Genomic DNA, 72,089 nt, shown 5'->3' on the forward strand with positions numbered 1-72,089 from the left:
ACTTGTTAGACCCAAAATCAGAAAAAAGGCCAGCACCAAGGAAGGTTCAAAAGTAGTTTAATAAAACTGAAACTAGACCGGTTTCAGCAGCAAGGCTTTCATCAGTAGTATAGTCAGCAAAAAGCACTTAGTCATCATCTTATATAATGTTCTCTAAGGCATCTATATGACATCACTTCCTGATAAGTCAAAAATGCAAACAAGGCAAAAGTAATTTATAAAATACAATCAAGGCAAAAGTAATTGAAAAATACATAGTTCAGTAAACAAAAAAGTTTGCCTAAGTTGCATGCATATCTCCAGATTATAATGAAAAAATCCAAAGAGACACAGTATACTGGTATATCAATGATAATAAACAAACTTAATAAGAAACATACAATAAAGGGTAAATGCCCAAAAATAAACCCGAAACAAAAGTCAGGTTATAAGAATTCTGGTGTTGAATACCAGCCACAGTATCCTAAAATGAGCTGAAATGCAAAAACCTAAGCAATGCAACCTGATAAGAAATAAGTACATATCGTAATGCAAGTGATGGTTAATTACAAATTATAATTTATCATTTAATCCAGGAGGAAAAGCCCCCAAGTTTAATGATCCACCTTTTTCTTTGGTATTTAGGATATCATGCCAACCTGTTTTAAAAGATCGATTCCTATGATATGATCAATGATGGTGAATGTAAATTTGGCAGTGGGATGTTTGATAACATGTCTATATAGTGCATTAGTTAATCTTCTGTTTCTAATGTCACCAAGGTGTTCAGAGATCCTGACACGAAACTGTCTAGACGTTTGGCCAATATAAAATGCATGACATGTACATGTGGCAAGATAAATAATCCAGTCTGAACTGCAGTTACCAAAAAACTGTATGTCGTATATTTGTCCAGTGTTCCTACTAGTGAAAGAAGTAGTTTTGAAAATATAGTTACAAAACTGCAATGTCCACATGGATAAATGCCTGAAAGTTTATCTCCAGTAAGTGTACTTTGAGTTGGAGTGTGATCCATGACCCTGTTGTTTTTATAGTGTGAAAATAGATTCCCTAAAGTTTTGCCTTTCCTATAGGAAAAATAACATCGTTCTCCCAGATAATCTTCCAACAATGGATGAGAATTCAATATATTCCAGTGAGTATTAATAATATTTACTAAATTGGCACTATTCCTGCCATAAGTGGTGACAAATCTACATACATCTGATTCCTCATTATGAGTTTTAGTATTGTATTGGAGAAGAGAATCCCTGGATTTAGCATTACTAAATTGGACTGCTGACTCAATAGTACGAGTGGAATAACCTCTGGACAAAAATCTCTTGGTTAGATCCATTTGATGACTCTGAAGATCATCCACTGAGGAACAAATCCTTTTCATCTGCACAAACTGTGATTTCGGTATGTTCGAATAATATGTTTCGGATGAAAACTATCAGCATGTAGAAGGGTATTATATTGTGAGAATTTTCTGTGTACGGACGTTCTAAGAGTGTTATCCTCCTGTCGAATTAAATTGACATCCAAATAACTGATTGCACTCCTATTATATTCCACAGTGAATTTGATACCCCAGATGTTCCCATTCAAATGTTGAATAAATTCCTGGAGGTATTCCTCACCTCCTTTCCATATAAGCCAACAGTCGTCCAGGTATCTTCTCCATATATCAATCTCAGGTAGATATATGTTGTGCAAAGGGTCATATAAAATCATATCTTCCATGTAGCCCATAAAACATCAGCATAGATGGGTGCAAAGGATGCACCCATAGCCGCATTCTGTAGTTGCCAATAGCAGTTTTGTTGGAAATAAAAACATTTTTAGTTAGAATGTGTTCAGCCATACACAACAATAAGGTGTTCATCCCTGGGGGGTATAAATTGGTTTTATTTAGCCAGTATTCCAAGGCATTAATACCCGCCCAATGAGGGATGCTGGTATAAAGCGAGGATACATCAAGGGTACACATAAGCCATTCAGGGTCCAATTGAGACTCGGAGACTATCTGCAAAATTCAGTCGTGTCCTTGATTCTTGCTCTAACACATGTTAACAGTGGTTTCAATTTTTCAGTTAGAAAAACCGACAAGGGTTCAGTGAGTGACCCAATGCCAGATACAATCGGTCTGCCTGGTGGCTGATCAATGGACTTATGAATCCTAGGAAGTAGATAGAGTTGTTGTTTCGTAGGATCCTTAACCGTCAAATGAGTTTTGGTTTTATCAGAGATAATTCCAGATTCTACAGCCTTTTCCAAAAATTCATTAATTTCCAAGGCAAAACCTGAGTCGGATCAATCTCCATCTTCATGTAATGATGATGGTTGGAAAGTTGTCTAAGACCTTCATTCACATAATACTCAGTATCCATCACCACCACCGCACCCCCTTTGTCGGCAGAAATAATAACAATATCCGTATTGTTTCTGAGTTGTGTGAGTGCTATTTGTTCCTTCCTAGACATGTTATGCTTTATAGTGTCAACAGAACCCAAATTGAAGTGTATATCCTTTATATCCGCCTGCTGGAAAACAGCAACATGTTTATCCATGGGAGGGTTAAATGTAGATTTGTGAAATCTAAAATCAGATGATCTTTGAGCATTGTCAGTTTGATCTTGTTGTTGAAAAAATAATTTCAAGTTAATTTTCCTACAAAAATCCATTGTATCAGAAACCAAAATACTTTCATCAGTGAAAAAACAGGTATGAAACCAAGGCCTTTATTAAGAAGGAATATTGATCATCAGTCAAAATATGACTTGAAATATTTAAAACATTAGTACATGAATGATTTACTTCACTATCGACATGAAGAGCTCTTCTAAGTTTTTGACCTCTGTGTTTCCTTCCTGCCCTGTGTTTTTTCCCCCTAAAGGGACCTCAGTCCTTCGACCCCTTTTAGCATTTGGAGAATCACCAATATTAGGTGTCTCAGTATCAGTAGTCGAAGAATCCTCACCAGAGGTAATAAAGCTAGGCCCAGTCTTTTTAAAAATAGACCTTGGTCTTTTTATATAAATGAAGCATTCTTGGTACCATGAGCAAACCTCACACCCCTTTGTGAATCAAATTGTTTGCCCCTATCATAATCTTCCTTATCCCGGGCAAATTTGTGCAATTTCTTTTCTTAAGGTTATTTTCCAAAATAGAGATTTCTTTAGATAATTTGCCAAGACAACCCTGAAAACTAGCCTCATGTTCAAACCGTTTCAGGTTGTTACATGTTTTTCTACTTCATTAATATTACTCTGTATTGTTCTCTCATAGAAAGAGGCCAAAATGTTAACTCTAATCATGGCAGCCTCCTGTTGTGCTTGTTGCCAATCTTTCAACAGATTTTCATCCGTGTGCCCACTAGTGGTTGGATTTTACATCTCAATCCTCTAGGGATATATTCTGTATTTGGTAAGCTTTAAACAATTTACTGTGCCAAATGTTTGTTCTAAGCATCTTAATTTGTTTACCTAATTGAAAGAATAAGTTTTCGAACCGTCAACTGGATCCATGATTACCAAATCCACCTTTTCTGTATGTTCAGTTCCTATGCCAAAAATTTTTAAGTCATCCTTGTCGGAGCATAAACCAGATAACAATTTACTGAGATCCATGACAATAAGTTGCAATGAACCGGAGGAAGAAGATATAAAAAATAAAAAATAAAAATGAACCCTGAAAAGATTCTTTTATTCTTAAGGGTTGAATTGGCAAATCACGAATAAGTCCAAAACAGAAAATCACAATCAGAGTCACAAAGAAGTTGAAGCCAGAATAAATGGCAAATGTAACCCTATATATAGGGGAATAATTAACCCTAGCACCAAGGCAAAAATGCTATACAGACCAAAAAGTCAAAGGCCTGTAATGTCTAAAATGCAATGTTCTGAGTAATGCACAACCTACAGTTGTTCAGAGGTGGCTAAATCCATATGGAGTATACCAATATGTAATGAATTTAAGCCAGACACACTTATGCACCTTATTTAAATCAGATAACAATATTAAGAAATCAATAATTGTTCGATACAGTCCTCAGATGAAATTGTTATCAAAGGTATAAATGTACAGATGATTATTGTCAGCACTGTATACCCAGCAATTATTCTAAAAGAAGACCTGAGTGCAACACTGGGCAAACAAAACAAAGGCCTCAAGATATGTGACCAATATTGACTCAAATGTAAAACAAAACATGAATCAGTAGGAACATAGGAATGAACAGATATAAGCAATAATATTGTATCAACCTAGTGTATATAACAATGGCTAGTTCATCATAATCAAATGAAATAAAATAAAATTATGCACATATTACAAAATGAGCACCCATACATGAAATGTCCTTGAAAAAATAGCAATGTTGTATTGTGCTACAACAGTACTCAGAAATCCAGTATAAAAAAGCGACTAGGCAAAATAATATGAAATATACACGTGTTATAAACTAAGAACACATACATGAAAAGTCCTGAAAAATGGCACTGTTATATTGTGCTACAACAGTTCTCTAAAGTCCAGTGTTCAAGAAAACGACTTAACAACACCATCCAGACAGTTAAATGATTGTCACAGAAAATTTCTTCATTATGGTAAAACAATTACCAATGAAAATTAATCCAAAAATAGATGTCAAGAACAGTACCTGGAAAGATGAAGTTTGAAATGTATTAGGACCCTTAAAAGTTGTTCCAAACAATGTCCAAAAGGCCAAATCGATCCTCGAAGTCCTGATATGTCCAAAACAGTATGGAAACCACAACGATCTTGAAAACAAATCCCAATCCGAAAGATGGTGGAAAAACACTTGCAACCACGTGTAGCATAAACGATAAACTCAACAGCGTTAATGCATCCAATATACTCACTTGTTAACTTAGATAAACATGATAATCCAACAAAACCAAGAAAGCATGACCAAAAGTCAATCGTTTAAAAACAAAGCGATCTAGATGCCATGCATCCGAAAATAACGATGTCCAGGATGAAAAATCCTAAGCAATCCACAAAAAAGATGACTACCTGAATGGTAGAACTCCCAAACGCCAACAGCCAGCACAAACGAAAATCAATGTAGTGTATAGGAGCTAGCAAGTTAGGCTGGTGCACGGCAAGAGCACTTGTTAGACCCAAAATCAGAAAAAAGGCCAGCACCAAGGAAGGTTCAAAAGTAGTTTAATAAAACTGAAACTAGACCTACTTCTAGACTTCTAATTAGCATTAAGCATACACACATTAATACATATTTTTCTGACATTTCCCCCTGTTAATACTTTTTAATTCTATTTTCAAAAGAATAAACATTTTGCTTCTTTTCCTACCATCTTCCACTCAGGATTTGCAGTTAAGAAAGTCATTCAGTTTAAACTTTATGAAAGTGTTTCACATTCTAGCAGCTCTTCAAATTCAGTACTCTGATACATAGTCTCAGAAACTGATATGTCTATAAATTCTTTGATTAATTTCTTCATGAAGGGGATTCCACAACAAACACAATCTCCTATTAGGAGTAATCCCACCCCAATGGCAATCAAGATGTTCATTAGGATGGAACCCCACCCCCCAAACAAATTCTGGAAAAAGTCAGTCAGAGGGTTTGGGCCTGGTTTGGTCATGGCCGACACTTGCTGAATTACCTCAAGGTGGTCATTAATTTCGTGCTGATGATCTGGAATAAATGCACAGCATTCTTCTTTGATTAAAGCGCACGTCTCACCCCTCGCCGCTAGGGTGAAGTCAAGAGCCATTCGGTTCTGGAGCACTACAGTTCTCATTGCATTCAGTTCATCAGTTATCAGTTCAAGAGCAGAGAAAGTTGCATTACTCATCACTTCGAGAAGTTTAGACAGTTTTTGCAGCTCCCAAATCGATTTAACTGCGCCATATGCAGGTAATATGCCTGCCCACGATATGACAGCGTCACTCAAGTCCATGTGCGTAAGTTTGGTACCCACACTATGATGGTCTTTCCAGCCCACCTCGATCTGTCCCATTGGATTCGCAGGTTTTTTAACAGTCTTCTTGGTCACATCTCGGGTGTTTCGAATATTTCCCTGAGGCAAGACTGCAGTGTGTCGTATGGCCGGGACCAGATATCCCAAAAACCAACTGCTGGACCAATTCTCAGGTAACCATTTATATGCTTTTTTACCACACACAAAATAACAGTCCTCTACTTTAGTGGTTACTTTGTTACGAAATGACTGCCCTGCATGAAACATTTTCCTATCTATTACAGATAACTGTTTAAAAAGTACAGGATTACGTTGCACTTGATCAAGAGTCTTATGCATGGATTTAAGAAATGAGTTATAATCTGTACTACAAGATCCACCCAGATCGTTTGCTTTTGTATAACATTTATATTGTACGGTTACATTACACTTGCTCCAACCCACTTGTATGGTATCATTCTTATAAAAACATTCAATTCCCTTTTTGTGTCACAGGCAAATACAGTGATACCTTATCATATGCTTTAATAGCTACTGTGTCAAAAAACAGATTTTCCCAGGTCTCGTTGACCCCTAGGGGATAGCAGTCATTAATAACCCCATTATGCTGTTGGTATGGCTGTGCAGATCCAGCAGTTCAAACATTAAAAGTCTCAGCATACACGTGTAATTGCCTGATAAGTGTTAAAGTCTGGTGCCAGTCTATATTTGGTTCATCACTTTTGATCAGTTCAACTCTTTGCATCCCTCTTACCGGGGAAGGGGTTTAAATTTCCCTTGGTTTTGTTTTTCGGGGCTAAGGTAGGGGGGGCCCCTAAGGGCCCTTTTTCCCCCCAAAATAATGCCAAGTCCAAAATTTCATTTTCTTCATCATCTGTAAACTCATGTACATCCTCTACCCCTTCTATCACATCCTCTACCCTTGCTATCACATTTGCATTTGTCTTTTCCGGTTTATTCTTGTCCAGTGATTCCTGACTATCATATAGTCATTCCTCACCCTCCTTATCTTCCGTAGTTACCTTCTTATTTAGCCTGCAATCCCTTGCCAAATGTCCTTTTTCCCGCATTTAAAACATTCACCCCTTTTCTTCCTTTCTTCAAAATCTTCTGATCGTTTATCAGATTGTTTGTTTCCTTGGGCATTTTTCTTACCCTTTTTCCCGGTCTGTACTACAAAGACTTCTGACCCGGGGATTCCAAGATGGCCGCCGACTAGTCTAGTCCTTACTCTCTGAGCTCCTCACAGCTATTTAACTTTTGGTTTTTTTTACAACTTTACATCAACCTTTTTCCTCAAATTTTTATACTAAAAGATTTTATAAATCTTTTTCTACGCATTTGGATTATTTTTTCTTCTGGAATTATTATCCTGGGATTTATTTTACCTCAGAACATTCTTGGTCTCTCTCTGCTGCTGGACTCCTACTGCTCCAGTCTGTTCCTGGTTCCTGGTATCCTGCTAACTGCATTCCATTTCTGGGCATGGCTACAAAATCTGACTCCATGGAGACTCAGCCTACAAAGGCCAAATATACTTCAATGCTCTCTCCTGAAAAAGATTCAGGTTCAAAAGACTGAAATCATCTAGACAACCTACAGAAACTTTTAATGTAAGTAATAAAGATTTAAATGGCTCAAATTTCCTTTTAGAAGAACTAAAATAGCATTAAAACCAATCCAAAGTGCTATACAAAACTTTTCAGAACAGTTTACAGACTTTAGTAAATCTTTAAAGCAAATAAACGATAGTATTGTTACTATTGAAAATAAAATCTTAGCTTTGGAGGTTAAAACAGACTTATTGGAAAGTGACTTTAAATCTAGAGATAAAACTGTTTCAGATTTACAAGCTAAAATATTGGATCTGGAAGCCAGGAGTCGAAGAAATAACATCATTATTCGTGGTTTACCTGAATCTTTATGACAATAAAACTTGTTATCTGTGACTAAAAATATCTTTGAAACACTGTTAAATTGTGAAGCTTCTTCAAAATCTATAATTGTAGAGAGAGCACACAGAGCACTGCGTACAAAGCAAGATTCTTCCACACCAAGGTTAATTTATACTAAGTTACTAAACTTTCAAGACACTTTCCAGATCCTAGAAACTGCTAAAACAAAGAAACAATTCATATGGAAGTCTCACAAACTATCATTTTCCCAAGATCTTCCTGCACAGATCAAATTAAATAGACAAAAACTAGCCCCCTATTGTGCTGACTTGATAAAAAGAGGGATTAGATTTTGAATGGCATATCCTAATACCTTGTCTTTCACAGCTAATGACAAAAGATTTGTATGTTCAGATCCTAAAGATGCAAAAGACATTTTTCTTAAAACATTTAAAAAGCTTCCTGACACTGTATCTTAATATTCTACTGTTAAAGAACTACAATAAGGTTTGATCTTTTCTTTTCTTTAATCTGACAGTATTTGTGTTACATGATTTGTAATTCCTTAAGAACTTGTCATGTAATTTACATATGATGGATTTTGGTGTGACAGTGTGCAGTGACAGGATATATGCTTGTTAGATTTGTGTGGATTAATAGAAGCATTTAAATTCCTGTATTTATTTTTTTCTCTTTCTCTCACATATGTTTGCTGTGTAAATAGATAATATGTTAATTTTACTACAAGCTTTGGAGTTACAGCCTTCTGTGTAAGCTAAATGATTTTTGGAGGGAAAAACATTCCATCTCAACATTCTAGCAAGAAAATCTTCCCCTCAGAGTTCCAGCTGATGCTCTGCATGAACATGCGCACACTACAGTCTCTCTGAGATGGATGGTGATGTCATCATTTGTGAGGAAAGAAGGACAGTTTCAAATACACAAGTCTGCTTGTTTTCAACAAGTATTCAATAGCACTAACTTTTTAATAGATCTGGCTATTATTTAAAGTGTTTTCTCTTCATAAATGAAGGTTGCTTTTTAAATTTAAACAGATTCATGTCACATAATATATTCAGTGACTTTTAGTGTGTCTGCATGACTTCAAAGCAAGCTGCTACTTTCATAAAGCAGAGTGAAAATGTTTCTGGAAACAAATGAACAGGTTAGTTTTATATATTAAAATTCTAAAGGATATGTAAAGAAATGAACATATTTTCCTATTCAGAATATTTTTTCATACAATATTTTATTTGACAAATGTTACAAAGTATACCTGTTCATATGAAAGTTTCATGTTCTTTCTATTCTCTGCTCTCTCTCTCTTCTCAGAGGCTGGATGTGATATTTATGATTAGTAGTTTATGTTTAAGAAAGCCTTTACTTATTTGAAAGGTTTGAAATAACTATCTTTAATATGATTAGCTGAATCTACATGTATATATTTAAGCCCTTAGATTTACTGCATTTAGCTTGCTTGTTTCTGTTTTAATTAGATGTTCAAAATGTTTACTTTAAAAGCCTTGTCTTTTCATGCTGTTTTGTTATGTTACATCTATAGCTTAGAAGAATAGTATGGCTACATAACCTAACAGAGTCATTAGTAAAATATTCAAAAGTAGATTTAAAATTATATGTATGCACATTGTTGTACATTCAGTCCAATATATATGATGCTGTTTAAGTTACTATTTAATAATATAATTATACTTTATTCATGTATATTAACTAGTGTTAAAACCTTACAGCTTATAATATTTCATTTTGAATAGTTCCTGTACTGTTATTATCTAGTTAATAGATGCATCTCCAGACTGAATTGTTTTTCATTTTGAGATATGGTTGCTTGGTAGTTGTTTTTTACTTTATTTGAACTATAACTAAATACTCATTCTACAGGTATTAGTGCTTTTATCATACTAATGGTCATGTTGATTAATGAAATTATCACTAAAGTACTAAAGAAGGTTCAGTAGATAGTGCATGACTATTATCTTTAGTTCAGTAATGCTATGCTTATTTACTTATATTATAATGTTACCAGTTGGTTTTGTTATACTTATATATGTTATCTTACATATCTTTCAGTTTTAATTGTATTACTTCTTATGATAGAGTGTTCTAGTTAAGCAGAGTGTGATTTATTTATTATTTACTTGTTTCTCTTTCTCTTGAAATACTTGAGGAAATACATTTAATCACTATAAATTTCAATTTAAGGATAGGAGCTTTAGATTAGTATTAGAAGTAGGGATTAAGCATGTTGGACGACTTGAAATTAGTTAATTTTGTATATATTTTTAGTAGTATTACTCGGACTTTATGTTATGTTAGGCTTCCTTTGAGTAATTTGTATTCTAACTTGAGGTTATTATTATCTATAATTACAATGTTTTTTCATGTTCTTCTGCTCTTCCTTTATCACAGGGGATTGGTGGGTAGGCACTAGGGTTAGGATAAAGGTTATTATTATACATTTCATGGTTCTTAAAAAACTTTTTCTTTTTTTTCAACAAATGTTATTTGATGACTTGCTTGAATACTTAAAGACTGTTTTTCTTTTATTTTTCTTCTTCTTTTTAATGTTGTGTTGGATTTGCACCTTGAGTTCACTTTTATAGCATCAATAATGATTATACTTGTAGAATATGCCTGTTGACATAATTTTAGATTCTTGGAATGTTTGAGGCATTCAAGATAAAGCGAAAAGTCACTATTATTTCATATGATCTTTAAATCACAGGCTAACATTTGTTTTATTCAAGAGACCCATATTTCACGTATTGATTGGAATAAAGAGTTTAAAAAATGGATCAAAAGATTATAGCTTCAGGTGACTCATCTAACTCCAGAGGTGTAGCTATAATCATTAAACAAAATTCATTGGGAATATTATTGATGAGAAATTTGATGATGAGGGGAGGTGGTGCTTATTTACCGCTTCTATTGCTGGTTTGGACAAACCCTTATTAATTTTAAATCTATATGGTCCATGTAATTCACAACATTTGTTCATTTTAAAAATTTACAATATTCTTGCATCCTATAAGGATCATCATATTATAGTGGGTGGTGACTGGAATGCAGTTATAAACCCTGTAATTGATCGTTCCGCTCCACTGTCACCTATAATCTTCAATCTACTCTGGCTATAAATGATTTGATGACAGAATATAATTTAATAGATCCCCTCCGCACTGTTAAAAATATAAACAAGAATGATATATATACTTATTATTCTAAGTACTATCATTCGTGGTCCAGATTAGACTTCTTTCTAATTTCAGATTATATTTCAAAATATATTGTGGACTTTACTACAGAACCCAGATTCTTTTCGGATCACTCAAGAATTTCACTAAAATTTAACATAAAACCCAATATCAAAAATAAAACTATGTTTAATAAGTGGACCTTAAATAACAACTTATTGTCAAATGAAGATATTTGCAAACAAGCTTCAGAAATCCTAAATGAAGTAGTGAATAGTCTTGAATCATCAGACATTCCTTATGACATACAATGGGCTGCATGTAAAGCAAGATTAAGAGGTTTATTTATTAGTAAAGCTGCTTTTTCAAAAACAATACTTTAAGAAAGAGGAATTCTTAAAATCAAGAATTTCTTCGTTGGAAAATCATCTTAGTCTGAACTATGATGCTACTTTAGAAAAACAAATTTTTGATTGTCAGAAAGATTTAATTCTGCTTCACCAAAATAACCTCTCCTTAGCTGAACAAAAGCTACTTGCTTCATATTCAGAGTGGGCCCAGGTTCCATCTAAATTGTTAGCGAGAATTATTAAAGTTAACTTCAGAAATCCAAATATTACATCTTTATCTTATAATAACAGATTATATAATACTGATGAAGAGATTATTCAACTTTTCACCTCTCTTTACACTGAGTTATATTCAGGTTCTTCTAATTCTGTTAAAGATAATCACTCAAAACTCTTTTTAGACTCTTTGCAGTTCCCTAAACTTAATGATAATCAGCAAAACTACTTTCTACCCCTATATCGCTACAAGAAATCTAGGATTCAATAGATAATCTTAAATTGGGTAAATCTCCGGGACCTGATGGTTTTACTCCAGAATTTTTCAAAACTTTCAAATTGGTAGTTCTTCCCTTTCTATTTAAAGTTTACAATCATATAAGAGTTAATGATATCTCAGATATTCATTGGAACACATCCAAAACCATTCTAATTCTAAAAATAATAAAGATAAATCTGACCCAGTAAATTATAGACCCATTTCTTTAATTAACGTGGATATTAAGATTCTGTCATCTATTCTGGCTAACAGATTGAAACGGATTTTACCCTCAATTATCTCGTCAGATCAATCAGGTTTTATGTCTCAGAGAGATGCTTGGGATAATACTCTATCTTTAGAGACTATACTTCATCTCATTAAGAAAAATCCAAACCCTATATATGCTTTGATTATAGATGCATCAAATGCCTTTGACAGAGTATGTTGGAACTTTCTATTTCAAACTATGTTATGTTTTAATATTCCCTTATTCTTTATAAATTTTTTAAAAGTTTTATACAAGAATATGTTTACTAGACTATACATTAATGGTCAATTTTCTGCTCCGATAAAGATCACTAAAGGAACAAGACAGGGTTGTCCATTGTCCCCTTTTCTTTTCAACATTTACTTAGAACCTTTGCTATTGTTTATTACTCAACATACTTTTCATAACATCCCTAGAATTCTTAATACTAACATTCATTTCTCTGCTTTTGCGGATGATTTAGTAATCTACTTTCAAACTCCATTATCTGATTACAGAAAGATAATGAATTCTATTGATTATTTTTCTTTGGTTTCCAACTATCTTTTAAATTCTACAAAAACTCATATTTTTCCCTTAAATCATTTAGCACACAAATCTTTTTTGTTTCCAGACGATCATTTTCAGTTTACTTATAATATAAAATATTTAGGAATCAATTTAGAACACAATAATAAATCTTCCTTTCAAAATAATATTAATAAATTATGGAACTCTATATTGTCTGATATGGACAGATGGAAGCATCTAAACCTTTCATTTCTTTCAAGGGTGGCCATTATTAAAATGAATATTCTGCCTAAATTTCTTTACCAATTCTCATTATCTGATCAGATAATTTCAAAAATAATTTTTGAGTCTGTAAATAAAGCTTTGGCAAAATTCATATGGTTCCCTAAATCTGTTAGAATTTCCTATTCTAGATTGGCATTTTCGAAGGACAAGGGAGGTTTGGGTTTACCTAATCTTTATCTCTATTATTTGATTGTCTCATCCAATAAACTTCTTACTATCTCTAAATTCAATAACACTTCTTATCCAAATCACTCTTTATGGATAAAATTATGGTATAATTATGTCATTTCTAATAATTTAAATCCTGAAGCTATTCCCTTTATCTCTGGATAGTTTATTTATTAAAAATATATCTACAGTATTTAAACAAAAGATTAGAGATTTCCAAACCTTACTCAAAATGTGTAAACTAGAAAAGATCTCGCACCATGTTCAGCCAATTCATCTAAACCCAAATATATTATTGGACAATAAACTTTTGAACTTAACAAACTATCCTTTAATTAAAAATCTAAAAGTAGGAGATGTTTTGAAATATCTTGACTTGCCTTTATCTGACTGGTAAGTTATTGAAAGTAAACTGGAATTACTCACCAATTCTTACACAACTAAGAGCAATAATTAAAAACAAATTTGTATCTCTGGTCCCCATAGACTCACAATTGAAAAACCTTAACACGATTATTAAAATACTTTCATCATCTGATAAAATGCTCTCAAACTCATATAAATTAATTAATTCTTTAATGATGGACCACAACTGTCTTTTATCTAATGTTTGGTTGAATTATAATTCCCAATTGTCAGAATCTCAGAAAGTCCTGGCTATTAGACACACTAAGGAATTTATCCCTTTTAAAAATTAGCATACACACAATTAATTATTAATAATGATGCCTACTTTACCCCAATCAAATTAAACAAATTTAACCCAAATAAGTCCCCTTCGTGTTCATGCTGTTCTCATCCCCAAGCAGACCTCCTTCATATTCTATGGTATTGTCATTTTCTCACAGATTGTGGACATCTTTGAAAGTCAGACTGCAGAAAATGGGATATCAAAATCCACGTTGACGTGGGAATTTGCTATTCTGCATATTCCATTGATTCATCTTTCAAAAGTTGATATTCATGTTATCATTTTTATTTGCTCATTACTAAAACTTTATATAATACAAAATTGGATTGATCGTTCTAAATTAAAATGGGTTACTTTCAAGAAAATGGCTTTTAAATTTATTGATGCTCAAAGATACTTAGGTGGAAGTCCAAAAAAAGCTATTAGAAAGGTTGTGTTAGAAAAGGTTCTAAACATATTAAATAGTTAATGTTAAATATTTTTTTTTTTTTTTCTCTCAGGTTGCCTAACTTGTATATAGTGTACATATGGTGTATGTTTTATTTCTAAATAACTTATCAAAATCTCATGAAGGTTGTTATCACTAGATGAATTGTTATATGTTCATTTATGCCTTCTTGTTATGTATAATCTTTTAATTGTCTTGCTATTCATATAATTAATAAAAAAATTTTTTTTGAGAAAAAAAAGACTTCTGACCCATCTTTTACAGCAAATACTTGAGCTTTCTTTTTCTTTTTGCTATTAAAATGCCTTTTGGCATGTATTGCATATTCAAGTAATGACTGTAGTCTACTTGTACGATGATCTACCATGTGCTTTGTAATAAAGCTGCTAATGGGAGTAATACTACCTTTCAAGAACGCATTCTTTAGCTGTTGCTCATATGGGGAATCATGTGTTTGATCTTCAGGTACCTGCATTCCGCAATGGTTATTAAAACATTCTAATAATCTAGCATAATATCTATCAACTGTTTCACCTTCTTGTTGTATGCACTGATTAATGCAAGTCCAATCAGCCCTAGGCTTCCATTTTTCAGAGATTCAGTCTGTCAGACCTTTTACTCTGTTATCCAGTTCTGCATTACTATGTGGGAGTGGTCTAAGCTCTGCATCATGGGGATTCCAGTTGCCACTGATCATGTGCCAATCTGGACCTACAATTTGTCTAACTACTTTTTCTACTTCTTAGCCATTCAAATGGTAACTTAACCTCATACCCTGTAAGTCTTCTAAGAATTTTCTAAAATTAACTTTCAGATGGGGAATTCCCTCTGTGGCTTTCTAGATATCTTCCGGTGTCCATGGTCTATAAACTAAGAGAGTCGGATCCTGTCCTGCCTGTGGATTTGGTACTTCTATGAGTGGACATATCTCTTCCTCACTCATAGCTTGTGAATTTTTATTCATTTCATATAATTCAATTTCCCCTCTCAAGTTACGTGTTCGAGACCTAGTCTCGATAGGATCCCTGACAAACGGTTTTGATTTTGTAGGAACAGCTGGGTATAGCAGAGGTGGATCAGCTTGTCCACTCGCTTCATATTCTGGTAAGGGAAGCGTAGGAGGGGCTGTTGCTATTACCAAGTTATTATCTTCTTTGTCTAAGAACATTGCTTTTGAATTTTTAATCTTTTGTTCTCTGCGATTTGCTTCCTCAAGCCACCTATGTGCCTGAGGGACTCCTAATTGCTGTTGCTTTTTTAGCTGACCTTTCGCGTCTGTTTTAAGTTGTCTGACAAGTTTAATAAGTGAATATTTATCTAAATTACCATGAAATTTGTATTTATCAACCCATTACGTATAGTACTTATTATCGGCACGCTGAAATTGCATATATTTTGCATCTTCGGTTAGGGGCGGGTCTCGGGAAGTTTTCGTGCATTGATTTCCCATGTTGCCTTAGCTAAGCTGTAAATTGTTATGTAACCCTTCTTATCACGTGGTACCACGGTTTTACACCTTTTCACAGTTTATCTAGAATAACTGTCTACCTATTCTGTTTCCAAGACAGTAACCTTTTTGTCACTGATCTGCACATGCAAATCTTCCTGACAAAAAAAAAAAACAGTTCTGCAACTTGTCCCTGATCTAAAACAGAAAAAAGGTAAATTCCTCCTTACCTGACCCCCCCCCGTGAGTTGATCCACCGGATCGTTGACTCATCCTCCAATCCCAGATCAGAAACAGTGGCTGGCCTCTTTCGAACGACAATTCAGTTGGAGGTCTTTCAAAACAGAAGAGCCGATTTGGCCGCTTCTCCATACGGGTACATGCCACCGGGGCCCAATTCTGACCTAGGCCTAGAGTGAGATGTACTTTCCGGTCCGAAGGACCAAACTGTCAAAGGACAAATATACTTTAAAAACGATCAAAACATGGTAGGTTCAGGTTAAGGCACTTTAATCTTGCAGCAAGGAGACAAAAACGTGCTATTACAGAGTTTGTCTAACTAGAAACAGGAAATACGTTCATTTTTATACACTTTCTAATAAGACATTGCCTACCAAGCTGACGTAGCAAATTACAAATCTTTTCATCATCACTTATTGACTATTAGTCTCATGATTTTCTGCTGATTTATCAATTTTTGTGAGAAACTTCCTAAGAAAACAATATGGCCTTGGTTACCACCGGTTAGATACATGTTATGTTACCATTCAAGGTACTATGGCTAATTCAAACACAAAGCTAGCAGTTCATTTCTCTAATAATCCTTTGTCTATATTATCTCTAAGCTGCTGCAGCTGTACATGTTCTCATACTTTGAACAGAGCTGAATGTTTAGAATCATTACATTTACAGGATATAACATTGTTCATTCATTCACTCCTGACCTAGCAGATAAGCACCTGCTTCTCAAGTACATTTCCAAAAGCATAAACATGAATATTGCTGCGCTAGCAATTACTAGGTCAGAGGGCATCTTGCAAGTTTCAGAAAGCACACTGCAGTTTCAAAAAGCATCTTTTTCAGTTCTCATATGAAACTCAATTTATATATAAAACAGTGCATATAAAATAGAATGAAAAACGAGTTAACTCATTTAACTTCTAATTAGCATTAAGCATACACACATTAATACATATTTTTCTGACACAAGTCACACTGTATGATCATCTAGAACTTCGACAAGCAACCTCAAAAAAAAATTCTGGTTTTGGCTGAGCAACATCAAGTTTGTAATACAGTTACACATACCTCAAAACCTCTGAGTTCAAGAAATCTGGACAAAAACAATAATAATGGTGGGGGACAGGGTAGATAATAAAAAATCAGCGACAGATTTTTAAACATTGTTCTTATATACTTGGAAAGTTGCAAGAATTACATGGTTTCTGTTAGCAAGCATTTTGTGGAATGATATGAAGTGTGCATTCAAAGGTATGTCAGTATTTAGGAACTTCAATCCTCAACAACTGCCAGAAAACCCAACATTTTATTAGGAGCAACCCCAAAAATATGAGGTAAACATCAGGGCATTCTGCAAAAATACGGAAAATGTAGATGTCAGAGATCTGAAGCATTTACTATTAATAAAACGATAAAAATACACATATGTACTTCACTTACAACAACAACAAAAAAAGAGGACGAAGAAGAGGCATACAGTTGAAAAAGTTTTTTCCAAGGCCTGCTATACTGTTGTAAATGGTTTCCCAAATAAAATGATAGATTGAAGGGCTGCCAGAAAATATTAGCAGTGAGTCACCGAGAATCTAGTTGCGATAATACGTTAAGTACCGATTCATCATTCTATCCCCTAAGCAAGAACACCACTGCAAAACACTAGGAAAAGCTAAACTGCTGCCAGTACAACACAAGATTGAATGTCTTCTAGGCTCTCAGCTATTCAAACTTCTTTACACCCAAGCACTTCCAGCTCCATGACTTAAGCCATATTAATATAATTTCCCCTACCTACAGACTCAGTAATCATGACAGGTCTACTCCATCTTTGCAAGCTGCCCAAGCCAGCCTACACTGCACATATCACTGATTCTCAAGTCTGGGACCCAGACTTTGGGAAATTTTTCCCTCCCATCTTAAGAAAGCAGTCTGCTGAGAACTCTTTTGATGACAACTCAACACTTAGCTTTTCGCGGCAGCCAAATGTCATTATTATGTTTCTGGTAGCATTACTTAATTTCTTGCTATTCTCCCACTGCCATGGTCTCTCATCTGCATCCTTAGATCAGCACATCTATTGTTAGCCTACCCACACATCCAATAGACAAGCTTCTAGAATTGTGGATGTAGCACCTGCTTGAATATGTTGTAGATGCCTACACTGAATATAATTTCTTCCATTATTTTTATAATGCTCTTCCATTTAATCTTTGACTGTACTAAAATGCCTTATTGTTAATAGCACTAATATGCACTGCAAAAATGTTTACTATTATATTTATCTCGTTCTATTTTTGCATTGCCACCCAGACTGACAATGAAACAGGTTAGGCTGGATTCTGTAAAGTTCACAGAATCTGGTGCATTATGCCAATATCAGTAGCAAAGTCGCAGATAACAATGTAATATGTAAATGTGCCACAGTGAACTCTGAATATCTTGGCGCACAAGAGTATCTCAATAGCAACAGTGCACTGCATATTACTCTCAAGAAATCTGTAAGTTATGAAAAATATCTGTCAAAGCATGATATACATTAACAAAATTAAGGAAAAGTATTCACAGTCCAAGCAGACTGACAGTCATGAAAAATATATAGCTGCAACAGAATCTCTCCAGTAAGATTAAGGATAACTGCAGAATATCACAGTAAGTCTATTATTAATAAAATATGCTAACTTTCATTTATGGAGTCCATTGGAATCTAAATTTTCTATTAAAAATGAATAAAAGCAAAGAGTAATCACGGTGGCATCACCACAGCTAACATTAGCTAACAACGAGTAAAGGACTTGTGTGGGGAGCACAGGTAATGCACACACCCAAGGAAAGTGGGAAATAAAAAAGAAGATAGGATTATGAGTGAAGACGAGGGACACACAAGAGGTATGTTTGAATAGGAAAACCAGACAGAAAGTCAGAGGGGCATGGGCAATTTTTTTTTTTTTTTTGGTGGGAATAGGCCCCATTTTTTACTTTTTTTAAGAACAGAAGGAACGGTAAAGATAGGGAAAGATGAACAGAAGGCCATCACAGCAGGTATACCCATAGAACAAATATCACAGCACATGACAAAAAAAGCTTGGAAAAAAACCAGCAAGGACAGGTAAGTTACCCAGACAGTGAACTGCATAACACGGGCAATGGAAAGTTATCAAACAAGGAGGGGATACATACCACCCATGGTGAAATGTATAAAAATATATCTAACTATGCACTGTCACATTACAACATGTTGCAAACTGTGTGGCAGTCATACCTGGATGTGTATGACCAATGGCTGATGTGTGTTGTAGGGTAATAAATAAGGATCACAGTACACATTGGATAAATAAACATATATTCTAGTAGTCTGTCAGCAGTGCATGTGTATGCCAAACAATATCACGGATGAGCAAACAAAGATCTAGGAATGCTACTTAACTCCAGTAGCAGTCAGAACTGAACATCAACCATGCATGGGAAATGCAAACAACAGTACTGCATCAAAGCAACAAAATGGCTGCTAAGTACATGAGCAGCTGTGCACAACCCAAACAAACGTGTAATGGAATTCATATATCTGACACACATATGCCATGTCAAAGGCAAGATACAAGTGTAGGCGGATATGTATGACTGTCAGTGGCCTAAATGGAACGTACATGAAAACAATGTCAATACACATATGCACACTAATGACGTAAGAATATTGGCACAAATCTAACACTACAGCTTATAAAAAAATATCAGGTTGTGCACATGAATTTCAGCACTGTATACTGATGGGCAATAATCCCAACAAAGGCAAACATATCTGCAAAATATATTACTTAAATATGAAGGTGTAAATGAGGGGACAAACTGGGCCCACATCAAGGAAGACGATGATAAAGCAGGACAACAAGGTAAGGTTATGCATTTCAAATGAATGGATACACCACTCAGGGTGCTGTTGAAGCCAACCCAAAATACATTTAAGCAAATGGCAAATGTGTGCCACATAGGCAGACTGCATTGCTGACATTCCCCAGAATGAGCATGTATAACTCACACGTACACAGTAATGTGCAATCATATAACATCAATAAAAAAATTATCCCACAGCAGATAGTGGAAGGACCGAGAACAAGAATTAGCATATCAGTTTTATTTTTTGCTTTTAGGTTAACAAAGACTGACTTTATCAGAATGAACATCGATTAACACATATTGCCATTAATTAGAATTGATTGTTTTATTAAGATTTTTAAGCATGTGACTGAATTGTGTTTTTTTATTGGTTGTTAGGTTTTATATATGTCTGTCTTTTCAAATGGTACAGTGTTTTTTTTTTTTTTGATTGGTTTTATTTCGACCACTATAGGGCAGAATTATTTGTTTTATATTAGCTCTTTTGATTTAACACCCTGATGGCGAGTGAAGTGTCAGATGAGCTATTGGATGTAACCTTACACCCTACCCCAGATAGTCATAATGAAAATATTTTACAAGCATAGCTTGAAACCGTCGTAAAAATGCAGAAGTCTCTTAATGAAATTAAAAACTCCAAAAAGTCCAAGGATGAAAGTTCGGAAGATGATGAGTAGACTGTAAGTGAAGCTTTTTCTTCTACTGGCCCCCATCAATATCATCATTATGATTCTTATAAGGATGTGCATTCTATATTAAATCACAATGGGACCCTTTTAAAGATGCTGGTAAAGCACTGAGGGAAAATTCTTTTAAAATAGAAATCAAAGGACTGTTTAGTGAACTGGAAAAGAGCCTAACGAAGTTCAAGGCTCTTGTAATAGAAAATAAATATTTTGAACTTTATATAGAATTGAGAATAGTGCCTAAAGGACTGCATTTCTTTACATGTCCAAATGGCACAACCAACTCTGACTTGTTTTTTATTACTCTTACTGACTTTTTTAATCAAGCTGTACTACAGTTTTTGAAGATCTTAATTACGAATAACTTGAGAGTGTTGAAGGTTACCAAATATAAAGTAATTAAATTAGATCAAAAGATTTTGCTCGAGTTTCTGGACATATAAATAGAGTATGATAATGTCTTGGAAAACATTGAGCATTTTGAAAAAACAATTATAATGAGAAAAAACAATAAATTACAAAGGGGCACATTAGCATATGAGAACAATACTGCTTATTTACATTTTGATTCTTTAAGTAAAAGGAATTGAAAGTTTTTTGTTACTAAGAGTTCAAATTCCTTTAAAAATCTGGCTAAACCATCACAAGGGCATTTAAAATCAACTAATGATATGCTACTGGCTTGTACGGGAAGTGTAGAGTATGATGTCATCGCATAGAAGCAGCCTCTTTCTCTGCCTGAAGTTACTGATGTTCGTAGGCGAAAAGATTAAGCTAATCAAGGCGCCATGGAATTGCCTTATTGTCCATCCAATACTGAAGACTATAGTGAAAAATTGGGAGCAAAACCTAAATCTTCTTTTCATGGGCACACCAAGGGTTTACAAATATTTCAGAGAACCAGAAATCGGGAAAGACAGAAGTCAGACTCATCCACGAACACTTAGTGAGTGTTTCAACACTTAGTGAGTGTTTCAATTTATCTAGTATTGAAATGAATGATGAACAGCTAGCAGTGTTAAAGTTAGGCTTAAATTTTATCCCTTCACGTAGAGTGGATATTTCTAGGACTTTGCTAAATCTTAAACAGTATACTAGAAAAATGAATTAAAGGTTTGTATTAAGGAATATAAATTTAAAGTGTTCCAGATTAATGAAGCTACTGTTTTTTTTAATCCTGTACTTAACAATGCCCTTAAAGTTTTTGAAAAGATTGTGAGAGTAAAATAAGAACTTTTTTGAAGCAAAAAAAAAAAATGTATGTTATTATAATCTAAAAAGTATGTAGAAAACTGCTTTAAGAGATTTGATGAATGATAAGACTTTAAGGTTTATGAAGGCAGATAATGGTGGGGCCCTGTGGTTATGGTTCAAAGTGCCTACATTTTTGAAACTGAAAATTTTTTAAGTGATGATAGGGAATATTCTTTAGCAACAAAGGTTGAAGTAATTAGGTGTTTTAAGAAAATAGAATGTTTTCATTATGACAGCTTAATGGAAGGAATATTAGACTTAGAGTTGTATAATTTCTTGTTTGTTGAAAACCCTGTTATAGACACCTTGTTTGGAATACCAGAGATCCACAAAAACCCAAGGAACCTACCTTTTAGACCCATTGTGTCTGCCCCTAATTATGCTACGGAAGGAATCTCTCTTTATTTACATGCTATATTGAATCCTGTTATACAAGAATTAAGTTCCTTTATGAAGGATTCATGGCATTTTTTTGGATGAGTTTAGAAATTTTAAAGAGAAATATCACTTCAAACCTGAAAGAAATTATTTAATGACTGTTAATATATGTTCCCTATTTACCTCTATTCCTCACTAGGAAGCAGTAGAATATATGAGGGTATACATGGAACACCTTTACTATGTTTTCTAATCAGGATATTAACTTTTATTGTAGTTTAATAGAATTACTTTTAGACAACAGGTATTTTATTTTTAATAATCAAGTGTACAAACAAATAAGGGGGTAGTGATGGGATCTCCCGCTGCTTCTGCTTTTGTTAATATTGTACTTGGTTGGTGGGAACATGTAACATTTAGTCCTTTTAAAGAAAAATATAAAGTTGTTTATTATGACTGATTTGTAGGCGACCTGTTTTTGGTTATAGAAGGGATAATACAGGATTGCCAGAAATTGGTCAATCAGTTGAATGTGGATTCTGGTTTTCTAAAGTTTGTTGTAGGTGAAGTGGGGACCGAAGTGAATTTTTTAGATGCTACTTTGAATCGGAACAATGTAAATAATGATTTTGATATTAAAGTTTATAGGAAAAACACTTTTTCGAATAACTATTTACATTATCTAAGTTGTCATCCAAGATTTATAAAAATAATATACCTAGAGGACAATTCATAAGGGCATCAAGGATGACTCATGTGATAAAGATTTTGAAGAAGAAATAAGCTTTATTACATCATTGTTTGTGAAAAGGGGTTATAGAAAAGATAGTTTGGATATTATTGCTCAAGAAATCATATTTAAAAGGACAAGTATGTTTCCCCCTTTATTAAAACATCCTTTCAGATCACTTAGGAATAGTCTCCCACTGCCCTTGTGAAAATCAATGATAATAATTTGGTTTTTAATTTAGATATAACAGTTGATAGTTCAGAGATTAGGAGTGTTATTAAGGGTACCTGGAGTATACTAGAGGGTAATTTGGAACTAGGGTCCTAGTTTTGTATATAAAAATAGCTTTAATATTAAAACTTTACTACAGAATGACACTAATAGAATTATCCCCTACACATTTCTCTAATTTACCAAAAGGTATGCACAAATGTAAAGGCTGCAACATTTTTAGAAATATTTTAGAAGGGTCTTTCATTAATTTAGTTATACTATTCCAGTACCTGGGGTTTTTAACTGTAAGTTCAAGGGGTAGTGTATATTTGTATTTGTTGAGGATGTAGTGCCTTTTATGTAGGGATGACTAGTAGAAGTTTGAAAGAAAGAATAAGAGAGCATGTCATGCTATAAGACAAAGAGATAGCAGGAATTCCTTCTATAAGCACTCAATAGAATGTAAAGTTTACAAGGAATTTCCTTTTTCTGTTTAGAACCTGTATTTAAGGACTTACCGGGTGGCAACTACAAGAATAAAATTGAACACGGAGAAACATTATGGCAATTTCAAACTAGAGGCTGACCAAATTCCAGGATTAAACAATGTAATTAACATTAAGTGTTTTCTTAGAGGTAAGAAAATAGAAATTCTTGACCTTTAGGTTGGATATATTCTAATTGTGGTGGGATAGGAACTTTTAGGTATGTATATTATTAAACAGGTTTTTTAATATGTAAATAGGTTTTTGACATGTTTAAAAACACATATTAACATTAATTAGAATTGATTGTTTTATTAGGATTATTAAGGCATGTGAATGAATTGTGTTTTTTTATTGGTTGTTAGGTTTTATATATGTATATCTTTTCAATTGGGGTTCATTCTGATGAAGTCAGTTTTTGTTAAACGAAAGTGAAGAATAAACCTGCGATACGCTAATTCTTGTTTTTGGTCCTTCCACTACCTGCTGTGGGATAATGTTTTTATTGGTTTTATTTCAATCACTATAGGGTGGAATTATTTGTTTTGTATCATGTAACATCAACAAGCATTAGTAAACAAGCTAAGAATTTCAATCACATACACATATACTGTCATGCCAATGTGGAATAAACAACTATAAGAGTTTGTCACACACCCTGCTCATTACTGAGCAGAGGGCACTCCTGGGAGCATCATTACAGCACATTAGCATTACATCAGTGAATGCTCATGTATCAAAGGTACAATGGTGTTTCAGCATAGGTTGGAATATGTGCAGAGATGGACAATCATCAGTTACTGAGTACAAATATTGCTGGAAGGTGTGAATTTATGTGAATAAGGAATGGATGTGGAAATGTAACATGCAGCAAACACGGCATACTGTATTGCATATTGCTGGAAGGTGTGAATTTATGTGAATAAGGAATGGATGTGGAAATGTAACATACAGCAAACATGACATACTGTATTGCACATTGCTGAAAGGTGTGAATTTATGTGAATAAGGAATGGCTGTGGAAGTGTAACATACAGCAAACGGATCTATATTATAACATCAAGTTTTAAAAAGTTTGAATGTTATAATATCGAACCAGTAATGTCGAATGCTGAAAACAGCGAAGGTGTAGGACACCAAATTCTTTCCCAGGGAAAGAATTCAGTGGGCCGTTGCTGTGGCTTTGCTGTTTTCAGCGTTCGATATGTTGGAAAGTTACGGGTAGGGTTCAGGTAAGTGTGCGATTGTGTGTAGGTTAGGGGGCGGGTTAGGTGAGTTAGGGTTAGGGAGCGGGTCAGGTAAGTGTGCAGTTGTGTGGACGTTAGGGTTAGGGTGCGGGTCAGGTAAGTGTGTAATTGTGTGTAGGTTAGGGTTAGGGGGTGGGTTAGGTGAGTTAGGGTTAGGATGTGGGTCAGGTAAGTGTGTGGTTGTGTGTAGGTTAGGGTTAGGGGGCAGGTTAAGTGAGTTAGGGTTAAGGCGCGGGTGAGGTGAGTGTGCGATACTGACGGACCTTAGGGTTAGGGTTGGGTTAAGGTAAGTGGATAGCTAGTAGTGTATGTAAAGTTTAGTTTAGGTTTAGGTGTAGGATTTTAAGTGTATGTGTGTGGATTGCTGTTTTTTGTGTGTGTTTGTGTTGTGTGTATGTTTCTCGGAATAGCGATTTTTTTTCCCTGGGAAAAAATTTGCCATTCTGACTGTACGATGTTTTCAGATTTCGGTGTTTAGGGTTCGATATTATAACATTCAATGTTTTCGAACTTCAATGTTATAATATAGACCCACAGCAAACACGGCATACTGTATGGTTGCTGAATAAATTATCCTTATCACAGTGTATACATTATCCAAAACACAAGGACAGCGATATAGGTTCATAGGTTCATAGGTTCATAGGAGATTACTAGGCTAATGGCTTAAGTGCCCTTACAAGCCTAGCAAATTTAATCCAATTTTACAAAATATATGGCCCCTGGGGTAAGATGATGGTATGGATTTGTGCCTATGCATTGAGTATCTTACAGACTGCCCTTGTGCATAAGATACATAGGCACTACCTAGGTGTGAATTTGCGATTCACCATACATTGATCCAAATTGTGTTTGAAGAGGACCAGGGAAAGACTCTGCTTAATGTGAATAGGAAACCTGTTACAATAAACCAGCAATCTCTGAGACACATATCTGTATCACCAGCATGTTTTTTTGAGTCACTGACTAAGTATAGATTCCTAGACTAGGTAACCCTCATGCTGTTTGACATATGGATGTGAAACAGCTCCATCAGTGCTGGATTTTCGAGTGCTTTGTAGATCAGCTATAGGTCACCCCTTAATAGTTAGTAGGGGAGACAGTAAAGGGATAGAGGTTTTAGTCTATCTGCATAGGACATGTTGTTTACACCCTGTATTTTCTTTGTGAGGAACCTCTGAAGTCACTCAAGCTACTGTAAGTGCCTAGTCAAGTACATGCCAAATGGTGCATTGTACTTGATTACTGGTCTAATCAGGGATGAGTACAACAGGACTATAATTTCCTTGGATCTGAATGGCATACCTTTACTTATAAGTTGTGCCACATAGAAAGACTTCTTCACCACTGTGGACACATGGCAGTCAAAATTCAGGCTACTATCTGTGTCCCTAGATCTCTCACCTCTAAGTCTACTCTTAGGGTGTGCTATTGATGTTGTAATTTGCAGGGGTATTTGACTTCCCAAAGGGTATGATAATATATTTTGTTCACATTTAGTTTTTGGCCATGGTTCTGGCACCAATCCATTATCTGACCTAGACCCTCCTGAAGAAGGATATCTACATCACTAGGGGATTTAGTGATTTAGTAATTGCCCCCAGGCTGTAGTTGTCAACAAATGTTGTCATCCAGTGGCTTTCCACGTTAACCTTGACTTCAGGAAAAGTATATTCTGAACAGGAGTGGTTCCAGCACTGAGCCCTGTGGCACATTACTAGTAACTGGCAGTAAATGGCCTCTTGCTTGATCTGGATTCACCTACCATATGTGCCCTGTCCCTGTGCCAATCGTGATGTAGTGATTTATGCCCAGTTTTGTGAGTTTATTTATAATACCTGAGTGAGGAACTGTGTTAAAACATTGGCCAGGTCGATGTTGGTGGTATGTGCTGTTTTACTCTCATCCATGGTCTTAGTGACCTTTCTGAAAAAAATCCACCAGATTCAATAGGCATAACCTGCCCTTGACAAAGCTGGATTGGGTCAGGTCCAGTGTTTGAATGTTTCCTATGTAATTATTTATCAGGTCCATGATTATTCTTTCAATGGTCTTGCATGTAAGACTAGTCAAGCTTATGTATCTGTAATTTCCTGGGCCATTATATGGTCTCCCTTTATGCAGATGGATGATCGTTTCTGTCCTCCACTCTACTGGGACAAAGCCATGCCCTTCTGTTGCACATACGTGTTATGGCAATACACAAATCTTAACCATATCACTGTGGTAGTGCTGGATTATAGACAACACGCTGTCGGTCAGCTTCCCTCAGTAAAACACATGTTTACATGTTAATTGTTGCATCACTAACTGCAGGTTAACTGCAACAATGCATGGACAGCTGAATTTGGGAGGAAAGTGTAATGTGTTAATGTGTGTCATGCACACATTGAAACATAATTATATGTCACACAATACATGCATAATATGTTTGCATATGTAGCACATAAGCATGACATCTACATGGTATGCCTGCACAAGAGTGCATATACAATCCAATCAATTTTATGTCAATCAGCATATTGGCAGCATAAAATAATTGGAGTACACAGACACTACTTAAGGACCAGAGGGACAGCCCTGATGGGGGATGAGCCTCATGAACAATCTCTTGTCCTGTCTCCCTGAACGAGTTGCCCATAGCCCATACCATGTTCTGGAACAAATTCCCCATGATAACCCTCATCTCTGTTTGAAACACATTTGCCACAACCTCCTGGATCTCTTCCTGATAATTGTTTTTCTGTTGTTCTTGGTGTTGTCTCCTCCAGGGCTCAGCAGGTATGATGGCTCATGCAGGTGTGGGTCCAGCTTCCTCATCATCATCATCATCGTCATCTTTGTCATCATCTGAGGACTCCAGCAGTGGCCTAGCATGTACTTTCATCTCCATGTGATTGGTGATCTTCCATGGATTCCATGCTCTGTCAAGATGAATCGCAAAACAAAATAGAAATTACATATACATACCTGATGTACTACCTTTTTCCAAAACATACCCACTGTGACACAATGAACAGGCAGAAAGCAGTCCTAATGAAATGTTAAAATATGTTATGACCATAGTCCACTGTACCACCTTATGTGATGTTTGTCAGTAGTCATAACCATTACAATGAAAAGCAACTATCACACCATCCATTCACATGAAGATCATAGTATGCCATAAAATGAAACTGATGTGCACATCTTGACTGTAACAGATATTAATTAACATCCTATCCACATGAGTTCTGCAAAAACAGAAGATGTAGTAGTGTACATAAAAGTAGTTATTTAAAACACAGTTCAGTTTGAAATGGTGTAAACATTAGCAAGAAACACAGCTATAATCAACACAATTGCTGCTGGTAAATGTCTCCTAATGCACACAACACCTTCCCTTTGTCACTTTATCCATAGCTATTACATGCCCAATAATAGAACACGTCAATGAGAAAGTATCCATCACCATTGTGAGCAGTTCAATCAATGATGTGCAATGGTTGCATAACACAGCTTACAATTGGAAATAATGACATCACCTGAGCATTTTCTTATTGGCCAGCATGAAGCATGGCAAGCATATGCAAAGCAAGCACATGTAACATATCCTGACATTTGAATCTAATAATGCCTGTGACTGCCTCATGCCACATTAACATAACTGAAATTTGACAAACTAAAAGCTTGCAAACATCAAGATAACATTATTATTGGGACCTGCACTGTATAATAAAGTTGTCTGCCTCACTAAACTGTCCATCTGAGTGTCTGACAGCATGTCATTATTACCATTATTTTTCCCTTGCATGTCTTCTCTGAGTAGTTATGTCTATGTGTGAATGTAAATTGTAGTCTCTGCATGTAATGATATGAACAGTCACCAAGTGACATTCTTAAAATGAAAACAAAATGATATGACAATATTGTGGAAATTAGGCAAGCCATATGACAAACATCTGGGCCAGGCAGCATAGTAATTGATTGACCCCACATGAATATAAGGAATACAACAGTAATAATTATATTGTTCAATCATATTCACAGTCATAGCCTGTGACTACGACCAAACACTACAAGGAAGGAAGACCGAGGCAGACCGAAAACGACCAAGTAAGAAGACAAATGACAAAAAGAATTTGCCGACAGCCAAAAAGGTGTCGACAGGTGTAAGGTGACTAAATTTGTCGTGAAGTTGGAGGTAGGATAAGGAGGTAGTGGTGGATTGTTAGCGACTGTTTTGGGTTGGGGATGAAGAGGGTGTGGGTGTGTGAGTGTGTGGTAGTGTGGAGTTAGGGGGGGTAAGTTAAGAGTGTGTGTGATAGTGACGGGACTGTAGTTTAGGGGTGAGTTAAGAAGTTAGGAGTTTAGAGGGGTTAGGGTGTGAGGTGTGCGATAGTGACAGACACATGAGAATTTAGTATATGTTTTACAAACAATGTTGTATGTCAAATGTATGCATGACCAATCCTGCAATTATTAGCAATCAATTCATATCACTCAACTGCCAGATTTTTGCAGAATGTCCAGATTTTTGTGTCATATTTGTAGTCCGCTCCACATAAAATGTGTGGTTTCCTGGCAAATCATTGAGGGTTGAAGTCATTAAATAATGACAGACATTTGAATTTCAGACTTTATATCCTTCAGGAAATACATGCTAAAGCAAATCCAGTTATTCTAGCAATGTATAGTTTTATAGGAGCAATATTTAAAATCTGTCCATATTTTTAGGCCTCTGTCCCTCTATTATTCTAGGCTTTGTCCAGATTTCTTGCACTAAGAGATTGAGATGTATAAGTTGTCTACAAAATGCAAACATCCTGATGATGCTTGCTAACTATAAAATGTTATGAAGAAATGCTTACCTACACACATATCCACAAACACAAGCAATAAGCAAGTTATAACAGAAACATCGAAGGTGTTGTAGGCAGATGTAATAACAACATTGACCTGAAATACATACTACATAGTCTATAAATAACAGCCATTCAGTTAAGAAAAATATATCCATAGGCACAAGTACGCTAATACATACAATATGAACAAGAGACAAAAAATTACAGACTTACATACATAACATTCATACACTAATACAGATAATACGAACAGACAAAATATTACAGACTTACACACATAACATTTGTATGAACCTATGTATGACAGATATATAAACCTCATTGTCATTTAAATTGTGGCATACATTTCAAAAAGCTACCTTCAGAAAAATTGGCTTGATGCTAAATGACATTTCAACATATTTGTTTTTCAATCAGACTTTTAAGCACGGGTATAGTGTGATTGTTGAACTTACCTTACTGATGCATGATGGGTATTACAGCATTCTAAGCAATGTATGTGGTATTGTCAAAAATATGGGCCTGTAACAAGGATCAAATACATTTTATTTAACTAAACAGACACAGTAAGCAACATACCTCTCTCCCTCTGCTGCTTTTCCAGCCTGTGGATCTGCTTGATATGCAGAGCACAGTTATGAGTCCTGTACTCATCATCTGCAAAAAGAAAAGAGCAATTATGAATAATAATAATCCTCAAATAACAGTGATATACATAGCTCAGTTCAAGTTCTAAAAATTTCTGTTGAAAAACATCATAAAATCACCATACATGTTTTCCAATGTTACACACACAGCCCTTTATAGCTTTGAATAGAATTGAACAGGAAGACCTGAGATTCAAACCTACAATTCTAAGCTATGTCCAGACATTAACCCTAGATAACGATGAGAAGGTTGTTTAAGCAAATTTAATAATCAATGAAACAATTACACATAAAAGTAATATTGCCAATGATAACATGTTCCATAAAGCTTTTTGACAGAAATGTAAGTCTGTTCCAGTGATGGGGAACCTTTTGGGCTCACCATGTCAAAAATTTAGAAAATGCCTATCTCAACTGTGTTAGAGTGTCGCCCCCCCACACACCCAAACAAAAAAGAAACAATTCTTTACATATTCATTAATTTAAAAAAAGTAAAGTCCAATCACGTGTGCTGCTATGTATTATAAAAGTAAAAGAAACATCAGTGACTTACAATAGAGAAAACAAAATGCGCACTGATAACACTGATGTTCCACTCACCAGGCTAAACAAGGAGAAAGTTACTGTCAGCTGCCTGTCGGGTGCCAGGATCCACCACATAATGCACGCACTCAGGTCACTCCACAACAAGTACAAATATGACTCTGTCATTGTCCATGTTGGTGTGAATGACCTGAGATGTACCTCAATGGACTACATGAAAAGAGACATGGAGGAGCTCTCCGATCTTGTAGCCCAGGCAGGTATGACCCTAGCCCTGAGTAGCATCCTGCCATCACCCAGAATGATACCACAGTACAAGGACAAAATGATTGACTTTAACAATTGGCTAAACTTCTGGTGTCATTTTAAGGGAATCCAGTATCTGTCTGCCTGGGATGACATGATCAACAGACCACGCTGCTTTGCCAGAGATGGCCTGCACCTGTCACCCTTGGGATTCCGGATCTTGGCAAAGGTTCTTGCCACCCCTATAATGCCTTTTTTAGGCAAGGTTCAAATGACAAATTCACCACCATAACAGGTACAAGCAAGCAAAATCTGAGGGTAATGCTACTCAATGCTAGAAGTCTAAACCTCAAAATGCACTCACTCGAGGCACTCCTTAAAATGGAGAACATCGACATCTGTGCAGTGACAGAGACCTGGTTTAAAGCTTCAGAGAGTACCCCTGCATTACCAGGCTATAATTCATATCACACCTTTCAACCACCAAACCCGGACCGAAACACTAAAGGTGGAGGCGTGTCCATATTCATTAAGGATATCCACACCTCCAAGCTAGTTGCTCAGCATAATGTATCCGAGATTATCCAAGTTCAACTAACTCTGGGCAAAACCACAGTCCAGACTGTAGCTTGCTACAGACCCCCCACCATGCCCCAGGATTCCCACTCCTCTTTTCTTGATACACTGGAAAATATTAAGGCACAACCCAACACCTTAATAATGGGTGATTTCAACTACCCCACCATTAACTGGGAAAATTACTCATGTGCCAACTCTTTTGCTCAACGTTTTCTGGAAATCATCAATTCCAACACCTTGGATCAACTTATCCATACCCCCCACCAGGGGCAGCAATATCCTAGACTTGGTCATCACCAACATGGGAGACCGGTGTTCCACACCAGAGGTTAGCCCCTCATTGGTCAGATCCGACCACAAGTTAATCACCCTAGACACCCACATCCTGCCCCCACCCCCCATTAAGAAAACAACTGTAAAAAATTTCTCCAAAGCCAACTTCATGCTTCTTAAGACAGAAGTAGCAAACTTCACGACACCCATGCAGATGGACAATAGAGGTACGACTGCTGAATCCTACACAAATGCACTTTATAAGCACTTACATGAGTGCATGAATCATGCTATCCCTAACAGAAGCAAGATGCTATCCTCCTAAAAAAGGAAGCCAATCTGGTGGTCTTCTGCCATAAACAAACTCTACAACAGAAGAAAGAAACTGTTGCAAAAAAGAGTAAAATCCCACAATTGGAGGAACTCCCTGGTCAGCCTCAGTAAGAAGCTGAGATCCCTCATAAAATCCTCCAAAGCTAGTTATGAAAACAAAATTGCCACTGATTCTAAAGACAACCACAAAGCATTCTATAGCTATGTCAAGAATCTCAATGGCAACACTCAGATCTGCTCTGAGTTACAGCACAATGACACTAAATATACAGAGCCAACTGATATTGCCAACATCCTGGCTGATAGGTTCAGTGCTAACTTTACCCCCTCTCACCCCCTAAAGGGCCCATCTTTATACCAGAAGAATGCAAAGTTCCTGCAATCATGGCTACACAGGTAAAAACCTCACTCTCCAAAGCCAAGAACACAGCATCCATGGGACCTGACAACATCCCATGCTGCCTTCTACACGAACTACAGAATGAACTGGCATGCCACCTAAGTGCCATGTTCAATCATAACCTCACCTCAGGCTTTGTGCCCATTGAATGGCGCACTGTGATGGTTATCCCACTCCACAAAGGGGGGGGGGTCACAACAGTCCCCGGGAACTACCACTCCATTAGCCTGACGAGCCTGGTCTGCAAGGCCATGGAACGTATCATCATGGAACTCATAAACAAAGACATTGGAGATCTCCAAACTCTGGACCCCACACAGTTCAGGTTTGTAAAAGGCAGATCATGTCTCCTAAACCTGATAGACTTCTTTGAAGCAGTCACCAAAGCCATAGATGAGGGTAAAGTGGTTCACACAGCCTATCTAGATCTCACCAAGATATTCAACACCATCCCCCACTCTGGAATTACAGATAAACTCACTAAACTAGGTATAAATCCCTATGTCACAAGATGGGTTGCCAACTGGCTTAGTGACAGAACCCACACTGTGAAAGTAACAGACTCCAAATCAGACTTCAGACCAGTGACAAGTGGAGTACCACAGGGTTCAGTCCTGGGTTCTCTCCTGTTTGGTATCTACTTCTCTGAAGTACAGGCTAACACAGAAGGTCTTTTGCTAACTAAATTCACAGATGACTGCAAACTAGGAGCAATAATCAAAACTCCTAATGATGTGGACATCCTACAAAAGGGCCTCACTGAGACAGATGCCTGGTATCAAACCATGGTCTCAAGCTCAATGCCAAAATGTGCATTGTCATCCCCTTTGGTAAAAACTCTCTACCCATGAACTACCACATAGGTGGTAGTCTACTTAACACCGAAAGTGTGATAAGAGACCTTGGGACACAGGTGGACAGTAGTCACTCCTTTGATAATCACATCACCACAGTGGTCAGGAAATCCTTCTATGTGGCACACCTCATCACAAAGGGTTTCTCATCCAGAAAAAAAGAAATCATTGTTCCCTCTACTCATCACTCATTAGATCCATTATAGAGTACAATGCCCCTTTTGGTATGTACCTCACAAGACATCTACAACAACTGTAAAGGCTGCAAAAATACCTCACAAAGAGGATTACTGGCCTCAAACAGATGCCTTACACAGACCAACTCAAAAAACTCCAGCTTTACTCCATCGCATATCGCCTACTCAGAGGTGATCTCTGTCTAACATACAAAGCTATGTCAAACCCAGAGCTGTTGGACATGCTCCACTTAAAGAAATCCCAATCCCTTCGAGCTACACGCTCTAGGGACTTAAACCTTGTCACCACAATAAACAGAACATGCTGGAGGGATAGATTCCTGTCCCAGAGACTTCCCAAACTCTGAAACAGACTACCTATCTATGTCAAACAGAGCTCCTCATTAGCACTCTTCAAGAAAAATCTTGATGATTGGATGGGTAATAGGAAATTCACCCCTGGGATCACTTCTGTTGTTCTGCTTGACAGGGGCACAGGAAAGTAATTTTCTTGGGTGGTGAATGCCAGGGTACCTTTTTGGCTAGGCTTGTATAGGCCCTAGGGCTAATAGCCTAGTACCTACCTATGAACCTATGAACAGGGCTTAAAATAGTGCACCAAAAATTGCCCTACTTTTAACAGTAATTTTGAATTGAATTGAAAAAATATGGAACATATTGAATTTGACTTGATTAACATCAATTAATGACTTTTTTGTTGCTGAGTTTTAATAGATAAGTGCAGGGTCCCATATTTCTTGTATTTTTGTTCATTCAGTTTCTTTGGTAACTCAGGTGTTGATGAATGCTGGTGTGTCACCCAAAACGTCATGGTGTGTCACCTTTGACACACGTGTCATAGGTTCATCATCACTGGTCTATTCCAAACTTTACACATAATACTGTATTTAAAGAGGTGCTGTTGACAAAACAATGCAGATTACAGAGATATTCATAGAAATCTGGTGAAGAATTGAGTTATTTATAAGCATGCACAAAATAACCATTAATATCTATAAGAAGGTATGATGAGCAGAATATGTGAAAGTCGCAATGATAAGAATATAATGATAGGTTTCCCCTATGTAGAGTTGAACCCACAGCACACCAACATATATGCATGCTGGCCTGTTTCTTTACAGGAGAAGTACATGTTTCTTTTGAACAAACATGTACTGCGTGTGTGCATCCATATTCCTGCAGCTAACAGAGGAATACAGTAACACCAGACACAGTAACACCAGATGCTATAGGCCATAATGATCAGATTTAAATAACAGCTATAAACATGTATTGCAGATGAAAATATGTGTGTAGATAGTTGGACAGGTATTATTCTTGATTTAAACAAATGGGACTATAATAAGAATATTCACTTTATTAAATGGAAAGGTGTAAAAATTATTTATGAGTTAGTATTCACACATAAACAGGTTGACTAGGAAATACTGTCGCAGTATTATGGATAACTAAGAAATGAGTAGTCATCAGTGATCTAGGCACTACAGGCATCAGTGATATACAACTATAGTGGATGTGTGAAATTATGTCATATATTTTGGAAAACAGATGTACACCTAAAATGTTCAAGTTTATACACATTATAAACGTTAGTAAATAAATAAACCCAATGGGAATATAACCCATACTTATATGGAGAAGAGTCACCATGTCTTCTTAATTATCCAGATGTGCTAATTGTCAGAACAGCTACTTAATGGCTTTAAAAGACAGGTATCTGGTATATTTGGGACACAGCTATATCTCAAAATTTTGTAGGAAAGCTCAGGTGTACATAGGATTGGAACACTTACTGTAGGCATCCCCCATCTGTTGATGCACCTCAGTGACCCTCTAATGAAGCCCCTCTGTGTCCAGATGCAGTGTGATGCAGGTCATTATAGCAGCAGTCTGGTAGATCCCCATAAATTGCAGATGCACACTATCAATCATGTTTCAAATGTTAATCATTGCTAAGTTATGTGGGCTAGTTTGCATGTGATGCTAATCTCCAGTGTAGACAGTCAACATTTGTGTGGTCTCCTCTTTTTCTTGCACCCAGACTTGTTGAAGCCTCCTGGAAGTAACCATCTTGATAATGTTGATAATTTTGATAATGTTGATAATGTTGATAATCCAATGCAGAAAAACACAAATCTGAAAATTGCTCACTGAGTTCCCACTCACTTCATGGGTAGCAATGGTCTGATCTGTAAATGTAGGAAATTAGTATTAAAAGTGGCACTTATATCATGTTAGAAGATCAGTGGATGATAACGGGCATGTGCTTTACATGGTAGTATTTATCAATATCTATTGGGTATTTGCACAGAGCACCATGTGGGCAAATAGGATTCCAAAACCTGGAATTTTCAAGAACCTCATTAATTATGTATGGTGCAAATGGTACTTAAAAAGATGTGTGCACATAGCTGCTCTTAATTTCAGTTATTCCTGAGTCATCAGTAGCTAATAAGGTAAATTAGCACCTTCAAGTATTGCTGTTTTGGTAAATAATAGCTTGTTATGGACCTATGTTAGCATTATTCATTATCAAATGTAACTCTTTAGATCGATGCATTTGGAAAATGTGTGCATTATGAAAAATGTTTGTAACTTACTGGGGTTCTGTGTGATTTACCTGTATGCACACAGGTGTTAACATCTGCATCAGGGGTATGTGGTAATTTCCAATGCAGTCCTCCACAAATACAACAGATGCAAGGGCTCAAAATACTGACAACAGTAAACAGAATAGCCAGCACCAAAGTGCATTTTGAATTTTTCGAAATTAAATTTTTGGATATTACTATCTCTAGGAATTCAGACAAAACCCTCAATAGTCAGTTTTTTCACAAACATACTGAATATAATAGCCTTTTACATGCTAACAGTCTCCATTCACGACATATTATTCAGAACATTTCCAAGTCACAGTTTTTGCACATTAGATGCATTTGCTCCTCCGATACTACCTATGAATACTATAAAAATGACCTGATTAACAGATTCTGCACTAGGGGTTATCATTATAAGAATGTTGTTGCTGCCAGTAGTTGGGTGTCATTACAGGATAGATCCTCCTTGTTAAAATATCGCACTCACACATGTAAGGACAGGCATTCTGTTCTGTTTGTGACCACTTTTGGTCACAATACCAAGGTCCTTAGGGAGATTGTTAATCGAAATTGGAATATTCTTATGGCTGACAATTCTCTTTCTGAGACACCTCATTCCAGCTGTCTTTTTTTTTACCAGAGGGGACAAACCCTAGGTTCACATTTTAGTCATTACAAACATTGGAAGGGTTTAACTTCGGACAAGCAACAATTGACAATGCCTAGTGATTTACTTGTAGGACATTTCCATGTGGACATTGCACACACTGAAAACATATTATGATGTCTAAGCATTTCTCTAGCAAAAACACAGCTAAGGTTTATGATATTATTTTTTGCCAATTGCAGTGACTGGCTAATATATCTTGCCACTTATTCGTGTTCAGCTTTCTATATTGGACAGACTAATCTTTGCATATACGGGTCTCGGAACACATGAGTGATATTAGGAATAAGAGGGAGTCCGATGCTCTTTATAGACATTCCCTCAAACACAATACTGCCAATTTTAAATGTATGGTTATTGATAAACTAATGGGAGACAGAAGCAATAAAATGGGTTGGCATACTTTGCTTAATCAGAAAGGAAAAGTTGGATCATTAGCTTGGGAGGGCTTTTTCAGCTTGGTATTAATGACAAGTTGTGATAGACCAATAGTGGGAAGTTTTGTGTGTGATGTGTATATAATTCATGTCTTTTCATTTTTTTGTTATCACTGAAGAAGGCAGTTGAACTGCCGGAGCCGGTTTGACTTGCTGAATTTTGTGCTTTGCTCACTATTCTTATAGTACTGCCACATTTAAATAATAAGTCGTATGGTATTCTCCTGCTCTTTGGTGCTGGCTATTTTGTTTGCTGTTGCATGTAGTAATTTCTCATATGTAGCTGTACAGACAGATGTAAATAGCAAAACTGAACAGTACATAAAGGCAGATTTATAGATTTTCCAAATATCTTGAGTGTGACTCCATACATTCGGTGGTGTACCTACAGAAGATGATGGATTCTGACATTATCCATATTTTGCTGAGCAGTATGCATTCCTTTTGCTATTATGGATATTTTCTCATTGATGATTCTTAAAACAAGTATTAGAACTACTGGCCTGCTTATGGATCCTGGTGTTTTCCAATGCTTTCCATAAGTTGTTCAATTGATTATTTACAAATATTCCCTGCTGAGGTGGGTGGCATATGCTGCTCAGTAGCGATTGTGCTGATATAAGTTCATTGTGTATAAAATGTCACATAACAGATTGTTTTAGACTAGTCAGTTTAGATTACAAGTGCATTACAGCTACAGCCACCACACATTTCTGCTGTACACATATGATCCTGCAGTATGTTAATATGAAATGCAGGCAGATTGTGGCCCCTGTGGCACAATGCTGTTGTGTTTGGACTTCCATTCCCTGGATATCCACTCTAAGGGGTTTGAATCCTACAGACAGCCTCTACAGTTATCACATTATGTTGCTTTTCCAAGTGCTATGTATGCAGGCCTTATTGTATGGTTTCATATGTCACCATGAGTGTTTTTGCATTGCACAGGAATGCATGGTGTTTACAGTTGCATAAACTGTCCACATAATCATCTCCATAAGTGGGCCCTCTCTTGAGTCTGAACATGTGCATATCACTGTCTTTCAGATTGCAAACAGACCTAGAGGTGACAATTTCTCTCCACAGGAGAAGAAGATTGTAATAGATGCTCTGAGACAACATGGACAGAGACTCCTCGGATGGGCAGAGAATATACTATGGAGGAATGAAGTCTGTGACAGATGTGTGTTATGGCTGTATTCCTCACATATTTCAAGTATGCTGGGTATGAAACATAATTGCCATTTCCCTGTTATATAGATTCTGCAGCCAATACACAGAGAAGACCTCACGGTAAGTCATTATTATCTGTAACATTGCAATAAGATATATGTGTCATGTCTCTTTAATGATATACAGCATGTATTGTAAGCATGTTCTTCTAATCTGTGTCATATGTCTCTTTTTAATGCATCAACTGCCTTTTTCCTACATTGGCCTATCAATTGATCACAACGTGGGAACTGATGTGTCTCAGTATGGTAGCATGGCCTCTGGTACACAGGACACTGACATAGTGATACAGTACAGTCCAGACTGTGCCAGTCATGTGGATGCAGCTGTAGCTTCATATGTGGAAGAAAACTTGTCCAGCCATTCTGACAATGAGTGGATATTGGATGGTGGACAGGATGAGATGGGGTAGATGGAAAGTGTATGTAGTCCTCCACCTTGTACATTGCAGCCATGCTGAGAATACTGCTGATGTTGACAGTTACCACAACAAATTGATACTGCCCATTGCAGTAGACATAGGCATGCAGCTGGTGTGATTGGGCATGTCAGATTGTGTCTGCCCACTCCAACACGCAAATGAATGTTCCCAGCAACACTGTGGATTTAACATTCATGCACTTCCCATGCCACAGATTGTGTTGCACACCAGCTGAGTGTCCTGCATGAACATCATGAGTGTAGACACAGTGAGGTCATACGTCATTGTCTGCACAGAATGAGAGTATGTTATCTGTGACATGTCCACAGAATCCCTAGACACAATAGTACAAGCAGGGTTCTACATTGCCCTGACCGTGCTTAGCCAATTGCCACATGAGGGAGGCAGGATCCTTCTCAGCAGACCAAACCTTGCCCATTGGGCATCAATGTCTAAACTCTACACTTTTGCTGCTTACCCATCAGATGTGGGTCCATCAGTCATGACCAGACAGTCAAGTCGCAGTCATGCTCCAGCCCACAGTGTATCTCCACTTGCTGGTGTCACTCCATCAGTCTCTGCTGTGGAGCAACCTGGGCCAAGTGTCTCCATATGTGGAAGGGGAAGATCAGACCACAGTGTGAGCTGTTAGTCTGGGCAACCTAGACTGGTTCAGAGTAACACAGTAGTGTCAGTTTCACCCTATGATGATGATGCTTGTTGTGCAGAGCACTGAAAATGTTATCTGTCTGTGTTCATTGATAAGTCTGATGCCACGGGAATCTGACAGTTTTACTAGCCATAGGTGACTCCATTTATTATATTAGTTTCTCCACACTTTAAATTTATATATTTTGCTAGTGATATTGACAACAGTTCTGCATTATGTCCTGAATTATTTTCCTGTTTGCATCTTTTTATAATGGATAGATAGGAATGTGCTTCACAAATGTCTGTCCCTTATTGCTTGTCATACACAGATACACCAGTATGAGTCTGTATGCATACCTGTGTCAGTTGTGCCCTGAGTTCCCTGTTGGAATAGATTTGTATATGTTCATACTATTATATGTAATGATCATGTTGTTATGCCTGATGCTCAGTGTGTACATCTACTGTGTAATTGTGATTAGATGCAATCTGTTCTGCTGTAGTGGGGCAATACCTGAACACCAATGTTTAATGCATGTACTTCTGTATGTGTTTTTTGTCATGATGCAAAGTTGTGTGTCAGATACTGCCCTGTTGCCTGGATCTGCACTTGTGGTCACACCCTCCATTGTCCATGCCTCTGTCTTCTTCTCCGTGTATCCTTTTGCTCCTCTTCTGACACCTGTTGGATGCCATCTTCAGACATCTGGGGTTCTTGGGGTAGTTCACCCACACCTGCAGCTGGAAGACCACCATGTGCTATTGTTAGCATATTGTGTAGTATGATGCACACTGTTATCATCTCTGATGTCTTCTCTGGTGTGTACTGCAGTGCACATCTTGATGTGTCCAGACATCTGAACCTAGTTTTCAGTATACCAAACATACATGCTCAATAATAATTTGTGTTGTTGCATGCATTCTACTGTAGGGCTCCTCTGCAAGGTTTGATTAGCCATGGCACAAGTAGATAACCGCATTCATCTGTTGTGGGGAGTAAACACGTATGTTGTCAACATGGATATTTTTGAAAAGGATGTCCTTAATTTACATCCTAGCTGTGGTCCTGTACTTACCCAGTAGTAGTTCCTCAGGTATTTCACCTTACTGGAATGCAACCATCTGCATGGCAGCATCACAGACATTTCCAGGGTATGCTGCCATGAAGTTTGTTATGCTGCCATCTGTTTCACACACAAACCAGCAGTTCAGGGATGGCCAACCCTTTCTGTTAATGTATCTGTCTGCTTCTGGATGAACTGGAGTCTTGATAAAGTGTGGGTGCAGTCTGTTGCACCAGGTAACTGGGAAGTTTGCAAGGTTATAGAACTGGTGCATTACAGTTCTCCATTCCATGGGGGAGATGGAAAGTGTATGAGGTCATCCACCTTGTTGTACATTGCTGTGAGGTATTTTGTCAGGATACAACTGGCAGCTGTCTGTGACACTCCTACGGCATCCCCATGTGTCTTTGGAATAACCCAGATGTAAGAACACCCAGGCTGAGGCACACTTTTGTTTCAAGAGGGATAGGGTTGACTCACAATGTCAGCACAGACGTGTGGGGCAGACGTTGCAGACAGCCTGCACCAGCTGTATGTCTAGGTGGTACCTGTCAATTATTTGTTGGTTTGTTAACTGGTTTAGTTTCAGCCTTGCTCTCACTCTAGCTGACTGCCTTCTAGGACACACAGACACATTCTCTTCCATAGCTTGCAGTACTGCAGCCTATTGCAGTTCATTCACTGCAGGTAGCTTTTTTTAGGTATTATTATGGATTCAGTATCATTCCATGATAATATTTTGTTTCTTTCAATGCAGTATGGCCTACACCAAGGATTTTGGAATCTGAAGAAGCATTGCAGTTTGTTGCATTTAAGTTGCATTGGGCACACATGATGTATTTTGGAATCTGCTGGGATTGTACAGAATCTGCAGTTATTCTACACTGAGTAGTTAAGTACTCAGACTGCCTGTGTACACATCTGGTGTGCTGACGTCTTCCTTCAGAATGCTGCACTGTCCGCAAATCGCTTTTGGAATCTGGTCCATGATTTAAACTATGCTTAAAGTTGACTCTCTGTCCTTGATTTTGATGTGGTATTTGCACTGTAACCATATAAGCCTCAGGTAACTACTTGATTTAGGATATTCACTGACTGCTCATTGCTTTTTATTTAAATGTGTTTTTCTACCTTTGTCTGTCTTGCTATCATGATGTTTACTTTTAATCTTGTCTAGTCTGCAAAATGCACTATAACACCCTTACTATCTGCTTCTAAAAGCAAACATTTCACTCTGCCCTATGGCCTACAGTATAGTACCCCCCCTTAATAACAGCAGTCTCTTATTTATTATTTGCTTATTTAAATGCAACCCTCTGGTGATAGATAGATAGATAGATAGATAGATAGATAGATAGATAGATAGATAGATAGATAGATAGATAGATAGTAAATAGATTGGTTTAGATGGAAAAAAACTGCAGGTATTCATCTACTATTGCAATTACTGAAAATAAAGCAAGCAGTCATCAGCAGATATGAATAAATGTCCTGCCCGTCTTTAGTTATGTGCCATTAACAGGGACTGTCTGATAATAGTGTAAGGGTACTATATCTGTCTTGAGTTACTCTATAAATGATTTTTATCTACTGCTGTAGTCCTAACAAGGCATCTTACAGTTCTTTCTGGTATCCATATCAATGTGCTGGATAGGGAGAAGTGTGTAAATCCAACCAGAACAGATTAAGGGTAAGAAAGAAAGGTACATAATATCTTCTATATCCTCAAGACAGTATTCCTGTAGGTAATATCTCTCAGAACACTGATTTTCTCTCCTTTGAAGCATCTAGCCACACAGTATCTTCCATATTTGTTTACATCTTAAGCAGTGCCTTACTAATGCTCTCTTCCCTCCCCACAATACATCTCTATGAAGCTGACCATGCACTTTGTGCATGCATAATGCTAGCTGTCTAAAAGCTGCATGTATCATTTCAGGTAGTATTCACAATAAGACTGCTTCTCTGCATAGCTGACTAACCCACTGCAAAGAAGCTCTCTCGGCCATTACAGGAATGTGCTAAGACCATTCATTAAGGACTTTTCTGTTTTCCCATCAGGCCATGGTATTCTCAAGTATGATAGGTCATTTGAAGGGCAGGTAGGACTACTATAATCCATACAAGTATTGTGCCCTTCTCCCCATTCCCTTCTCATCTACTTCTTGCAACACACACAGAGTGTCTGCTAGTTACAATGAATATAAACAACTTGAAATTGATGACATTTGTTCTATATGTACCATTACATTCCAGAAAGGATGTGACTGAAGAAGTCCCAAATATTTCCAATCAGCGTACTCCTCATTAAACCAAGGACTCTAACCTTCCCCTCTGAGATCTCCTCTTGTGGTGACAGATCATTTCTGTTAGTAATTCACCTTTACTGCTGCTACTGTGATGAATGCTGATCATTGAAACTCAAGGCTACTCTAGATTACTGTTGGTTAGGTCTTAGCTTTTTGCAGTTCACTCTAGCTTGGTTTGGAAGGTGCTTTGAGATTAAAAAAATCTTCTCTCTCTTTATCTTGAACTGAGTACCAATGCAATAGGTTATTCTGTCTGTATCCTCATAAATCATTCTGTATAGGAAATTTACAAACGACAAAAAAAAAATTGACATTTCCCATATTCATGGATCATGGAATCCTTACAGAAGTGTAAAATACACAGTGCATTAATAAAGTAGTGACTATAAAACAGTGGCAAACTGATTTATAGCTGAGTCATGCAAAAGATCAAAATGTTTTCCTAAGTATAATGTTTCCAATGAGGGATACCACAGTGATTGTTTGTCACCACTGCAATTTTGCCCTGCCCTTGACCCATTATGCTGTTTACTTAATGGACTAGACTACGGGTCCACCTTCTCTTCCAGAAAACAGGTTGACCAAAAGACATCTTACCTCCTTTCTGAAGATAATGTAATACTGTATAACTCTTCTGACAAGCAACTGAAAGTACAACTGTAAGTGATTAAAACTTTTTTCAGATGATGTCAGAATGACCTTTGACTTTGTCAAATGTGCCAAAGCAACAGTTATAGCAGGAAAACTGAAATATCACACAAATCAAAAATCCTTACAAGTATTGTGTAGAATAATAGGCGTGTTGTACCTTTAAGAAGCATTTCCAAGATCTGTGTGTGCATATAAATACCAAGCATGTGTTAGCTTCAGTGCCATTTTGAAGGTGCAGCCAGAATGTTAACATCCATGTGCATGATAGCTAATCTGTTTATAATTTAAAGTTACTTAACTTCATTTATGATGTGTTTGTATACAATAAAGCTGTTTGAACAAGAACCTACAATGCTCACCTGTTTTATCCTGACCTGGCAAGTGATGTGTCAGAACCGGGATGACAAAGACTATTCTTCAGAGCCATGAGGTGTAGAGGTAATGGCAAAGGAAAACTAATCGAACCGATAGGAAAAAAGGGCCAGAAACAAGTCAAAGGTAAAGAGAACACACGCAAATGATGTATTTATTGAAATAGGTTAAACAGAGCATTAAAAGGGCAAAAAACGTATTGTTAAGCAAATGAATAGTACAGAAAAGTTTATTAACCAAACGAGAAGTAGAAAAGAGGTAATTAATCAGACAAATGTTTGAAACCGAGTTATTAAAATGAGCATTAGAAAACTACATAAAGGGTTCAAAATTGCCTCAGAACTACATAAAGGGTTTAAAATTGCCTCAAAATTATAAAACGAGCATGTTTAAAATAAAATGAACATGTTTCAAGTTAAAATGAGCACAAAAAAGTATAATTGGCATGAAAAGAGATTAAATGAGCAAAACAAATATAGCAAAAGGGCATAAAGGACACATTAAAGAGTCAATGAGTGAAACGAATATAATAGAAATGGCAGAAAAGGGCACATTGAGTATAAATAAAGCAAAAGCAACTGCATGTGTTTTGAGTGAATTATTGTCTTTGGTACAGATTACTACTTTGCATTGACTGAAGTCTTGAATAGCATAACTAGAGTTGTTCGAAGTATCTTAAAGTGTGTAAAAGTGCTTACAGTGTGTACTTATTACTGTGTATTTATGCTGAAGAGTTTGTTGTGTGCAAAGTGCAACTATTTTGTGAAGTGCAGTCAAGTGAAGCCATTTCAAAAAGTTTCTTGTGCCTGGGTGGGTCTATTCACAGAGTGCCATCATTACAGTGTCTCTTGCACTATACAGAGTTGTTCGGCAAAGTGCAGCCACTTTGGGGAAGTGCCAGCATGCTGTGTACTGTTTATTCATAACGTGCAATTACTTCAAAACAGTTTATTCACAAAGTGCAATTACTTCAAAACAGTTTATTTGTAAAGTGCCATTGCTTTGAAACAGTTTATTCATGGAGTGCCATTTCTCCAAGATAGCTTATTTGCAAGGTGCAATTGCTTCGAAACAATTAATTCATAAAGTGCCATTGCTTCGAGATAGTGTATTCACAAAGTACAGTTACTTTGAAATGTTTCTTGCCCTCAGTTTCTATTGCTCAGTTTATTCACACTGTGCAGTTGTTTGAAATGTTTCTTAAAATGTTGATAAATGGCTTTGGCATTAAAGCAATTACATGACAAAGCCTGATACAGTAAAATAATGATGATAAATTACTTTAGCATTATTGTCTTTACAAGATAAATGGCTCGTATAGTAAAATAATTTCAAGACAAGTGGCTTTACATTAAAGAGATTTCAAAGTGTTGTAATGCCCAGGAAACTTATTTTGTGAAATTCAGTTCATAACCTGATGAAGCATACTTGGAGTATGTGAAAGCGCTCGTTTTGTTCTAGTCTCGTCTAATAAAAGCCTTCTATTTTATACATCGTGGTGGATTCTTTTGGTTGTTCAAGATATGAAATTCAGTTATATAAAGGCATAAATTTCAAGAACATGTAATTCAGTTACAGAGGCTTGTTGTGTTGTTACAAGTACTGGCATAAATTTCAAGCACACGTATATGTGTATGTTTGTGCATATTTGGAAGAGTTTTCACTGAGATATGTCAATATTGCAGATAGATTTCACAAGCCACAACCACTTGTGTTTGATCAGAACACTGCAGAGAACTGGAGAATAATTGAGCAAAAATACAATATATTTATATAACTAGCTTATTCTGATAAAGATGCACATACCAGGGCATTCATTTTGCTGAACCTAGCAGGGTCAGAAACCATTGAAAGGTAATGTTCATTTGTCTATGTGCCAGCGTGTATGAAGGTGAAGGAGAAACTTGTCGTGTTGTTGCACAGGCTGAATCAAGGGAAGACCCAAGTGTTTAAAGTGCAAATTCAGAGAGATGTGTAACCCTCAGACTAATGTTACACTAGAGAGCCATTTGTTTTACATGAGAGATCAAAAGCAAGAGGAAACTTTCACAGCTTATATTACTGACCTGAGAAACAAGGCTAAAATGTGAAGGTTTGGTGATTTAAAGGATGAGTTAATAAAATACAGACTTATGTGTAGTATTAATAATGCCACTGTGAGAAAGATTTTGTTGTGTGACAGTGATTTAATGCTTAGTAAAGCCATTGAGATTTGTCAGATTCATGAATTTACAAAAAGGCACACAAATATGTTTGCTAGTTATAAGAGCATAGTTTCAGTAGGTACCAAACCAGAAGCTGAAAAAACAGTGAAAACTGTTTAATGAAACACAGCAACAGAAACAAAAGGTTTAGCACTTTCATTCATCAGGACATCATCAGAACAATGAACCAGCCCATTCATTCAGTATAAACAGTAATTAAAACCATCACATGACTTTAAGCTCATTCTTCTGGCTTTTCCCAGTTAGGGGTCACCACAGCAGATCACCTGTTTGCTCATGATTGGCAGTAGAGTTTTTACAGTGTCGAGTTGCCAGCCTGGCGCCCAGCCTTCCACAGAAGGCACACACACACACACACACACACCTGGGGCCAATTTAGAGTGTCCAATCCACCTAAAGCATGTATTTGGGATGTGGGAGGAAACCAGAGCACCCAGAGGAAACCCACGCAACCACAGGAAGGACATGCAGACTCCGCACATAGGATCGAACTGCAGAACCTCTTGCTGTGAGGCGACAACACTAACCACTGCACCACCATGGCCACCCTATGTCTCTAAGCTCATTAATTAAACAAATATTAATAAAAACTGAACAATCCCTTCTAAGATAAAAAACTATTTAAATAAAAATACTAAAGGTTCAAATACAATCACATTAACATTTTAAACTTTTTAGAAATAAACTAGGTGAAATGGAGCAGTATCATTAAGACCTGGCTCCACTAGGGAATTTAGCTTGAGCTGCCATATCAATTCCCTCACAAGTAAATGTTCTTCCACAGTTCTACCCCTATCATCCCCGACAGATGAAAGCCCTAAACCTTTTGTTTCTGTTGCTGTCTTCCATTAAACAATTTTCACTGTTTTTTCAGCTTCTGGTTTGGTTACTAGTCTGTGAGGTGAGAAGTACATAGTTTCAGTAGGCTCCAGAGCTCATGTAGATAGCATGCACCATGTGACAAGCAAAAGCAGGCCTAAGCACATGGCAGCAGCACCCCCTGCAGGACTTCTAGGTAAAACCCGTAGTCTTCTAGCACCTTCCAAGAACAGTTCAGTTAAAGGAGCATGCTCAGTGCAAAATCAAAGGTATCTAGTGCAAAACAGATGTTGCTCAGTACAGCAAAAGAGTGAATCAGCAAAACCTAAATCAAGATTTATTGTTAACTGTTGCAGTTGTGGTGCCAGCAATGAGTCCAAAAGAGAAAAGTGCATAACATTTGGTCAGCAATGTCACAAGTGTAAGAAATGGAACCATTTCCAAAGATTTTGTAAATCTAGTAAGCCTCATCACAAGGCTACAAAGAAGGGTCACTTCAAAAAGCAAGTTAATCAAATAGATCTGCAACAGTCTGCTTTCTATGTAGATGATGTATCAGTAATTTGTGAAAAGACTGGTGGAGTAGATTTATTGACATGAAATTAAGTGTTTTGTATCCAGATCAATGGTAAATCCACCGAGCTTAAGGTAGACACCGGTTCAAAGTGTAATGTCATGTCTGCAGATACTTTTGCAAGGGTCAGAGTTGGTGAACAACTAAATGTGACTAGTTGTGCAAAACTTGTTGCTTATGGAGGTGAAGAAATTCAAACCAAAGACTCAGTAGTGCTTTCATGTTATGTGGCCAAAAACTGTTATAGCCCATTATTCTACATGGTTCGAAGACCTGTGCAGTCATTATTGGGTCTCAGAGACAGTTTGAAAATGAATCTGCTTTCTTTTATCAAATAAGTTCATCAGATAATCACATGTCCAAGTTCCAGCTTCACCAATACTATTTTTCAGGGTATACTGATATTTTCGATGACAAGTTGGGCAAGCTTCCAATTGTGTATTCCATGAAATTAGACTCAGAAATCAGTCCAGTGGCCAGACCAGCAATAAGATTTCCTGATAGCTATGAAAACATAAGGTCAAAACTCAGTTGGACAAAATGGTGCAACAAGGTGAAATTTGTCCAGTTACAGAACCTATCAAATGGGTGTCGTCCATGGTGACAGCTCATAAAAAAAGGCTCAGATGAAATCAGAATATGTATTAACCCAAGAGATTTGAATAAAGCATTGAAGAGACTGCAGCATCCCATGCATACAGTTGAAGAGGTTGCAACCTGATACCGAATGCCACTGTTTTTTTCTGTTTTAGATGCAAAGAGTTCATTTTGGCAAGTGATGCTTGATCGCAAATCTTTATTACTGACTGCATTCAGTACCCTATTTGGAAGATATAGATTCCCCAGGATGCCATTTGGAATAAATTCTGCAAGTGAAGTCTTTTAGCATGCAATGGAGCAAATTTTTTGGGTTATCCATGTGCCATAATAGTAGATGATATATTGGTCAGAGGCAATGGTGAGGCAGAGCATGACAGAAATCTTAAGAGAGCACTAGACAGAGCACTTGAAGTGAACTTGAAGCTCAATCCTCTGAAGTTCAAATTCATACTACCAGAAGTTACATATGTAGGTAATTTGTTTACAACTATTGGCTTGAGACCAGTCCCGTCCAAGCAAGCAGCCATTCTTGAAATGCCAGCACCAGATAATGTGCAAGCTCTACAATGTTTTCTTGGTATGGTCAATTACTTAGGCAAGTTTATATCAGACTTCAGTGAGTTACCAGCACCTTTGAGAGCTAACAAGTAAAAATGTTACTTGGTCATGGCTAGAGCAGCACCAGGCAGCACTTGAAGTTCTTAAGCAGAAAATTGCTACCCCCAAAGCATTAAGATACTATGATGTCAACAAACCAGTAACTCTTTCCTGCGATGCTTCAAAATTTGCTTTAGGTGCACTTATTCTCCAAGAAGGCAAGCCAGTAGCCTATGCATTTAGAACACTTACCCAGAATGAGATGCAATTTGCTCAAATTGAGAAATAACTTTTGGCAATTGTTTATGTTGCAAAGTTCATGATTATATCTATGGTCGAGAAATCCAGATTGAAACTGATCATCAACCTTTGGTTACTATTTTAAAGAAGCCTATGCATTCAGCTTCAGTGAGATTCTAAACAATGATGCTCAAATTGCAAACGTACAACTTCAAAATGGTCTATACAAAAGGCAAACTTCTTTATCTGGCTGATACCTTGTCCAGATCACCCAGAAACACAACGGAACAACTTGACTCAGAGAATTTTGACTTTGTTTTATGAAAGTAGATACATTTTCTACCACAAGACATACAATGACTGATCCAGTTTTGGAAAAGCTCAATCACTATATCAGTGTCGGATGGCCATCAAAGCAATCGAGTGTACCACCAGAAGTGCAATCTTACCTTCCTTACAGAGATGAGTTGTTGATGGAAGATGGCATTATTTTCAAAGGTCCTAAAATTGCTGTTCCTGCTTCCTTACAACAAGAATATATCCAGATTTTGCATTGTGGTCACCTGGGTTCTGAATCTACTAAGAGAAGAGTGAGGGGACTAGTATTTTGGACTTCGCTAGTGAAAGACATTGATGGAGTATGTTCTTCCTGTTCAGTATGTAATAGTACTAAAGCACATTTGCAAAAAAAGCCACTTCAACTTAGTCAAACTCCTGATCTACCTTGGTCCATTGTAGCTACTGACATATTCGAGTGGAACAACAAACATTACTTAGTACTGACAGACTCTTACTCAATTTGGTTCAAGATCAATTTACTACCTAATCTAACTTCTTCAGTCATTACTAAGTTGAAATGCCATTTCTCAGTCCATGGCAGTTCACAGAAATTAATCTCTGACAATGGTACACAATTCATGAGTCAGTTGTTTCAGAAATTTGCCAGAGAATGGGACTTCATACATGTTACTAGTAGTCCAGAGTATCCACAATTGAATGGACTTGTTGAACATGCAGTACAGAGTGCAAAACAATTACCTGAGAAGTCAAAGCATGGTAACACCGATGCTTTTTTTTAACTTACTCAATATCAGAAACATACCCAATGATGATATACTTGGCTCACCTGCTTAAAGACTTTTATCTAGGCAAACCGGAGCAACATTGCCTATCATTTCTAGTTTATTAAGGCCTAAAGCTAAGAACAACCAAGCAATCAAAGCCCAGTTATCTAGAAAGCATTCTTTCCAAAAGTCCAGCTATGACAAGTCGAGCAAATTTCCTCATCCATTGAAAAAAGGGGAGACAGTGAGGATACAAACAGCAAAAGGTGTTATCCAGATTGTTCAAGTAATGAGTATTTATGCAGAGCTGAGATCCTATTTTGTTAAATCTGAAGGTGTGGAGAACAGTTGAAATCACAGGCATCTTCCTGTAGCAGAACTGATATCACAGTACTGTACCCATGATAAAGACTCTAACTCTCACAGCAATCCAGATGATATTCCTGTTCCAAAACGTATCTTGTCTCTTGATACTGTTCTGCCAGATGATTCCAGTGTTCCTAAGATTGAACAGTCAGCAGAAACAATCCCAGTTGCTAAACCAGATCCCAAATTTTATGTCACACGATATGGTCGCATTTCAAAGCCTAGTGTAAAATACACAGCAACTTGGACATAGTTGTATATATGTATCTAGCTTTGTATAATTGCATGATGAAAATCATTTCTGTGTAAATTGCATATTCATTAATTTCAGTGACAATGTCTAACTCATATTCTCAAAGAGGGAGGATGTAGAATAACATGTGTGTTGTACCTTTAAGAAGCCTTTCCAAGATCAGTGTTTGCATATGAATACCAATCACGTGTTAGCTTTAAATTTTTATGTGATGTAGGTGTTCTATTGGAGATTTTATTTCTGTGCCTTTGCTGAAAATGGGTTATGCTCAGTCAGATCTTCCTGGGAATGAACTTACAATAAATATTTTATAAGAAAAGAAACATGCATGCGTACAGTGCCCACACTTCAACAAACTGAACAGTCTAGTACAACAAACCAATGTATTTAGCATTTCAAACATTTCCCACTGTAATTATATCTACAGATGTCACTGGAAGCATAGCATATTATTTTCTCACTGTAAAATGTAATCCCTTGTTGCCTGCGTGCTATGCTTTCATGCAGTACTTCATGGAGATGCAATTTCAGAAACTGTCTATTCAAAGCGATGTCTAATGGTACTGCTCTCTCATCTTTCATTATCCTTAATGGCAAATGGCCTCTGACATGCAATGTAGACACAGACCATAACTATCTGAATAGTCACTATGCAACACAACTTAAATTCAACAATACTACTGTGCCACTTCAGTAGAACATAGTTCTGCACGTCTCCAAATACATTAATGTTAGGGTTACCATCTGTTCACCTTTTTGTATGATGGTCCTCATTTGGACAGTTACATCATGTGAAAAACATGAAAAATGGCAAATTACCTGACAGTACAGGAGAAAAAAATATTTTCAAACATTCATGGAAATGTTGCAGAAAATAACTATAAATATGTATATATTGTCTCTGTATATTTTGTTCTTTAAAACTGCTGCTGGTTTGTACTAATTCTAATGCATTAAACAGCAAAGATAAGTGAAGACAACATTTTCTTGATCTGTGTTTGAGTTCATTTGAAGCATATGTAGTTACTTTAGCCGATGTCTTTAAGCCTACATTAATAATTTTCGGTAAAAAGATGCACTGCCTTTTTCCATTTACATGCTCTGACTGTTGGTATTAAACCCCTTGCTATTTCTTATGTGGTGAGTAAGAGTCAGGCTAGTTCAGGACTTGTGTTTGCTTTAAGACAGTTCCAGAACTACAGAGCTAGAATTTTCCCAACCTGTCCTAGTTATCTTCTTAAATCCAGTATTTCTGTTGTTGCCCTCTCTTATGATAATTTAACAACATAATTCCCTCCCTCTTCTCATTTATTGGCTTTTGTAAGCACATATGTATCATTTAGTGAAGATTCTCCCCTTACGTTATTTAAATACATTTGTCCTCCCAATATACTACTTTGAGACAGAATGCAGAATGTCCATCAAACCAATCTGCATTGCTGTTTTAAACTTGGTGGCCCTTGAATTGCACTGCCTTTATTCCTGGTCTCATCTTGTCTACCTATACTGTTGAGCACTAGGGGATCCACTTGAGATATCCTTGCTTTCCTATTGTCCTACCTGTTTTGTACTACATTTTATTTTCTAAACACCACTGGACAGGATGGAAGGTCAGCCTGCTCATTTTACCTCTGTTGACAACCTTTTAGCACACAGTCTAAGACAATGTACAAACTGCCTTATGCTTACAGATAATTAATTTATACTCAATGGTGAAGCTAAGCAGCAGAATTGCTTGAAAAAGTGATTATGACTGAATTGACCCAGTGTTCAAGCACAAAAACTGATTGGTCTTAGCTGTTTTTCTGCCCTGCTTGTACTTATCTAGTGTGGCTATATTAGAAAAGACCTTACGATACCAGTTTGCATTTTCTTACTAACTGAAGTTAGGAAGTTCATCTGACCTTACTACAGAATAGTTATACATCCAAAGTATCAAATTTTCTTCAACTCTAGTGCCTGACATACTTATATAGCAGATATTGTAAGCCTGTTTATCTGTATTATAGTATAATAAGCTATTTACTGTCTGTTATCTACCTAATTGTAAGTTAATTGCCTACCTGTATGTCAGGTTCTACTGAATTTTATACTTGATGCATTAGACTACATCTGCTAACAGCTTGTTCCATATTTACAATGCTACTTAGAGTTTTTAATGTGACACTAAGACTTTAATTTATGTCTTCTGTTCCTTCTACTCTTATATCCCTCTGTCACTCAGTGCGATTTTTGTTTTTTCTTACAGCTTCTAAACCTGAAACTGTTTCTCTTCCCTCCACACTTAACCTACACTAGCATTTTGGGTCTGCTCCCCGTCATACCTCTCAACTGTTCAGATGTTCACAGAATGTCCAGATGTTTGCTTCATATTTTGGTCCATTATTCATAAAATTGTGGTTTTCTGGGAAATTAGTGGTAAATCATTAAAGACTGAAGTTAACAAATAATGACAGATATTTGAGTTTCAGACTTCATACCCTTCAGAAAATTAATGTTAATGCAAAATCTGTTATTCTATTAACTTTCTAAATTTGTAAGAGCAATATTTAAAAATTGTCCCTATTTTGGGGCCTTTGTCACACTTGTATTTATGGCTTTGTCCATGTTTCTTGCTCTAAGATGTTGAGAGGTGTGCTCCCCGCCCCCCTCATGCTGTGTTTTTGGCTGACCTGGAAAACTTCCAGCAAAGCAGGTAAGGTCCTGAACATGAATAATTTATTTTTGTCCTTGACTTCATTGACTAAACTCTTCCTACCAATAATGGCTGAATCAGCACCTGCTTCCAAAAGGGGGAGGGGGCATATTCACCCCTATTCCTTTTATTCCACACTTCATCTCTGATTTGTAAGATAAAATCCTTAGAATAACCCCTTTGGCAAAACATGTCAGCTACAGTATTACATTTACTGGTACAAGTATCCATCTCTGAAAACATTCTAGCCAATCATACCAGTTGTATTAGAGAAAGTGGGTTTCCTATAAATGTTACATACATATTTTTTGATAATTATCTTTCCTTAAATCAACATCCAAATACATTATTTTATCATGGGCAGAAGTATGAATAAACTTTAAAAATTATTCATCACCACTTATAATTTGGATAGCAAGGCGCTGGTGGATAGCATGTACAAAAATTGGAATATTTTTAAATTTGATGGGGGAGCCTTTGTGGCAATTGCATTTAAATGCACTAAGTGCCCATGATTAAATGATTCTTGTTCTATTAATTCAATGCTAAAACTCAACCATTATTATGCTTAATTTTGTCCTTAGAAGAAATATACAATAAGCAATAAGTTTTTAAGATTAGTTAGGGGATACAAACATTTTTGTTTAGTTAGCTTTATTAGTTTGCGTAGGTATTAGCTAGATAGGTTTTAAATTGCAATATTTATATGTTACTTATTAAACATTTATGTAAAAAAATGTTAGAATGTTTTTAATTATTAGTTGGAAACATGTAATTAGATAATTAACATCATATGACTGCCTTTGACTATTTGATGAGCTAAGCTGCATGGTTGTATTAGTTCTGATGAAGTTCTGTTTTTGAATATAAGGAATGAAATCGTTTAACTTATTATTTCAATTTGAATAAAGTCATATTTTTAGAGCTACTTGGGGTTCTTTGTCAAGCACAGAGGTGGATGTGGTTATTCAGTTTGTTTTAATGTGTTTTTCCAGGTTTTACAGTGTGTGATGTTGTTATCTCTCTCTGTGCTCAAACAGTGGACTCATCCTTTCAGAAATTTGACCTTTATAAATCTGTGGGGGATTTAACACTCCTTTTGCAACAAAAGAGTCAAAATTTAGACAGTTTGAATGCATCTTGTGGTCAGCAAAGCTCGAGAGGAGGTGTGGCAGCAAGTGGTTCGAGTTTGGGCATGCTGCTAACACAACCATCACTGGGAAGCAGCCCATGGACTCATGAACCTCCTTTCATGTTTTAGGTTTGGAAAAACAATAGATATGACTTTGGTAAAGACTTTATGCCTCAGTCCCAACAGCAGTAGAGTGAGAGAGATTCTGTTCGACAATAGTTAGAGGCGTTTGAAAAAAGTTATTGATGTTCAAGAAATTACAACTGGAAAAGTCTTATCTTATCAAAAAACATTGCAATCCAACAGGTGCCAAAGGGATTGAGAATCTGGAAGTACCAAAATGGCATACGTAAGGGTTTGGATTTTCACAAAGAAGTTGTGGATTTTTTTAATAAAATGGGTTGTGAACTGATGCGAATCATGGTTAAATCTAATATTATTCAAATTGAGAAGCTTTCCAGGGAAATAGAAGTTTTGAATGTGTATTTGCAGAGTGATTTGTTGTTTGATCAGTATGTTACCAATTACCAGCATATTTTTCAAAATGTGGACAGAGTTTGTGTTAACATATTAAGAAGGAAGTCCAAAAAGTTTCAAAGAGATTGTCATAATTATCATATTCACAATGTGTATCCAGATCCATTGGGTAGTCATGGCAATGGTGGAGGAGTTTACAACCATTCACCAAGGGTTAAAAATAGTGCCATGACCACAGCAGGTGTTAGAAATACTTCAAGAGGAAGGCCAACCCCTTTAGGAGATGAACCATTAAGCATCAGACCTTTCCGAAGGTCGGAGAGACTTCAAAACTAAATGAAGGAAAGCAGCAATCAGGACCAATCCAAGGAACGTAGGTACCAGCAACAGGGTGCAAAGCCCAAACAATATTTTTAAGTCAAAGGGGTGGAATAACTGAATAGTGAATTAAATATTGATAGGACTGTTGATGAAGGTACTGCAAAACTTGTTTATAATAAGAGTAAGGATTTTATGCTGTACAATTTTTCATCTAAAACTTTATGAACTAAGCATGCTGATCTTTTGCCAAGGGATTATCATTTGTTCCATATAGGAGAGCTAGTCTAGCTAATAGTTTAATTGATCTAAAGTTGTTTACACATAAACTGAATTTGGCTTTTTGATTCAAAGATAAGGAAAGTAATACAAGTGAAGAATTGAAAAAATCAAGTATTTTTAACCCCCCATTAAACCATCTTGTCTTAACTTTTGAAAAAATGTATGAGCTTGATTTTAGAGATGTTTTAAGCTTTGACAAGATGGTAAAGCCTTACAATATGTTAAAAATGAAGTGGTTTTGCTTAATGAATTAGTTTGTGATAGGGCTTTAAGTGTTCATATGTTCATAGGTTGGTAGTAGGCTATCGGCCCTAGGGCCTATACAAGCCTAGCCATAATGCAGCCTGACAAGGGGGGTGGTTTGGTTGTTATGGGAAGTACAGATTATAGCAATAGGATACATGTTTTATTAATGGATGAAACATATATGGAAGTGTCAAAGAATGAAGCTAATTATGGTTATAGGAAAACTGATTATGTTTTAAATGATATGTTATTGCAAAATCATATTAGTGTTAATGAATGTAATTATATGTACAATGAATAGCCAGTCATAGTAAGCATATTTGGTATCCCTAAGTTGCATAAATGTTTAAGTGATCCACCAATGAGGCCAAACATTGATGCCATGAGGGATAAAATATTTTTTTTAATTGCTAAATTTGTAGACACATGGCTTAAAAGCAGCTTAAGTAAGCTTCCCCATATGTAAATATTTATGGCAATTTTTGAAAAATATTGGAAGGTTACCTTGTATGGAATATTACATATTTGTAACTATTGATGTGCAGAATCTTTCTTCTGTTATTCCTCATGATTTAGGCTTTTTCTGGTTTGAAGAACAATTAATAACTATAGGAGAACTAAAAGGAGATAGAATTAACTCATTCACTCCAATGGAGCTCAGGAAGTTTGCAGTGTAACTTCCAATAGGTGGAGACTAAGCCTTCAGACATAATCAAATTATGTCCTCACATTTTAAACAAATGTTCATATCTCTGGAACCATAGGGGTTATGAAAGAAGTATAAACGGCAAACTTTTCAGGACAAACTATTTTTATAGTGGTAGTATTCTTAGTTTCTAAGTCTTAAACCGAATTTTATAGGTTACAGGAAACACAGTAACAGTTATTTATTTATTGCATTTGATTACCGGGGTAGTCCACTTGGCCAGAAGAATCAGTTTGCAGTGGAGGCCTGGGGAGAAAAGCTCCACATTTAACACATACAGATAAGAAATATGTTGCAATGATACAGGATATATAATACAACAGTAGCGAATAAAACATTATGATTGCATACACTAAATTACTGACAGGTAAAACTGAAGACGGACATTATGATTATATACAATAGGTTAGTAACAGAGGATGAATTGGAGACAAACAGTGAAGAAATAGCATAATTTGCAATATTTTGTAAACAACTTATAAAACCTCAACAACTACTCAAGTTGCATACATACCTCCGGATTTAGTAATCTTCTGTGCAGGACTAATCTAGTCCTGCACGGAAGCGGTAGTTTAAGAGGAGGACAGCAGCGCGCCATGCATATTAATGAAGGCACGCTGCCTGAGCTCCAAATCCTAGACTGAGTGTGGACAAGTGCAGGGGGCGTGTCTGAGAGCGGAGCTCTCAGAATAAACACGCCCCTGCAAAGTAGAACAGAAGAAAGTGTAAATAAATGAATGAGACACTCATAGGTGTCCGCATATCCCCACCAACAGTCCCCATGTATTCAACAGCAACAGTACATTGAAATAAAATGAAGAAACCCTTGTATTTTTTTTTAAAAGCCCGAGTACAGCTAACTGTAGGTGCGGGTTTGCCCATCGCTTAGCTACGGTTAAAGCAGCTGAAAAGGCTGAAGAGGATAACAAGGAATATATATGCAAATGACTCAGCACAGCAATAGTCTATTGGTTAGAGCATCCGCCTAACGAACAGGCATTCCCAGTTCAAGTCCCACTGCAGCACATATCTTTTTCATTGTGAAATCTGTATATGAACATATTTTTACATCTTTTTGCTGTATAACCTACATAATAACATTTAAATGTGAACTGGAGTACTGCATGAACTACACATGTGAAGTTTCAGTGTCATAATGAATAAGGCACTGGTTAGCAGGTTTAAGCACAAATAAGCAGAAGTAAGCATGTCTAAGTGCATTTGCGCAGGGGTAAGCATTGCCTACACAGATTAAGCAAAGTAGACGCTAACTGAGCGTAAGAACCTATAACCGGAGGTTGGCAGTGCTTACCATCACGCTAATCCACACAAACCCACTTACAACTGCTTTAAAGTGCCTTAATCACTCTGGATCCAGCGGCCCATGTTCTGGCCAGCAACAAAATAAACTGCCTCTGCAAGGCTCAAACTCAGGACCCTGTACACTATAGTCACAGTAGTTAACCACTAAGCCATCATAGCAATAGATATGCATGAGGTATCAGCAAACTAATCCTCACCACAGGAAAATCAAACCAAACGTGAACTGAATCTGTGTACAGTGTGAAGTGGTATAACTTGCTACATAACATAAATATGTGAACTGGAGTATTGCAGTAAGGCCAGATGTGAGGTGTTATTGCGATAAAGTGTTGAAGTTTCCATGACCCCATACAGCATACGTACACATGAATCAAGGATACAAGACACATATATAACATGTAATGAAGAAGACATCAGTGCTAAAAGGCAAATATCATGCAAATCAGCACTGCTACCCAGGCGACTGGCAGGATACTACCAGTGGAAGAAACAGTGTCAACCTGCAAAGTCTAATCTTAAACAAATGCATTTGCATCCCTAGCGGGACAACCCCAAAAATTCTGCTAAAAAGAGTTCTCGGGGTAACATACCATGCCTTACAGGTAAGCAAAGAAAGATAGGTATGTTCACAGACTGAATGTGTGGGAACCCTGGAGATCCATGGGGTGAGACAACTTACATGATGGGTCCCGAGAAGTGGAGAATGGGCAATGTATAGTGGTGTGGTGAGATTCAGATGGAACCTGTAGGAAGGATGATTGATGTGGAGGAGGGAGGGGGTGGAGGGAATGATGGGTAAGACATTATTGGCCGAGGCATGCCATGGTTGGACGGACCCATTCTAATGGGACCACCCCATGGATGTAAGCAAGAAAGGAGGGGGAAACAGGATGGTAACTGAGACATACCATTTCCCATGGCAAAGCACGTTATGAGTAATATGTATATTGCATAAGCCATGGAATAATGTATATATATATATATATATATATATATATATATATATACATATATATATATATATATATATATATATATATATATACACATATATATATATATATATATATATATATAGAGAGAGAGAGAGAGAGTACTGCTGCCACGAAAGAACATATATTTATATATATATATATATATATATATATATATATATATATATATATATATAGTACTGCAGGAAATACACATGTGAGGTGTCAGTATCATTATGCATAAAGCAGTAGTTAGGTTAAGCAGCAAGAAGCAGTAAAAAGCATATGTCAGCAGTAGTAAGCGAGTTTAAGGCCATGTGCATGGGTTTGCGTGAAGGTAAGCACTGCTAATTTCTGGTTACAGTGTCCTACACCCAGTAAGCCTCTAAATTGCTTAACCTGTGTAGGCAGTGCTTACCCCCATGCAAACCCGCTTACAGCTGCTCAAAAGTACCTTAATCACACTGTATCCAACGGCTCTTGTTCTGCCTAGCAAAAAAATAAACTGCCTCTGCAAGGCTCAAACTCAGGATCCTGCACACTATAGTCACAGTAGCTAACCAGCAAGCCATCATAGCAATAGATATGAATGAGGTATCAGCAAACTAATCCTCACCACAGGAAAATCAATGTACGATGTGATGTTAGATAACTTGCCACGGAACATAAATATGTGAACTGGAGTACTGCAGTAAGCATAGACTTGAGGTGTTATTGTAATAAAGTGTAGTAGTCCCCAGGTCCTCATACAGTGTATGCACATATGAATCACAGATACCATACACATATATGACCTGTAATGAAGAATAAATCATTGCCAAATGGCAAATATAGTGCTAATTAACTATTAAGCAATGCTAACCACAGCACAGCTCAAGTTAGTAAGTGTAAGTAATGTGTAGGGGAGCCAATTCAATCTGCCTGGTGGTATACCTCTTTAAGCAGTGCCAGCCTCATGTAAGCAGGTCTGCCCATACCTTAGCCTTTTCAGCATTGGTCAATCATGGGGAAGTGTGGGAAAATGGTCATATTTAAACCCTACAGGCAGGAATACTACCCAAAACTGGTTGTAGCTTCCTACTGCAGGAAAAATGGCTGGTGTGGGTGAAGGCACTCGATTTAGAGTGCAGCGCTGGGACATCCAGGAGTCAAAAATCATGGTATGGCTCCTGGTAAAACACCATGATCAGAGACTACTGCAGGACCAGTGCCAGGGCTTGCAGTATAAAATGGAGGCCTGGGACAGTCTTGCCCGTGACCTCACCAGTGCCACAGGTATCCCCCGGACTGGTGAGCAGGTCAGGCACCACCATGCTGACCTGAAGCGGCAGAGGGGGGATGTACTGGAACAGTGGATCCAGGAGTTTCGACACATGCCCAATGCCCCAGTACTGAGTAAGTGCTCATTCTACTAGGTAGTAAATAATTGCCTAGCTTGTGTATACTATGGATAGGTATGGCTAAATATCACTGCATTTCTCTGACAGCTGCAGATGAGCGGGCAGTAAACCAGCAAGCCCATGATGCTAGGCTGCAATGGCTGTGTCGTGAGGAAGGTTAGTAATCAGTCTGCATATACTGTCATAGCAAATAAATATAAGAGCCTTAGAAAGTGTTGTACCAGTAGAAATAAATATGTAATAGTCTGTGAATAAAGGTAACCCCCTGAGTGCTTCTGTTTACTCTTCTCTCATATGTTGACGATCTGTTCCATACTATAAATAGTACTGTTGTATCTTAAGCAGTGTCACCCACACTGTGCTATGCAGATAAAATGGGCATGAAGTTCTGCATAACAATGTTGGAAGTGCCAAGAGGTCAGCTATATTGTACAAGTTAGGGAGACTTAGATAGAAAACAGTTGAAAGCTTTACATCAATTCCCTGATAGCACAGTGTACTGTGATGTTAGCTATAATATTTTGTCACACACAGCAGGGGTTTGAATCCTGGGAGTGCTACTACATTGTATGCATAATCATACCCCACAACTGTAAAGATTTTGATAAATGTTCAGATAGAAAGCTGTATGCACAATTACACCCAACAGTACAGAATTGTCCCCCATCTCTAAACTTCTAGAAAAGTGTGTCCAACTTCAACTCTTACCACATCTCTTAGAAAACAACCTTCTAACCCCAACACAACATGGTTTTAGGCCAAATCATAGCACTATGACAGCCTTCCTCTCCTATCTTGAGACTGTTAATAGAGCACGTGATTCTAGCCAAATTGTCTCCACCTTACTACTTGACCTCTCTAAGGCCTTTGACACTATCTCACACAGCCTGCTATTAACTAAACTTTCTAAACTTAACCTTTCACCCTCCTGCATGAACTGGTTCTCCAGCTATTTATCAAACAGATTCCAAGCTGTAATATGGAAAAAGGCCACTTCATATTTCCTTAGTACCCCCACTGGAGTTCCCCAAGGATCCATTCTTGGTCCCCTTCTTTTCAATATATTTATAAATGATTTCCACAAATCCATTCCCTTCTCAAACATCATCCAATATGCTGATGATTCTACCATCATCTGTTCTGCCACATCTTCTTATTTGCTTCAAAAGCTTACTCAAGAAGCTTTTTCAACTACTGAACATTGGATGAAATTAAACCACCTAGCACTCAATGCCTCCAAAACTAAACTAATGGAATTTACCCCCTCTAAAACTACCCCCTTCGACATAAACACATTCTCAATTACTAGTCAAAATAACTCACCCCTGGAACTGGTGGTTGACACCAAGTTACTTGGTGTTCAAATTGACAACCAGCTTAATTTAAATTCCCATATACAACTAAATATTAAAAAAACCCATCAAAAACTTGGCATGCTCTACCGTCAGAAATAGTACCTTACTAGCTCCTCTAAAATCACTCTTGCTTCTTCCTTTCTCATCCCTTCTCTTCTCTACAGGGCACCATTACTGACTAATCTTCAGTCCTCTCTAAAAAAACAAATTTCCTCTTGCTATAACAAAATCGCTAAATTCGCTAACAGCCACAGGTCCTCCACCCACCACTGTTCTTCTCTCCAAAAACTAAATTGGCTGGAACTACCTAATCACCTCATCCATACACAGCTAACTCTAGCCCACAAGCTCATTCTCAACCCCTCTCTCTGTCCCTCCTTGTCTTCCACCTTTAAAATGCATCTACCCAATAGAGTTTTAAGGTCTAACAACCAAAACTTACTAGAAGTTCATAAACCTTCACATCCCCCAGGCAAAAACTTACTATCCTTTACCCTAGCCCGCATCTGGAACTCACTCCCACCATCCATTCGTACCACTTCCAACCACTACATGTTCAAAAAATCTCTTCATATACATCTAAAGTCCCAATGGGAATGCTCTTGTTCCCACCCCTCATAAATATACGATATTTCTATCCTCCCTTCACACTCATGTTACTTACTTCTCCTCACAAAGCTTATGTTCCCTACTAAATACCCAGTCTGTATGCATATAATAATGTCTTTTGCTCAGCATATTCACTTTGCATTATCCTTCACTAACTATAGTGTGAATGCTTTCTGAAATTTGAACTCAAATGTATTATCCTTAGTTTTGTATAATAATTATTAGCAATCCTTGTAATTACCTAATTTGTCTGTTTTTGAAGTTTAGTTTTTGTATAAATTTGTATTAGTTTTTGTATAATTATTAGTTGAAGTCTTCTGTATGTACCTAGTTTGTCTGTTTTTGGAGCTTTTCTCCCCAGGACTCCATTGAAAATGGGTTCTTTTTGGCCCAATGGACTATCCTGGTAAACCAACTGCAAATAAATAAATAAATAAAAATTTGCTAGAATGTTCAAATTGTAAGTTTTATACATATTCATACTCCACAACTGTTCCATTCTGTCCAGCATGTCCAGATAAATGGCCCATATCACCAGCTTGGTACCCTGTTCCCCTGAAAATCCAGTGTGATGATCCAAGAAATGTAGGCAGCTGTCAATGGCATATAACTGATAGTCAAACGTGTACATAGTCAGAGAATGTATGAATGTATATGGAAACAAACCTGTCATTCTAGCATCTCACCCAAAGTGTATGACAGCAATTCTCAACATATGTTGCATTAACACCTGCAGCCTGTCATGCCTGTATGTAAGACACAGGTCACATATATATTAATTTATAAACATACCAGTGTGTACAATATAAGGCCATTGTGTATTGTAATGATACATGTAAGGGAAAGACCACTGCAGTGACTAAGAATGTTGTGAAAACTACAGGGATATATTAATTGTTAATTGAAATCTCTCTCTCACCCCTACCATATGTGGATAATAACCCAAATTCACTCCTCAACTGGTATGTGTACACTCCAAACTTTTGACATATGTCCTAATGGTTTATAAATATTCACATTTGTTTCTAGGCATGTGCCATGTTAAAATACACCAATATTGGTGGCCTATTGCCATCAATGAAACCTGCATGCTCCTGTAATGGCCACTGTCATTCCATATATGCATGTGTTCTGCTTGCTCTGCAACTGTGTTAAATCTGGTGTGTTGGGTTAATGGCAATAATTATGCATGCTGTTATAACTAATCCTGAATGCTGTTGACTATTAGTAACCTATATCTGTCATAAATCTGTGACAACACAGCTTGTATGGGAAGGTAGGTCCCAGCGGACTCACCTGTCCCACCTCAGCTGGCCATGTCACCGGGCACCAGCACAGCTGGGGCCCAGCCTGGGACCTCCTCCTCCGTGGGCCCTGCACCACCTTTGGGTGGAACCACTGCAGGGGATGGGGCTCGCCCCCCCTCAGAACGGGCACAGAGAGGAACCTGTCGCCCATCAACAGGTTTGAGTCATGGTGCGCAAGGAGCTTGATCTGGAGTATCGAGAGCAGGTACACCAGCTTGAGGACCTAGTGAGGCTGCCCCTCCTACACAGCACCCAGCACAGCCACCTTCAGGGCTGTGAAGGTGCAGTGGTGACTGCCCATGTGTGGGGACCTCAGTCCCACTGTTTCCCAACCTACCTCCCCAAATAAACCTACTATCCCTCCCCAACATCCCACTCTCACCTGAAAAAAAAAAGGACCATCTGTTCCCACAAAAAATCTTGCCCCTTACATAGCTGTCCATTTCGCACACGTGTCCACTGGACACATGTAATCTGATCTAATTGGCATTACAATGAATATATGTTGTCCTTACCCCTCTCCCAGGGGTTTGAGGGTCCAAATGTACTTAAAAATATAGTGTATATGCACAGCTGTTGCTGCAGAAGAAATGGGCAGCTATGAACCTTTCTGATACCCTTCATGCACATGCCTAGCTATTTCCCCTACTGTCTTTCCCTCTTTGTGCTCCATTTTTCACCACTTTCCTAAAAACCCCTTTTTCTTTTTTTTTTAAAGAATTAGTGTGGGGGTAAGTGGCAGTAAGCACTGTTAAGCAGCGCTAAGTGGGTTAGCGTGGGTTTGCGTGGGGGTAAGCTATTCCTACACAGGTTGAGAAATTTGAAGCTAACTGACTGTAAGAAAACATAAGCGGAGGTTGGCAGTGTTTACCATCATTCTAACCCAAGCAAACATACTTACAACTGCTTAAAAGTGCTTAATCACTCTGTAGCCAATGTCCCTTGTTCTGCCCAGCAACAAAATAAACTGCCTCTCCAAGGCTCGAACCCAGGACCCTGCACTCCCTACACAAAGTGATTTACCACTAAATCATGGCAGATATACATAACCTGAAGTTTTCACTAACATATCATGCAGCACAATCAGTCAACAGTACAGGAAATGTATTAATATCATGCCACACAACCTGTTAATGCAAGTATATCACACTGTGGGTACAGATAGGGATATATGTCAACTAATGCTCTAATACACTTAAATTGTTGCTAGTTACACAGTTATATGTATCAGAACACATATGCAGAAGGAGATGAAGTCTGAAACACAAAAGTGTTGGCACTAGTTACTGATTTCAATGCTGCGATCATCCATGACAATTGCCAAGTGAATGAGGAACAGGCCAAAATATAAGCCGAACATGCATGGACATATGGACAGATATATATCTGTAAATGTAGACAGATAGCTATATGTAGATACATTAATGTATGACTCACAAATAATCATATAACATCAATTGTATATAGATACATACATACGTTCATATATATATATACATATATATATATATATATATATATATATATATATATATATATATATATATATATATATGGGTTCCGTTCAGAAGCTCGAAATATTGAAATCTCGAATTTCATATTTCGAGCCCAAGAAGCCGAATCCACATAATAGCAAAAGTTTAGAAGCGCGAAATTTAAAACATCGAATTTCACGCTTCTAAAGTTCCGCTATGGTCATGTATTCAGGTAAGTGTGTGTGTGTGTGTGTGTGTGTGTGTGTGTGTGTGTGTGTGTGTGTGTGTGTGTGTGTGTTAAGGGGTTTGGGTAGGGGTTGTGGTGTGTGTCAGTGTGTTTTGTTGCTGTGATGTGTGTGCGAAGAGAAAGTAGCTTGTGTGGTGGCGTTTTGTGTGTGTCTGTATGTAGTGTGACCTCAGAGTGAGAATATTTATGTAGGGGGGGTGTGGGGGGCTATGGGGGGCACAGGGGTGCTTGCCCCCCTGCTTTCATGTAGTAGAGTGATTATGTGTGTTTGTGTGGTGGATGGTGTGTGTGTGTGTGTGTGTGTGTGTGTGTGTGTGTAGTAAAACTGCAAAATTCAAAACTTTCAGTATTCAAGGTTTTGAATTTTGCGGTTTTTAGTTTTCGTTGTTTTGTGGATTCCTCTTCTTGGGCTCGAGATACTGAAATTCGAGATTTCAATATTTCGAGCTTCTGAAGTGAATATATATATATATATATATATATATATATATATATATATATATATATATATATATATATATATATATATATATATATATATATATATAAATATTTATACAGATGTATATATAAGTATATATATATATATATATATATATATATATAGATACATATATATATATATATATATATATATATATATATATAGATAGATAGATATAGCCATATGAGATATATATAGGTACATACACATATACGCACACAAAAGGTATCAGTAGCATACATATGTAGAAGTAGTGTGGAAGTACTGGGTGCAAAGTATATCCCTCAGCCAGAAGCCCTTTAACTGCCACCTGTGAAATGTGTAGTGTGGCAACCATTCCCACAAATGAGAATACTGACATTAATCTTATACCCACCCACAATTCAAAGGACATGACATGACACACAGGTATGCATATACAGATAATCTTTATTCGTGTACTATACTATAATGTATGTCAGTACTTACACCGCATAAGGTGTGAAATATGTAATCAGTGATGAATGCAAGGCCCACACAAAACAGTAGATGCAAGCAATGTGTATATATACCATACTATGCTGTCCATGCCAAGGCCTTCAGTTAGTACAACAGTAGAAACAGGATTTGCCTTCAGGATCCATAGCAATCAACAATTCCAGATGTAGTTCAGCAGCCTCCAATTACACACTGTAGTCAAGCCCTAAGGGGAAAAGTAGCACTTGTGTTAATGTCACAGTATCTTGTACATAACATTGCTTAACCTAACATCTCACTATCTCACTGAATGACCCTCGTCTTAACAGTCATATCCCTGAAAAGGTGTCATAGCCTAGGTTAATGGCATAGAACCCCCCCCCCATAAAAGGCTGTATAAGGGCAAATAACACTGTGTACCACACACCTCTGGAATGTACAAGGGCACATATGTGTTCTCCAGCTGTTGCCCTCATATATATGGACTTGGCCCAACAGTTGGTGTGGGAGTCCATGACATGACTGGGATGATAGCAGTAATACTAGCAGTAAATAATGATAGGCCATTACCTAACAACCCTTCCTGTATCACAGCAGGATAAAGACTGGCATATATGTGGAGGACAGAAGTAGGAACATATGGCCATATTTGCATTATTGCTGTTACACACCCTGGAAATTGCTGGTGTTACAGGATTCGTTGCAGCATACCCTTATGCAGGAATACAACATTGAAATACAAATGGATGTAGCCATGTACTGATAGCACTCAACAGACAGAATGCCACAGATATATCTGGGACAATACCTATGTGGTGCACAGACAAAATCTAACAGCCAATCCCCCTGGTATCATATGGATAGGCCCACAGTTGAGAGCTATGCAGACAGACAACATTCCATGAAAAAGTACCGTGTACACAGAAACCCTGTAAAAACAGCAAGATACAATGCACATAACAACACTACTCATGCTGTCTGTATGTCTGGAACTTTACCCAAATGTGGATTTGGCCTGTGTCTGCAGGTTCTGCTGTTGGAGGTATTGCTACCTGCTGTCTGTAGCACTGATGTCCACACACAGGAAGGATGTCATCCATACTGGAAAGGGGAAGGGACAAAGCCCATAGAAGGCAGCAATTTATAGTACAGGGTTGCCATGACAGTGGTTATCTGAATTACTACACAGCAGGCTGCATGCCATTAGCAACTGGTGGACACTGACTGGTGCAGAGGCCACCACCTGATCATGTGAAATACCAACAAAAGCATGCTGCAATCTATTCAAACCAGCTCAATCACTCAACTGGAGAGACAGAGAGAGACAGAGAGAAAAAAAAAACTTCAAGAAAGGTCACAAAGCTCAGGGTTGTGTTACAGTGGAAAAAACATAACAGGTATGTGAAACAGATATGCATTTACTTGCATGTAGTATATAGCATAGAATAATATGATGTATAATGTGAAAGGATGTGTATGTGCCATCAGTACTTTTTCCTGTAATGATGTTCTGCTTAACAACTGCACTGGACAGTAGTGTCAGTCCCTGTGGGCAGTGGGACATAACTGTCAAATGTGCAGATCAGCAGTGAGTGGCAAAGATGTGACCCTTGATATTTGTGTTCTGTAAATTTCTGTGGCCAATGGCTGATGGGGGTATTAATACTGCCATGATAGATACATGGGTGAGAGACCACACCACCTGCAGGACAGTCATGTTAAAGTGTAGCATAGCATGCCCAACTGCCATAGCAGTATAATATGCTTATCTAAAGTTTGTCACCATATATACCCCCTAATGTTAGTCTGTGTTCACATGTGACACCTGTCTGTGTTGCAGCAAGGCAGAACAGTTCAGCAGTGAAGTAAAGAGGGTTACATGAGTGTGGTCCACATGTTTGTATGCACCCTACATACAGATACATATATGTGTGATACATATTCACAGCTGTGTATGTCTACAGAACATCAGGCAGTTATACATGTATATAGGTATATAAACAACACATAATGATATCTACACATATATGCACATATGTATGTATATATATATATATATATATATATATATATATATATATATATATATATATATATATTTATATATGTATTTATGTCAATACATGTCTTCTGCCATGACATGTGTGAGAGAACATCACACATCAATACACAACATACCTACACACCAGTACATGACTGCAAGTTAGAGTGTGGTATGTGGTGTGTAACCCATGTTGGGAACACATCGCAATTGTCTGAGAAGGTGGTATATATATATATATATATATATATATATATATATATATATATATATATATATATGTTGGTGAAGGGTATTAGGCACATATGTGTATGTAGGTCTGGTTGGGTGACAAACAAGACAGCATACAGAGCTGGTATATGACACATGTGGTGGTTAAACACTGTGGACGGGTAGTTACATTTGCAATGTGGAGACAATTGAGCTCCCACATGGGAACAAAGGGAACATGGTGCCAACCCATGGACAATCACGACAGCATCTACATGGACATAAAGATGTCTGACTGTGGGCTGGGCAGGAGGAACATGCATGTTGAATCTTGTGTATGTGTACTGCATGTCTCCAGGTGATGTAGCACATACCCCATGTCTTTGTGGAGCTCCCTATGCACAAGACTCTTGACCTAACTGGGTGACAGACATATGTCTGTGTGTGCTTCATGGGGGGGAGACACCATCCCCTGAGGTGGTCCCACATAAAGGTAGTGACAGAACAGTAGATAATGAGGTTCCATGGTGGGTCACAGATGTGATGTGGACTGGTAACATGTGCACATTAGGTGGGAGAGGTGTTCCTGCTGGCAAATAACCCCTACACATACTGATGTGTAATTGTCATGGAAGGTATGTGGGTTGTAATAGTCCACACAATCCCAGAACATGTCCAGCAGCATGCATAGATATCCCCAATATCACAGAATTGCAGACGTGTAGCAATCACATAGAAGGCATACCACATGCATATGTGGAAACATAGTGGCAGTGACAATGGCATGCAGGTGAAATACTCTGTAACAGTCCAGCAACTCTAGTGTCCCCACAGGGAGCATGTCTATAAACACATAGCAGAAAGTGTTGTATAATACAATATATGACCCAATGGTACATAAACAGAAGACATACCACTAGCATTGTGTGAACATTAAGTTGGAGTTGATATGATGGCGGGGGACTGATATGTGTATTGTATCATGGTAAACTTGACATATGAGTTGCTCAGACATATTTCCATCATTATGTCTTTCAGGGAGTATGGTGCACCAGAGGAATCCCACCTACAGTGCTGCTGAGGATGAAATTATAATCACCAGCATCATCCAGAACTATCAGTTGTTGTTCTCACAGACAAACCAGGACCAGCAGGAGCAAACAGCCATGTGGAATAATGTGGTTCACTAGGTGAATGAGGTGGGGATGCACAGCCGTACATATGAGCAGGTCCGCTACCATTGTAGTGACCTGCTCTGCCATGTACGTAGCCTTGCCACTGCCATGCAGGGTGACCACTTTTCAATGGGGGTGCCATAACATCCATCCCCCCCTCACCAGAGTGGAGGAGCTACTCATGAGCCTGGTAGCACCTGCTGACCCACAAGAGCTACAGACTTATACAGTCATGGAGGTGGATGCTACACACACACTAGACATGGAGCATGCAGGTAAGGTTCCAGGGCATATCAGTAGATGACTGTAGTGTATGTATCTGTACAGGTAGATCATGCATATGTGAGATGTGGGGTCTGTTGCTGTGTAGTACTGATAAGAAGTAATGCATAATCTGTAGTACTGTGGACTTCAGCTATTGTTGTACTGTAATATTTCAGCCACCCTGTAGCAATGCCACAGTTGTGGCCACTGACATCAATTCTATCCCATTTCAATGTAGGTACCTCTGGGATACCAGCAGGGCAGCGACAGGATGCTGATGAGTATGGTTTAAGGTTATGCTTGGCAATTCACTCTGCATGTCATAGCTATGGTGTAGGCCATGTACACATCTAACACACCTACCCATAATACATGCTGTACATGTGCACTGACAGAGCACACACCTCACTAATGGAATCACCAGCCTCAAACACATGCAATACACAGCCCATTTCAGACAACTGTGGCTACACTCCAGTGCACATTGCCCAGGCACAACTGACATCTCCCCAACATACACAGCTATGTCATACACAGATCAGTTGAACATGCTACACTTAAAGACAGCCCACTCCCTCTGCAAACACATGCTCCCAGGTCCTAAACCTCATCATCACATTACACAGAACATACTGGAGGGATAGGGCCCTGTCCTGGGGAATTCCCACACTCTGGAATGGACTACCCATACATGCCAGGCAACTCTACACATTGGCCCTCTTTACAGAAACACTTGACAACTGGATGGGAAATGGGGAATTCACCCTGGGTAGTATGTCTGTGCAACAGGCTGACAGGGGCACAGGGGAATAACATTAATGGGTGGTGCATGGCTGACAACCCATCTGGCTAGGCTTATGTAGGCCTTAGGACCAATAGACCAGTACTCACCTATGCACCTATGTGTACCACAGGCAACATCAGCCAGGGCTCAATAATGGTCAATAATGGTCTCTACACTTACCATAGGTACAGTACATTGTGTCTGTGGTTGGTCTAATGGTAGGCTATCACTCATACATGCACCACTGATGATGACATCTGTAAATACACATCAAGCATTCACTAAACATGTGCCCATATGTAATCCAGAAACACACAGAGGCTGTGAGCAGCAGCAGAAACACAACTGACACACAGATACACATCCTGCAATGGTGTGTACACATGTGAGGTATGGTGCACAGTACATGCCAGGGTGCTGAAGAGATGCACAGCAATGTTGTGGGCATAGGTGCAATGAGTTCCAGGGGGAGGGCCATCACCTACTAACAGAAGCTATGCATCATAGCCATGTATAATGTTGGTAACAGGGATTGACTACAGTTGCACTGCATGCTGTTGAGCGCCACATGTCCTGCATGCTGACATGTGTGTAATTACAGGTTTGTGTGTGATACTGTACTGCACCATCACCTGCTATTGTGTGTGTTATGGGGGTGTGGGAGCTGTCTGTATGTGCTGTCTGGTGGAGTGTATGGGTTGCCATGTATGTCGACTGCATGTGTGTATGTCTGTGTTTGTGGCTATGTCTGTACACATGTGCATGTATGTACTGTTTAGCGGTGATGTACAGGTTTTACAGTCTGTTCCCTGTTTTCCCCCTCACAGGTGGCGAGGTGGGGCTGAGTCCACCCCCACAGGGAATCTGATGTCACTGATACAGACAGTGGCCATGAGGATAGGTGTGTTGAGACACAGGAAGGGTCATCAGGAGCTGCCACTGGGCCACCAATTGACAACCCACATGTATCCACCCCATCCACGCACACAGTCACACTGCCTCTACATACCTCATCACAGTTGGCCTTAGCTAAGGCACAGCCTACGGTTGGCATTGGCCAGAACAGTGTGGTATCTATGGCATGTGTCAGGACACAACAGCCATAGCCAGATGTCTGGTGGGGTATCACATAGGCAGATGTTCAGGGGTGCTCGTCGGAGCACTGCAGCTCATCATGCCCCTGGCAGAAGTGCCACATCTATTTCAACCACATGCATTTTCCTGACTGTCATGGAGGCACAGGCATGAA

The sequence above is a fragment of the Protopterus annectens genome, chromosome 1.part1 (assembly GCF_019279795.1).
Source record: "Protopterus annectens isolate FY-2018-M chromosome 1.part1, PAN1.0, whole genome shotgun sequence".
Classification (NCBI taxonomy): Eukaryota; Metazoa; Chordata; order Ceratodontiformes; family Protopteridae; genus Protopterus; species Protopterus annectens.